This window comes from Panthera onca, chromosome A1 (genome assembly GCF_046562875.1).
Source record: "Panthera onca isolate mPanOnc1 chromosome A1, mPanOnc1 haplotype 2, whole genome shotgun sequence".
NCBI classification, from domain to species: domain Eukaryota; kingdom Metazoa; phylum Chordata; class Mammalia; order Carnivora; family Felidae; genus Panthera; species Panthera onca.
The window spans coordinates 79,520,165-79,592,253 of NC_138339.1; positions in this window are offsets into that span (position 1 = coordinate 79,520,165).

Here is a 72,089-nt window from a genome sequence, read left to right on the forward strand (position 1 = left end):
ATGTGTCACGCACCACTTGCTGAATTCAGAATGAATCGAAAGGGAGATGCGGATTTCACACCGATGTCTTGAGCACATCAGTCATTTTCCTTTCTTTTTTGTCTTTTCTTTTTCCCTCCCTACTTCTCTTCATTTGCAGTCAATTTCTTTTTCATGAACAAGAATTGCAGGGGTATTGAGCACCAAAAAGAAAATAACTCCTCTAGCTGAAGGCACTGCTTTTGTGAATGTAAGTCGCTTTATACAGAAAGCCTAAAGAAAGTGGTGCTACTATCTGCAGAGATAGACTTGTTTGGGTTTTTTTTAATGGGTCCAGGTTTCTATTAAAACCACCTAACAATTTAAGGTTTATCAATTACTGAGTGTAATAGTATGCACAGCTACACTAAAATAAGATCTGAAGACAAAATCTGTAATTTTTTTCTTTTTTTCCCTAATGCAAGTGACCTATGCATCATAAATAGATGGCTAATCTCAACTATCAAAATGAGAAACCAGGAGAAGTTCATAGCATGAGATACATCTAGCTTTCTTTCCAGTGTCTTTTTTTTTTTCACCTGTGCTTTCCCCTCTTATATTCTTTTTTCCTGCTAGATACAGAGGAAAGAATACTGCATTGCAAGATACAAAGAAATAATAACAGTCTGTTGTTAGAGTCACAGGGAGCCAGGAAACACTCCATTAGAAATGGGCCAGAAGTCATAGCTCATGGGTAGAGGGAAGGGAACTTGTGGCATGTTGCTTAGCACTAAAGAAAAAGCTGACTACTGTTTCAATACAGGGGGAGACGAAGTTTCCACAAGGTTTTTAAAAAAGACCATCATAAAACTTCCTGATGAGAACAAATGATTACAATAACAGCATACACACACACACACACACACACACACACACACACACAGAGAGAGAGAGAGAGAGAGAGAGAGAGAGAGTGTGTGTTTAGAGCTTTTCCTATACTATTCAAGGCATTCTGCTAAGTGATATGACTGCATCAGCACATTGAACTGCATAAAAACCCTACAAGGCAGTTGGGGTTCCTGGGTGGCTCAGTTGGTTGAGCATCCGACTTTGGCTCAGGTCATGATCTCACGGTCCTTGAGTTCGAGCCCCACGTCAAGCTCTGGGCTGACAGCTCGGAGCCTGGAGCCTGCTTCGGATTCTGTGTCTCCCTTTCTCTCTGCCCCTCCCCTGCTCATGCTCTGTCTCTCTCTGTCTCAAAAATAAAAATAAATTAAAAAAAAAAAAACCCTACAAGGCAGGATGCTTCCTAATTTATAGATGAGTAAACTGATAGGTTAATTATCTCGCCCAAGATTACACAGTGGCAGAGCCATAATACGAATTCAAGTAGTCTTGCTTCAAACTTCACAGACTTTATACACTCACCACCACTCACCACTCCCCTGTAACTTCTGGAAGGTGCAGCATGGAGAAGCACTAGTTGTTAGGGGTTAGTGAATTCTGCTAAAGAAAAAAGACTTGGAAACATCCCAAAGAAAAAGCAGTTTAACTGCTAATCCCGATTGGCCCAATCTGGATTGGCATAAAAAAAATAAAAAGAAAAGCTCTGCATTATACTATCATTTGGTTAAATCTACCCTTTGCTAGAGGGTGTGGGAGGGTGGGAAAAAGCAGAAACAGTCAAATGACTTGCATGATATCTATGCTGGTTTTGTCAAACAGTGTTACTTTACAGCTCAGTTGGCAGAAGAATGTGCTGAATAAAGCTGAATAAACCTGAAAGATATCCACCAAGTCTGTCTGCCATTAAAACTCAGCAGAATATGGTTACAGTTCATTCTCCCTTCCTTGGTAAACCAGGATGAAAACGCTAAGCATTTTCCAGTCACTTGGAAAATGCCTCTTAAAGCTGACTGACCTCTTGTCCCTTCCAGTGCACTGCTGTCCAAGTGCAGAACTCCGCCTATTTATTCTTCCACTCCCAGCATTATCACCCTCTACCGCGGCGAGGTCGTTGTGGCTTTGGAACTGTGGCAAAGGAGCAGAGGTATTAAGTGAGCAGTTAGCCATTCTTCAATGCTGTGTTGCTTAAGCTGATTTTGAAGTCTTTACAATAGACTCAGCTACAGAGCATCAGCAGGAATTTCCTGTTTGGAATCCTTTTATTCTTGTCACAGCAAAACCTCTCAGAAATCTGTCCCCGTGGCTGCCAGGTATGGTGAGATTAAATAATGCCAGGCTGACACTGTATTCCTTGAAGTTCCCATCAAAGGATTTTATTATTTCCCACCATTGATTGTGGAAACACATCTGCTCATATCAGGCACACACATAGTTTCGTCTGGTTCCTTCGCTAGGGACAGGCATGTCTTTTGAGAATATGCTTTAACAGTAGTTTTGAGGATGAGAAATAGCATCCTTCATTTTTCTTTCCCAGATTTTTCTGTTGACTCCTTTCCCAACATTTTCTTGACCTCTTCCCCTTTCCTTTTCCACCCCTGCCCCCATTTCCTTCTCTTTGGATATCAGAGGTTTGGAACAACAGAAAAAAAAAAAAAATCTATGGCATTTCACAGAAACCCAGGAATCATTCTCTGTGGAAAACATTTTTTAAGAATGAGAGTTGAGTTTTCGTTATTCAGTCATCAGAGTTGTATGTTGAGTTCATCCGTGTCAGGAAACCTTTAATAAAATAAATGGAATTGTTTCTGTGCCACCGGATGTTACAAGGAATAAATGGAATTGTGCATGGGAAAGCATAAACCTCAGTATTTAGCACAGAGGAGGTGTTCAAGAAATGTTACTTCCCTTTCTCTTTTTTGTGTCTTACAACTCCTGAAGGAATTATTCTGTTTTGATCCTTTATAAACAGTAAATTGAGAACAGAATGCTCAATTCTTTTCTATGAAAAGAATTACATAGAGTTTATCAGAGTTGACATAAACATGAATATATAGAGCAGCTTACAAATAGAAATCTATAATTGCAGCTTGGTGCTGTGTTAACAGGCATATCTCCTTATCAGAGCCTTCGTGACCCTTAGGGCTAGGTGGTTGCTAAGGTTTTACATGTTGTTTGACCATAGAGCTAACCAGGGATTCATTTTCCGTCTTAGAAAAAGTCTCATGGATTCTGTAAAAGCCAAACCTGAATCCCTATGCTGGAGAAAGAGGTGATGGGAAGGCAAGGGAAACAGGAAGGGAAAAGAACCCTGGTTTTGCATCATCTTCCATATCTGCTTCTGGTGGTAGGAGCATGCTTTCATGGTTCTCAACACAAATGCCACTAGGACCTATAAGCCAATCATAGCTCCTTGGTTTGTCTTTTCTGCTATTATAGAAAGTTCTCATAATAACTCCTTGGAGGAGATAAAGATCTTCATGGAGTCCAAACCAGAATCTAGAGGTCTGAACTATGTGTCATTCTTGAATGAAAATGAAAACTTAAACTGAAACTAGTTTGTTGAATTATTGGCTCATGTAATTTAAAGTAGGTAAAGCAGTCATACACAGTATATAAACAATTGGGTGTGGCTGTTGTTCTAATAAGCCTTTATTTACAAAATCATTTGGCAAGTCAGCTTTGGCCCAGAGGCTGTGATTTGGGACTCCTGCTCCAGCTACTGTCACATGGCATGGAGAACAGTTACATTGGACTGTTGTCCTCTATCCAGTGTAGCACAAGTAGTTCTGTTGCATTTGCCATAGCCCAGTGACTCTATAAATGATCTAGCACAGAAATAGCAAATGAGCTCTATCTCATCTGTCACTTTTAAACACTGGTGGAGAATGCTTGTACAATTGTGCTCAGAAGGATTCTGAGACTGTGTCTCTGCTACACAGAAAAATATGTCGTAATCAATTAGCAACGTTTAAAACAGTCACTGAGGAAGACGGAGTAGCATACCTCATGTTTTCATCATTTGTCTTATAACATACAGGACCAACATGGCCTGATCCTTCAGGTACTGAAACTTTTTCACTCTAGAGCCTCCAAAGGTTTTTCTAGCTTGATTTTTTTCAAGAGCCTAACAAAGATCCAAGTTTGGCTCAGGAGTCACCCAATGCAATTGCCCATTTTTTCAAAAATTTTGATTAAGTTTAGTATAGAAATGATAAGATCATTTAACATATTTTATCAGATGGAATTAAGCAGGATTTCAGAGCCAACTCATTTTATGAAATACTCAGATGAGATACCTATTACTCTTTGGCGTTCTGGGAGAGGATGGCAATGTAGGATTACAGTTTTTAAAAGTCTTCCTTTAGCTCCCAGTTCTTCTGCACATAGATTTACCTAGTTAGTGGTGTACTCTCATGAACCTTTCTAATTATTAGTTTCTCCCTTCCTAGAGAAGGCCAGAGCCATTTTGAAAGCCACCAGGAGAAGCGACGATACCAATAGCCGTTTGAGACACCTGCCCACAGATGATCAAGTACTACCCACAGCTGTGCAATAAATTAAGTGGTGCTTGCAGAAAACATAGTCATTGGGGGGCAGTAAGCAAATGTTAAAACTGGATCACCATTGCTCACAAGTCAGAGGGAAGGGGATTTTAGGCATTGGTTTCTCCAACTTAATACTTAATTACCCTCAGAAGCAAAGTAAGAAATTTCTTTTCAGAATTTCTTGCGAGTAAAGTTTCACAAAACAAGTTTATTACGGTTGTCTTATTTGCATGAGCAGAGGGTGCAGAGGAAATAAATCCATAGTTCCTTTTGGTTGGAGTTTGGTTTTAACCAGCTCTAGAATCAGTTATTTCATTGACCCTTTTATTAAAAAGTAAATACATTTGGGGCGCCTGGGTGGCTCAGTCGGTTGGGCGGCCAACTTCAGCTCAGGTCATGATCTCGCTGTCCGTGAGATCGAGCCCCGCGTCGGGCTCTGTGCTGACCGCCCAGAGCCTGGAGCCTGTTTCGCATTCTGTCTCCCTCTCTCTCTCTGACCCTCCCCCGTTCATGCTCTGTCTCAAAAATAAATAAACGTTAAAAAAAAAATTAAAAAAAAAAGTAAATACATTTTAAAAAGGTATCTATTTAAAAATATTTGTGAACACTTTCTTCTAAATTAGATTAGAATGTTCTTTCTTATCAAAGAATGCGGTGTGAAAGAACGGGAATCAGGATGGAGATGGAAAAAAGACAAAGAAGAGCAAATGTTAAGACAGGGGTTCTTATCCTAGGCTGGCCTCACAGAGAATTTTGTAAATTACCTGACACTGTATGCAAAATTTTACATTTGTGTGTGTTTGTGTGTGCATGCATACATACGTGCGAAGTTTATTTTGGGGGAAAATATTAGCACTTCAGTTGAAAATCACTGTTATATAGATTGAATCCTTATCCAAAGAGGGTATCCTGAGTAAGTTCAGGAATTGCTGAGTCTGGCCTGAGGCCTGAGAAAGGTAGGGGCCAAGGAAAAATGGATATTAATTAAGAAATATATTATGTACTTCCCTAGCTTGCCCAAGGGAGGCCCTGATCCTAGCTACACAATTATCCATCCCGGAACCAAGGTGGAATTATGGCAGCAGCCAAGGCAGGCTTTTCTTGGGAATCAGTGACCTATGACTGCTTCCCTCCTTCTCCGTTGTTAAGATAACAGCTGGTGCGCCCTGGAGAGGCCCTGACAGTGAACGATCGCCCAAGGACAAGGCACCAGCTGAAAGCCAGCTTGGCTGCAAATTAGACTATAATGGCACAGTGGCTTCTGCTGAGAAGCGATTTGCATCAGAACCCACCAACAATGCACATTCTGTTGGGCGGGCATTTATAAGAGAAGGAAACCAGAAATACTTCATTTCTAAATAACTTGGGAGAAGATTCACCAAAGGAAGAGGGGCAGATAAGGAAACTGTAATATCTGTTTTTAGGTTATACTACATAGAATACTCATTTTGCTACTCAAAGGGGTAGATCTGTATCAAATTCACCCCCTATAGTTGCAGGTTGGCCTTCCTTCTGTACTCCCATAGTACTTTGCTTATAACTCTATTATAGAACCGTATAAAAACTGTGTTTAAACATGTATTTCACTAAATTGTGTGTTTATAACGCTTAGGTATATTTTCCCAAAGGTCAGCTTACTGTGGTTTTCATATCAATACTCCAGCTTTCTAAGACCCCTTTACATATATAAATACACATAATATACATATATATATATATGCACACACATACATATTTTTAAGAAACAATGACTGAAACTTGGGGAAGAACCCTAATAATGTGAAACATCAGAGGAGAGATCCAATAAGAACTAAATGAAATTGTCTGATAATGAAGACAAAATGCTGAAAAAAGGAAACAGTTGGAGAGGGAAGAAAACAGAAACAGAATAGGATTCATGAAATACTAATCAACTAATAATCAGCAGGGAGGAACATGACATAGGAACATATGTTATAGCTATCAGCAAGATAATACGTTATATTGGGTATAAGATAAACATATCAAATGAACGGTACTATTTTGTTAATGTAACTATGAAGATTGCCTAGAATGGCATACAGATACTTGTACATTTTGATGGTTGGTATACTCAGTTTGTCTTTTCCATCTGATGAAGAGTCTCATGGGAATAGAGTCTGTATCTTATGTGTTTTATAATCTCCAGGGCTTAGTTCAACACTTTACCAGAGTGTGCTGGATAAATATTTGTTAAAAGAAAAAGGAAAAAAAGTTGGTCTGGTACATAAGTCTGATCTTTTTGTAATCAGTCTGATCTTGTCCATAGTTCCTAACTTTACATTTCTCCCTATTCATACTCTTGCCTTACTCCTCACTGCCTCTTGAAGCCATGTTAGAATGCTTTCTCCTCTTTTCTTTGCCTTTCCCAATCTGCTTTATAGTCCCTTATGCTTCAGCACAGTTTACATCCCACACGAGGTCTCATCTGTCTGCTCTTTTTATATTGATTTCCTTCTCCTCTAGGTTAGAACTCATATGTTCATTTTCCGTTGACTATTTCATGTGTTCAAAGCTCATTTCCTTGCCTAGACTACACACTCTTTGTCAGAAGGAACCATAATTCAAAGAAGGTAAGTGTTGGTATTTCCCATGTCACCAAGGACACATCAGACACTTTGAGATAGATACATGCTTGCCAAGTAGAGAGCATTTCTGGGAAGGAGGAGGAATCTAATGTCATGGCAGAAGTGATGCATAAAGGATCTGAGCATGGCAGGTGGGTGGGGATCTAGACTCCGAGGTTTCCCCAGACTTTGGGGTAGGTTCACCATTTGCAGTAGCTCACATCTCTGAAGATTTGATAAAGCAGGAGGCTGGGCCCTTGGATCTAGTGTGCTTACTGGGGATCACGCACTTGGCTAAGCTTTCCATTCATTTCCTATTTCAGCAGCTGTAGTCTCAGAGTCTACATACTGAAATTAGATGGTTTTCTTTTATGTGGTTACAACCATTAGCTGTTCTTTCTCTCTAGGGTAGAAGTTAGTAGCAGGTAAGTAAATAGCGGCATAGAGATTTGGTCAGTTTTCTATCATTAGCAAACTCATCTTTTATTGTGTCTGTTTTTAGGTAGAGCTTAAAATAATAAAATTGTTCCCATATTTTCATCTGGCATTTGCTGATTTGACAGCGTTTTTCAGTACATGAAATAAAAAAATAACAACTCTGATCTATGTATTGTGCTAACTAACTTTTTAGGTTTTTCCTATGGTTTTTTAAAGTAATTCAGTTACACCAGTCAATAGATTAGTGTTCAGCAAAAAGAGAGAAAAAATGCATTCTTATCTTTGCCAATTAAGAAAAAAAAAAACAACTAAAAATGTGCTCTATAAATTCTAACCTTTCTGTCTTTGTGAACTCTCCTTGAGGAATAAGGAAGACTTTACTCTCCTGAAGTTGTAGTGTATTTTTGTATAGCTAAGCAATGGTGTTGTGTTCTTTAACCTTGTTTTCCATAAAAACATCTAATAGCCTATTGGAAGAATAAAGAAAGGCAAGATTCAAGATCTATCTCAGTCTGATAGGATTGTTCTATGTGGTGGTGGCTTACTAATAGCTTTATTATTCAACCATGTAAGCAGAAGAAAGCACTGCAGCTTAGAGAGAACTCAGACAGATCTGCTTTCAGCATGTAACTAAACCAGTGTGTAGAAACAAGTAATTAAAAGGACACAAAGCCCGTAATCAATTGCGTACCGGTTATCTTTGATTGCTCTTGCAAAGGACAAATTACACACAAGGCTCTTGCAAGCCTGAAGAAAAAGAGGTTCTATTATCTTCTTTTTGAAATCATTTCTCTGCGAAGACAAGGGCGTCCCTATTCCAGATCTCTTGGTTTAATTAAAAGGACACAAACATCAGATGATGTTGCAGCATATCGTATGTTTCCCTGTCAGGGCAATGGAGTGAAAGGAGAGCAGGGGGTGGGGTGGGGGAGAAAAGGGAAGTGGGGAATGGGTGGGGGTGGGTTGGAAGAATTTCTTTTCCATAAAGACTGGCCTTTTTCCCTCTGACCATCTGTTTTCTCATGGTGAAAAGCCCCATTGCTGGTATCCTGGCATAGCTTTGCATGTCTTTGTGCTTGAGGGACATTCAATCTTGCATCTGATACACGATGATCTGTGACACTTCCTAACAAATGAGGCTTTGTTCAAACAAAGAGACTCCCTGATAGGAACTGTAAACTTGGAGCTTGATATCCTGTAGGAAAGGCAGGCTATGGCTGAGCTGGCACAGGAAATTCCCTCTGCAATGCAACAGAGCCGAGGGAGGTCACACCCCCGTGCACGCATATGCCCTTTCAGATCTTCCCAGAAGTCCTCTCATCTCTGTCTTCTCTTCAGAGATGGCAGCTCTTGGAGCACAGCTGCGTTTGGACCCGAGAATGGGCCCCCTCTCCATTATGGGCTGAAGCTCACCCTCAGTGATAATGGTACTTGTTTGGACAGCTTCTGCATTTTACAAAGCACTTTCATCATCATTAACGCATTTGATACAATAACCTCATAAGACCCGGTCTTATGAGGCCCGGTCTTGGGTGATCACACCCAAGAGAACAATTTTGTAAATGTTAATGCCAGTTCTTCTTTGTCTCCCTTTTCTACCTTCTCTAGCCTCTCTCGCTTTTCTTGTTTCCCTTCTTATTTCCCCAAATCATGACCTTGAATTTGAGGTTCCTAACTTTAAAACCACCTGTCTTTTCACCCTCTGATGTTTCTGTGGTCCCTTACTACTTAGACTTAGGCTGTGCAAATTTGAAAATGTATAATGAGCTGCTGAATATGACTTTGATCTGGAGCATGTGGAGAAGGCCTCAGCTCAGGAAAACACTACTTACTCTTTCCAGCCAAGACTTAGAATCTTGTTAGAATGTAATTAAATATGCTTAGAAAGCACATCACCTTTTTTTTCCCCCCTTCAATGTGTTGTTTCCTCTCCTTGGCAAACTCCTACACACTTACTTAAGACCAGGGAAGAGGGGGCTTCTACCACAGCCAGTGCTTCCTTTCTCTGGACTGTTAATTAGCATTTCCTTTGTGTTTTCTCACCCTCCTTTACGTCCAACCCAGCCTCAGTGTGTGACACATTGTAGCCTTAGCTGTTTGTTTATGTATCTATCTCCCCTCCTAAGCTGTGAACCACAGGACTGGGATAGTGTATTTATTATTCATCCTTGTATATTTCCAGTATTTTATGAAGTGCCCGACCCATAATAGACTCCCAGTAACAGTATGTTGAATAAATAAATTTGGTTGGTTAAACACTGATATAGCTGGGAGGAAAGAAACAGGAAAATAAGGCAAAACAGGGAAAACTGACTTCATTACACACATCCATAAATTTTTCTTTGGCCTGGACCCTGCATTTGGTGTTCTACTTCTTACCACTCCAACAATGTGAAGCAGTGTGTGATTTCAGGAATTATTTTAGACCTAGTTTCTCACTCTTCTGAATCAGTACTTTTTTTTTTTTTTACAAAGATGCTTGGATTGCAGAGAACTTAAGTAACCTTTCAAAAATTCTGTCTTTGATTACTTAGTGGACCTATTACCAAATATAAAGATTTTGGCCCAGTAAATCCATGGAGTTAAAGGAAAGAAAACTCGTCCAGTGGAATACATTAACACGAAAATTTCTTAGGGAGGGCGGAGAGCATCAGAAGGGTGAGTGGCTACATGTTCCTTCAATCTCACTTTTCAACTGGCTTGTTCAGTCTCTTAGAAGTTCTTTAATGTTTCTGAACCATGATTTCTCTAGCTATGAAATGAGAATATTAACTCTAGTATGCCTCAATGGGATTTTATGAGGATTAGCTAAATGTGATTGTAAAACATTTTGGGGGTATAAAGTACTGGATAAAATAATTGATATTCATAATTTTGAGACTGGATAGGGTTTCCAAAGGTAATGGTGGGAGGCAAGTCGCATTTGTATTACATTTTTAAAGGGGGTGGCTCAAATTCATTTTGTTCCTTTTCTAACCTCCTTTCCTTATATGCTGGTAAAAATATAACAGAAACCTGATTGGGGTATCTGTGTGGCTCAGTTGGTTGAGTGCTAGACTTCAGCTCAGGTCATGATCTCCCAGTTCATGGGTTCGAGCCACACATTGGGCTCACTGTTGTCTACATGGAGCCTGCATCAGATCTTCTGTTCCCTTCTCTCTCTGCCTGTCCCCTGTTCACGTGCTGTCTCTCAAAAAATAAAATCAAATAAAAACTTAAAAAATAATAACATAAACCTGCTTAGTTAAAGTTTGGTAGCATATTGGAATTCATTTGAAAATAACTTCTAAGAGTAATAGCAGTCAGTAGTCAAAGGGTAGAGTAAAGGTACTTGATTTGTCTTGCAACCAGTTTGAATGTTCCCCTGGAAAACACAGGAAAGGTTCACAAAGACAGTAGGGACAAACCCCTTGGCTGTTGGCATCTAGTTACTTATTCAGTCAAAGGTAACCAAGAGCTGAATCCGTAAGTGATTATCAAAAATTTAGGTAGCTTTTGTTGCTGTTGTTATTTAAAATGAGGTAGCAAATGGTAGTAACACTTGGCGTGAGTATAGCATTATATAGAGAGATGCTGAATCACTGTGTTGTATACCTGAAACTAATGAAATATTGTGGGTCAACTATACTCAATTATTTTTTAATTTAAAAAAGGAAAAGAAAGTGAGGTAGCAAAGGAATCAACTCTGTTGGCAGAGCAATGGGTACAACATATGAACTTAGAATTTGGGGTTCAACTTATTGAAGTTCCAGAAACAACTTCCAAAGGTGTTTTTAAGGATTACACCGTGAATCACAAAATTATCCCAGGGGAGAGGGAATCTAAGTTTAATGCAAAGTTAGTAAGCTGGATTCTTAAAGTAATGGCTCACATGAATAGAGTGCTGCCTTTTCATTTGAGTTCTTTATCCTGTATTACTGCATTTGATGCTCCTACACCCTCTATGAAGGAGATAGGAGAAGTCTGGGGTTATTACTAAGCAACCCACCCTGGACGACTCTTTGCCTTGGTATCAATGCAGCTCTATGTTCTGATGAAGCTTGTCAAATTCTCTGCATGTGTTTATCCTGTGGAAGTTTTGGGCGTTTTTTTGGGTTTTGTTGTTGTTGTTGTTTAATTTAATGAATGGGCTATGGAAGCAATTTTCCTAGTGTTTTCAAAAAGAAATGTTGATTTTCCTTTCAAACTATTTTTCATATTCCTTTCCTCTTTTCCATTTTCACTGTCAGACCTGAAGATCAAATCCTCATGACTTACTAGAGCAATAGTTCTCAGTCTCACAATACAATCTCTCTGGAAATTTTAAAAATACTGACATCTGAATTGGAATCCCAGAGAATCCTGATGTGATTTATTTGGGATGTGCCCTCAGTGTCGGGATACTGAGAGTGCCCCAGGTGATTGATTCTACAGTGTGGCCAGGGAGTGGAACCAGTGACCAATGGCCATGAGCTCTCCTCTGTCCCGTCCATCCTGCAAACCACTCACTCAGATTTAACGTGATAACCACTACAGTGACTGGTTCCTCCTGGGTCTTACTAAAAGTGCATCTCATCTCCTCTTCTCCTTTCCTTATCCCCTAATCCTCGTATAGATATTTCCTCTTGTATAGTTTAAAACTAGAAGTGGAATCAATGATAAATATAATAAAATCACAGGGCTAGGTAATATTTCCCCAACAGTGCTTTAATCATTTTTCTTATTAAAGAATTCTAAAACTTCAACATTGCTAAGTTCTAAAACTCTTTGACCTAGCGTTTAATATTCTTCCACATTTTTAAAGTTTTTATTTGAATTCCAGTTAGTTAATATACAGTGTTATATTAGTTTCAGGTGTATGATATAGTGATTCAACACTTCCATACATTGCCTGGTTATTCTTCATGTTACCTCTCCAGTTTCACCAGCTACTACTACTGTTCCTTAGCCCATACCTTACCAAACTGACTACTTGCTCATCCTACAACGTGCCTCATACCCTGCCATACACCTCTGCTCTTACTTTTCTTTCTACTCATAATGCCTTGAATCAGCTCCAATTCTTCCAATATAAACTATCCTCAATATGCCAGTCAATAGGCCACTTTAATAATAAGACTTTTCAGTTTTGATGAAAATGGGTGTTATTCCTCCTTTTTTCAACTTCATAACGCTTTTACTTTTCCATCTGATAGTTTGCTCTATGACTATTTATATATTTAATTTTATTTCCTTCCTTTCTTCCAGTATGTTGACAGGCCCTCAAGGACCAAAGTAAAATATAAATAGAGCTGCTTTAGAGCAGGACAGCCTATTCTAAATCCAGGTTCTACTTCTTACTAGACGTGTGACTTTTAGCAAATTATTTTCCTCTGGGAGATACGATACCACCTTCTTAGAGGGTTGTGGGAAAAATCCAATCAATGAATCCCCATTAGAACAGTGCCCTGGACAAGGCGAGCACCCAGGAAATGTTAGCTATTGTCAATCACTTGCTTTATCTTGATAGAGACTGGCTCACCTTATTGCACATTTTAGACACTTAAAATATTTGTCAAATGTACTAAAATCTTTGGAGCTTGAAAAGATACCAAATACCCAAACTATGAATATTTGATAACTTATCATCTTTAAGTCATTTTTATAGCTACTTGAAGGAGCATGTGGGCCCAAGTAACCTGATATTTTGTTTGAAAAAAATGGAAAACATAATTTCTGACAGGTTTGGTACCTTGTGTTGAAACCCTCAGTCCCATAGTTAGTGCCAGAGAATCACCTCTGTGAAATGCCAAAACTGTCAATCATAGTGATTTATTGCATACTCGATTCCACAGACATTTAAAAAGAATAGTTGAATATCCAGAGCCATTGAAATTCTTTAGCTTCAAACAAGTATGTGCAAAGAAACTAAATAGGTAAATTATGTATTCTGAGAGCAAAACTTCTGAGTATAGATTCCATTTAATAATATACACTTCACAGGTCTTTGGAGATAAGACTATAAATATGAGTGTCAGACTTAACCAATAAATATTTTAACACCAGCCCACCCTAACCTCATATGCATTTATACCTCAGATGCCATAAAACAGAAATGACCTTTTGTTTTTCAAGACAGAAAAAAAAGAATAAATAAAATGATGAAGTCAATGTCAAGTGTGACTATACAACCAGTTATTGGGGCTTTCCCTCTCCTGTGCTGACTTTTGAAGTGTTTGAAGTAACTTTTTTTTTAAATTAATAATTAATCTTTCCGATGTGTTTTTTTTTTTCAGGCAGTGAGGGCAGTCAATGTTAAAGGAAAAAAAGATAAGAATAGAGGCCAAGTCCTGCCTGACTGAGGCAAGGTGTTTCCAAGGGAGTAAGACACAGACTGGAATGGACCACTTAGGACTGCACAGTACTCCTACATGTTAATGTGGCCTTCATCTTCAGCCATTTTCCAGGAAAATTTGTCAAAGAACTAACTCTGGGCATGATATCTATGCATGGGAAGCAGTGATAAAGGTTTGAAGTAACAGTCTTTAGCTCCAAAGAGAGGGAGGGAAAGAGGAAGGGAAGGACTGGAGAAAGGGAGAGAGAAAGTGAGGTAATAGAGTCAAGAGAGTCATTTCAGAGCAGTGCTGAAGACAGTTTATCTTCCAGGAGCCACTTACTGAGGATGGCACTTGGGATTCTTTTGTTTTTGTTTTTTTCTTTGTTTTTTGTAACTAGAATTTCTGCCTATTGTCAAACGTTCAAGTTCTATTTGTTCAAAAACTTATGCGTGATACTACATTTAGATCAATGGAAGACCCAGCATTCATACTCCTAGATGGGACTGCATTTCTTTGTCAGCTCCTTATACAGAGCTCATTATCTACTAGGCACTGTGTTCTAAGTTTTGCATGTAATTACTAATTAATCCTCAGAAGGGTCCTATAAGGTAGATACTCTTATTATGCCCATTATACACATGACGTGATTGAGGCCCAGAAAGATTTAAACACCTTGCCCAAGGTCACAGAATAGGGCCAGGGACTGAACTCAGGCTGTCGGAGGGAGTGCAGGCTTGTATCTACTGATTCATGCTGTTTCAGAAGGAAATGCAGACATCACAACAACAATCGGAGCGTGTTGCCCCCACTGTGTCAGCATTTTGCTGTTGTTATGTAACGTGAAGCAGTACTCCCTTCTGAGGAGTACCGAGAGATAATGGTGGCGACCTGACAAAGGAAAGGGATTAATCCAAAAATGGACAAAGAACACCAGGAATTTGAATGGACTGTAAAGTTAGTGCAGAAACCTCCAAGTGTTTTGGCCTGGAGCCTGCATTGATCTACTGGCCGAGCGAGATGCTGGTGGCTCAGGGAAAGGCAGACAGTGAGTGTTGAGGGGTAGTTTTATAAGAAAGTGGCAAAAGTACAGGTAGAAGAGACAGCACTAAAGGCCAGAAGGGTATGAATTCAGGAAGGCCACTCTGTCATATCAGACAATGGTTTCACAAATTCTAAAGAGCATGCCTCCACTCTAGCCTTTTCCGAAGCAGGAAAATATTGTAAGGATATTTTGCAGGAGTCAGTGGTCTGGAAGTCTCAGGTTAAACCACCATTCCACAACTAACTGCCTTTAAGACTTTGGTCCACTGTTTATATTTTTCTTAATCACAGTTTCCCATTGGTGAGACAGGGTTAATACTAGCACCTACCTCAGGGTTATTGTGAACCTTCCATGAAATCATTTTTACGAAGTACTTAGTAATAGTTCCCAACACAGTGAGTACTTCATAATACTTTTTGTCTTTTTCTCTCCTCCATGACACTTGATGGGTAACAATTTTGAATTCCAAAAATATTTATTCCGCTTCTATTGGCAGGGTGCTGGGATATACAAAAGTGAACAATATATAGTACCTGTCCTGGGGAGCTTAAAATATATTCATGAACCAGACCCAAAAGCCAATAAATGCACATATTTGTAATAATATATATTATATAAGCTTGTACCAATAAATAAGTGAATTACAAATATTGAAATAGTTTTGAATCAATTTTCCAGAGGAAAAAGAATAAAGTTGTTTTTTTTTTTTTTTTGTAAATTTTTTTTTTAATGTTTATTCATTTTTGAGACAGAGAGAGACAGAGCATGAACGGGGGAGGGGCAGAGAGAGAGGGAGACACAGAATCGGAAGCAGGCTCCAGGCTCTGAGCCATCAGCCCAGAGCCTGACGTGGGGCTCGAACTCACGGACCGCGAGATCGTGACCTGGGCTGAAGTCGGACGCTTAACCGACTGAGCCACCCAGGCGCCCCAAGAATAAAGTTTTGAAGATACATAAGAACATGATAAAATGCACTAACTGCTGTCTGCCAGTGTCTCTGGGACATTACTGGCAGCTTGGTGGATATTGCCAGATGGAGGGTTCTGTGCCCATAGTGTGTGCGCTGAATGTCTTACAGGGTGGGCACTGGTGGAGTTTGTCCTTGAGACCAGCAAAGGTCTTTGTCCTTGGTTATGCCCAAAGGGATCAAAATCCATTTCTAAAGAGGAGGCATGCTGGTGAGAAAGGGTTTACACCTTTTCCTTAATTACAATAACATACGGTATCTAAAGTTTATAAGGCCTGTATCATAATTTCTGGGTAACACATCACAAAGTTTCTTTGAACTGTACATTTTTCAAAAAACTCTCAGGTTGTGAGGCCAATATGCTATATGCTGCATAATAAGATATGAAAAATTAATTTTAGATATTTAATATGTAAAGTAAAACCTTGGATCATGAGTAACTTGTTCTGCTAGTGTTCTGCGATACGAGCAAACATTTCTAATAATTTTTAACTTGATAAATGAACGATGTCTTGCATTACAGCAAGAACACAATGCTGAATATCACATGATCACAACTGAGCCAATGGTTCTTTCTCTCTCTCTTTTGCTGTGGGATTGTGGATGATTTTCTCCCATGCCTGGATGCTTGGTCTCAGGCTGTGGTGTTTGGCAGAAATCAGTGATTTTTCAGAACCCACAACTGGCACTAGTATATTTATTGTCACTTCAAAGCACCTTTGCTTTTCCATACAGGAGTAAGCTTAGGAATGCTTTGCTTCTTCTAGGTCAGGCTGCCTGCAGATATACACCCTCTCCTCTGCTGCCTTATTGCCAGTTACATTAAATACAGTATTATGACACTAGTTCATTAATACTCTACTATAGTCAACATCTGTGCGAGCGTATACTATGGCCCCCATGCAGAAAAAGTTTGAAAAGAAAGCCGGTAAGAAGAAGGAGATGATTATGGTGGAAGTTAAGAAGGAAATCATGGAGAAGTATGAATGAGGTATGAGAGTAGCCGAAATTGCAAGATTTTATAAGAAGTCTATGTCTATATCTCAGATGCAGAGGAGGAGGAGAAAAAGGCAGAGGAATCCCTCACTTCAAATGAGATTAGGAAGATGTATAAAATGTGGGAAACAACACAAAATTTTGTAGAAAAGCACCACTGGAATAAGGCTGTAGCATTGCGAGCGATGAATCTGTTTAATGACAATGCAATGTCACATTTCCTCAAAATCTTCAAAAGGAGGGAAAAGCAAGTACCATTGGATAGGTTCCTTGTTAAAGTTGTATGAAAAGAAAAAAATCCATTGAGCAAATAGATAGCAGTGATTCTATTAGTGATAGTGAAAGTCGTTCTACACAATAACCCTCCTCTGTCCTGTCTCCCTCACACTAGCCATGGTTTTCAAACATAAGTTCAGGTTCATTTGTTTATTTTTCTTTATGTTTTGCACTTTCTTTATTATTTTGTATTGTCTTACAGTATTGAAATAATTTTTATATGAATATTTTTGGGTTGTGGAACAAATCATCACAGTTTCCATTATTTCTTATGGGTAAATTTGCTTGGATATACAGTTGCTTTGAATGACAAACATGTTTCCGAAACGAATTATGCTTGCTAACCAAGGTGTTAGCATATTACCAAATTTATAGTGTAGCATATACTTCTGTTGCCTCACGTCCCATCCTTCAGACCATCTCTGATTTTAGCCACAGCTGTAGGGCATACTGTTATGGGATCTTAGCTTCATACTGACAACATCCTGCATCAAAGCCTTCCCATGTTTCTCCTCATTTTCTGTCGGGGACCCTCTCCAAAGCCACAGCTCATGCTCAGCCCATGGACAAAACCAGTTCAAGAATATACTGAGTGTTAATGCTCCAGGTGAGCTACTGGGTGTCCTCAGACTTCTGTCCTTCTAATGGAACAACAGCGGCACACATTCTGCATGCCTCTCAGACATCTGGCTAAATTGTACCCAATATATTTTTATGTTAATTCTTTTTCATCCTTCCCTGTTTTCATCCACCTCATTCTCTCACTCCTGTTTTTGAAGTTACCCCTAAGTAAATAGCCTGCATCCAAGTCCTTGTCTTAAGTTTTGCATGGAGAGAATTCATATTGAGACACACAATCCCAACACCTACGTGAATTAATAGTCTCAGACCTGTTAAATAAACTGAGTAAAGGGAAATGGGTAGATTAGGAAATCTGAGTTTTTCACTTAGTAAGTGAGGCCATGAGATTGAGGCAATCAGTGGAACCTTCAGTCAGATCAGTTAACGTCATAGCTCTGTGCACGGTAGCTCTCATAAGAAAAATTAATTCAGAGCATTACAACTAGGGGAAAAAAACCCTCTAAAAGAACTCATCATTCTGAGAGTTGTTCAGTGGCTGCATATTTCTGTAATAAGAACAGGAACACTACATTTTAAACACATGAAAGGAAAAATTAACACTCATATCTTTCTTCCAAAGAAACAGTTTTAAGTCATAACTGAAGTTGTGCTAAAAGGACTCAAAGACATATGGGCCACTTTCACTTAGTTTAAATCAATAAGAACAACATAATGGCCTCATTCTTCTTTGGCTGGTTTATGACAGCTGCTTGTGTTAGTATGTCAATGAAAGCCTGCGACAGCAATATAAAAGCTATCCTATTGATTGTGTCATAAGCTTTGAGCTGATTAGAAGAAAAGTACATGGTGCAAAGTATCATTCTTATCATTTTATTATCATTATAAAAAGACCACAGTGATTATCACCAGCAAAGGTGTTTACATCATGGTGTGTGAAACTGACAAGTATATACCCCAAACTGATGCAAATAACAGAAATTAAACATAGAGCAAATACACCTGCTCTGAATGAAGAGAGCAATAAAATGACAGGATCTTTTGGAAAAATGGCCTACGTACTTTTCCACCCCAAAATTTGTGATTCTTAATGAACATGATTATAACTTCAGGTTTAAGTTACTATAGGTGAGCTGAAGAATTTCATTTTAGATCCATTTACTGGTTTTCTCTCTTTCAGCTGTAGTAATATATCAGTCCTGATACACATAAAGCATTTAAAATTACCTATGACTCTAAGTAAGCCCCATGCCAACTTTTAGAAAAACAATCACCCTAGAAATGATAACCAGTCCTTTTGATATTCCAGGTTTATAGGAACAGTATCAGAGCAAAGTTAAGGAGAGTCCAAATAATTTGACATCATGAAATTTCTCCTGGAATATAGTCAGAAACTGGGTTTGCCCCCAAAAAGCCACTGAAGCCTCTTGAAGTAAATTAGCAGAAGAGATGTTCCCGGGCTCTTCTGGGGAAATCTGGTCAGTGTCATGAAGCTGTCATTCCTCTGAAAAGTTGCCGGAGAACTATGTTCTCCATATTTGGTAGCTATTCGAGAATTTATGTCAGTGTTGTTTATGAAATGGCAAGGTTTGAGGTAGTGAAGTTGACAGAAAATTGCTATGTGACAAATGATCTGAGAATTGTTAACTGTTGCAGTTCAGTTCACTTCAGATGTCTGCTGCAAACAAATGGTGTTCTGTGGGGCATTGCTCTCAAATGAGCAAGTCAATTTGTCTTGTAGGATATGATGGATATTACTCACTAATATTGCTTCAATCCTTCTGGAAGCATGGGGGGGAGTTGCATGTCTTTGCCCCATTAAAGTTAGACAAAAGTTTAGACAGAGAAGCGTCTACATGATTCTCTTTGTTCTCTTCACCCTAATTAAACCTTAAGGCTCTTATGAAATAGCAGCTCACAGGAAGGCAGAAACTTTGTCCACCTGGGTCTCTGAGTGACCATCGTAAACCAAGCTTGACCATATGGGTTATGTGCTATGTATGAGGGACAGACATTCGCTGTGGTAAGTCACAGAAAGGATGGTGTTTTTTGTTATAGCACATGAATTAGCCTGTCCTAACTAATACATAACATTTGCTGTAAAAGGTACTATTTATATGAATTGGCCATCTGGGATTGGAAATACCTGTAATATATAAAATACATGTTTGCAATATTTGACCAACTGTAACTCTACCTTTATTAATACTGCATGTGATCTCCATGCTTATGGTAAAATAATATTCCAGGAAAGAATAAAATGTACCTTAGTGGCTCTTTTGGTGATAAGAACATAGGAGGTAGTCAGAAAATATTCTTTCAATTGGATTAGGTTACATGAGAAAGTAAGTGTGCAAGGAAGGAGGTTTTTGTCCACATACCATCTCATCACACAGAAAAAGGAATGTGGGGGGACAGGGAAACAAAATCATGAGGAGATAAGGAAAGGCATCATAGACTGCAGGAGTTACACATACTAGTGATAATATGAGTAGGGTTAGAACAGAAAAATGGGAACGCAATGATTTGGACCTAGCTCAAAGTTTGAGGGAAGATAAAGCTAGTTGTGCAGGTTTCAAAGGACTTTTAAGAACTGAAGCTGTGTCTACCTGATATCAAAAGTTTGATCAAGTTCCATATTGGTTTTACAGGCTTGATTTTTCTTGTATCAGCCTGACTAATTTGTGTTATGTAGATAGAGTGATAATACATTATATCTAACCACATGCCTTAACTCATGCAGGTTAGTGGTAATTCCTTTTATGCTTAAAGGACTTTTGTTTTCAATATCAACTCTTATAAAATCCAGAATAATATAAAACCTTTTAAACTTTTATATTTCCCTTTCCCCCTTGTAATTTTTTAATATTTGTATTCCCTAAAGGACTGACGCTCCACGAGGGCAGGAAGGATACTAGCCTCTTCACTACAGAATCTCCCCTAGCACAATGTTACTGCTATGTACTATGTACTAAGATAGTAGATGCTAATTATCTTTGAATGAATGTATTAATACATATATCAAGCTTTTAAGCTCCCTTTGAAATAGTGTGGCCTTATCTATTTGGTTTCATTCCCCTTAGACTCCTCCACATACTCCATACTTCACTCTGGGCAAACGGATCTGTGTGTAAGCTCCATCCCATCTTTGTTCTCTGACTTACTGTATTGCTTTCCTCAAAATGTCCCCATCTCTCTGCCTAACACTAACAGATAACTTTTATGGCTAAGCACTTTGCATATATCTTGCCATTATCCCAAACAAAATAAAACAAAACTGTGAGACAGGTGCTATTATTGTTAACACCATGATACAGATGAGGTATATAAGACTTGGAAAGTTAAGCCATCTTACTTCTCAGAGACCCACACCTCCCCACCACAGGGCTGCTAAGGTCAGCCTCCTTAGAGAAGCATTAGTCCTAACCACCTTGCTGACTGCTAGCCCCTGTTCACCCCTCAAGCCTCAGTTCAAACACTGCTTCCTCCATAAAGCTTTCTTTTATTGCATTGATCTTTACCAATCTCTCTTTTGGTTCCAAACACCTGTTACTCTTAAACTCAGCGACCTGTGGTTCACCCTTACTCATTCAGTGTATATTTCATGCATATTCATTTTATCTCTCCCATGATACCTTGAAGTCTCAGATAGGAAGTGATCACTACATACTTTGTATATTCCAGTATCTAGCATATTAGAAATGACCAAGAAAAGCTTGTCAATAGATTGATAAAGAATAAAATAGTGTTACATTTGCAATATTTTCCCTAGAATTCCCATTCAGAAATTCCCCTCAAGTCTGAAGACTGACAAAGAGCTAGCTTTTGCTTTTGATAACTTTTATTAAAAAAAAAAAAAAAGCTTAGTTCACTTCCTGCCACTCAGAAATTTAAAATTATATGTTCAGATTTGGAATTGTTAGAAAGTTTGGATGAAATAGGATGCTTTTTAAAGATGAGGCTAAAATTGTTATTTCCAGTCATTAAAAATGTTTAGGAACAAAGGAATCATCTGACAACTTGTGACTGGTGCAATCAGAGAAGCCGGAGATTGGGATGTTTATTTTTACACATTGGGAAGGAAGAAGCAAGGATCAGCCTCCAAGTTTGACACCTTGGATGAGCTCAGTGGCTTTGCATCATATCACATGAACATAATGCCTCTCTTCACACCCCCACAGAATTAGGCAGAGGCACACATGAAAGCCCCATGCCAGAGCAATGAACATAAACTAGATCTAAGCCTTGGTAACTGAATCTGACCATATAAACAACCCAGAACAAGTGAAGAAGTGTCCTTTGAGTTTCCTTGTAAGTTAAAAATAAACTGAAACAATTATGTATTCAGATTATGGAAAGGTAATGGAATTGAAGCTGATTTAGGTAAATGATTCATGTTTCCCTAACACCTACAACTACTACAAAATTACATTTAGCTGTGGAAAAGTAAAAAAAAAAAAAATAAATGGAGCCCTTGGTTAGAACTGATATCCTTTAAATTTATTTCGAAATATTTCACAATAAATCACCTTAAATCATAGATTCATCATCATATGATTTAAGTCACCTTAAATTATAGATTAAAATTTCAGGAGCAAACAACAGTTATTACCTGAAGGCTCTTCTATAAACCCAACTCACAATTTAAGTTCATTCCCAATGCAGAAATGTCCATTGCAACTGCTGGTGCTTTAAGCTGAGGACACAAATAATTTACAAATTGAGGGAGAGTATAAACTTCTTCTGTGTGGGCACCTTTATAATGGGAAACAAAAAAAATGTTTTCTTATTATAAATTGACTTCAAAATAGAGACTGACAAAGGATCATAGAGTTTGTGTTGCACATATATAGCAAATGAAAATTGCTAAACCGAGCCAGAAGCCAGAAGCCAGAAGATAGTTGGACAGAACTACCTAACAACACTTCTAAGATCATGCAATGGGGGAATTAGCATGGCTTTACTGTTAACAATTTTTTGCCATTCATTATCTTGCCAAAACATTTTGGGGATTGTTATACTTTTGTCACTACTATCTGCAATTTTTAAAATTTATGTTAAGTGCAACACCTGCCATTTTTACCACCTTTTTTGACTCCCTAGATACCAAGATAGGGATCCTTACTTGTGTTGAGGGTCTTCTCTATGAGATCCGTTCTAGTCTTATACCTCCCTCCTCCCTTCTGTCTTTTTCTTTATTCTTTCTTTCTGACCCACTGTTGAGATTCAGATAAACTTATAGCCAAGGCAGCTTGTATTAGAGAATTTATCACAGCAACTCTTGGGCTATACGGTCTTAATATCTTCACATGTTACTAATTTAGTAGTCTCTAAGACTCTTGTTCTAAGATGCAGTGAGAGCAGCTTCTGAGATGCACTTGTTACCAAGCTGGGGAGAGGCCCCTCAGCATCTCCTGCAGGGGAGGAGGGCCATTTCTTAATGGCCAGGTGGTTGTATCTGCAACTACATAGTCACAGAGCCTTGATATTTAGGGCCATCTACCCAGTTCTTCCCATCCCTTATCTCAGTGGCCTAAATCTTCTCAACCTGGCCCTGACCTTAGCATAACAGACTTTCCAGAGCTCATCTTTTAAATGATTCTGGGGCTTGGCAATCCTAAATCCTAGGGCCTGTGGCCCCTGGGCAGCTGTGTCTGCCTTTCCACCACGTACACGTGCTCATGCGCGCACGCACGCGCACACACACACACACATATACATAATGAAGACCTCTTCAAAAAAAAATGCCCTCTGGCTCTCATAGTTAGCATTTAATTATTTGTTAACTGACTTGATTTTCAAATTGTCTTTCTGCAGGGTATCAATACAATTTAGTATAACCAGCCAATTTCACTGTCTTTATTTGCATTTTTCTCACTATACATTTCAAATGCTTGAATCATTGCACCAGCACAATTTTTCCCTTCTGCTGGGCCATTTTTCAGAGGACGAGTGGTGAAATTTTCAGCAGTTGGGCTCTCTCTTTGTACCAGAGACTATGTGTACCTCCTTCTAGGTGGGCAGTAATGGATATAATCCCCAGACCTCATCTTACCATGTTTTTTTGGATCACTTCTGGTACCAACTGTGTCAGCCTGGGAAGCAGATGCCAATATAGAAATAGATGTGTGAGAGTTTTATTTGGAGAATGGTCCACAGAAAATAAAGGGGAGAGGGACCAGATGAGGCTAGAGAACCATGACCAGGATTATGCAGGAGTGTGATGCACATTTGACATCTGTAAATGGATATAAGAAAACAGTAGGGTGGGATGGACAAAGCCTTACAATGTGATACACTTCTGAGAAGGCATTGGGAGGGTTGATAGGTAGCCCCAGAGAAAAGATAGCCTGTTAGAGGAGCCCCACTTGGGGCAGGAGTGGCATAGATCTAGAACAACCTCTGCGATCTGTCACTGGCCATGAACAATCTAGGAATAGCATGGCTATTATATGGATTATATGGTGCAACACCACAGGCTGTCCATAGAATATACTCCTCCCAGGAGATTCTCTTTTGAAAGGAGATCTGCCAGCACACTTCAATGACTGCCACAGTTGAATTTCAGGTGTGGACACACCATAGTTTTAAATGAGGAAAATAATGATTTCTTGACTAAAATTGCCTAATTGCCCTCATCAATGTTTGGTTTATTTTTAAAAACCATGGCAACCTAATGCAAACAATTTCCACACATCCTAAGTCTTTTTTCTTGGTCATAACTATTAGCTCAGAAGTCTTTGTTTTGTACTTAAAGCTTGCATTATTTATGGCTAAATACATTACCTTGCTTTTTCTCATATTGAGATTTATCTAACCACTTTTCTACCTACTGTTCTAACTTAAATCATCTTTTCACAGTGCCCCTACTGCTAGAATTTCTGTAACAGGGACTTCCCACCTATAATGGATATTTGCAAGTTTTGACAAATATTTCTTCAATTTCATGCCTAAGTATCTCTGGGGATTTATCTATTGATTCACTTCAGATGCTTTTGAGATCCGTGAGCAGAATCTTCTGAGGACACTCCTTTTACATGGCAACAGGGGACCCATTCTCTATGTCAGCCTTGCATCCCTGTACTGAGACTAATTGAGTACCCACAAGACTGAAGAGCCTACGAAGTACATGTCAACTCTCAAGGGTGGAATTTCCTGTATACAGGGTCATGGCTTAAGCAGCAAATTTTGCAGGTGAAAGCTGTCTTGCTACCCCAGGCACACTTAACTGTACCACAGATAAAAAGGCAACAATGCCAGGTTATCCATGTGGTTGATCAACTGCCTTTGGTGACTCTGCTAATATTCTAGATGAACATGGAGAAAGTTGGTCCCTTAAGTCCAGGCTTCTATTAAACAACTGCATTCTTTCTATATAATCTTTTATGAGTAGCATTACTACCTGCCTCATGAGGTAGTTTCTCAACTTATTCCAGATTGTGTGGGTGCTAGCAGTATGATCTATAGCACTAACCTGTGTAGGTCTCTCTTTAATGCTAAGAAGTTTGACCAGCTTGATTAGTTTTGCTTGGCTGTATAATTTCTATTTGTATCTAGGCCACTATGCCTTTCCCATTCTCTCTCTGGACTGTGTTTACATATTTTTGAAAATTCCTCTTCTCTAACTCTTCTTTTCTACTTAGGGAGGAAACTTGTTCTGGTGCATGCTTTTTCATCCTTCGGCCACATTTAGTTTCTGATTTTCTGATTCATTCAATAATTCGGATGCCCACCAATCCCTGCTTTTCCTCCAGGGTAGAATTACCACTGGAAGTACCTGCTTCGTCAGAGACTATATTTCCCAGCTACCTTTGTGGCTAATTCTTGATAATGGAATGGAATGGAAATGACATGTGCCACCCTCCTTTCTGCTGGCTGGATGCAAATCATGATAAAGCCCTCAGAGATAACATCCCAACATGGATGGTACACAGGTCTCTGACTTCCACACAAAGAAAAGTTGCTCATCAGTAGAAACTGGGTAGACGTAGGGAGAAATTCATTTCTATTGTATTACATAACTGAAATTTCAGGGTTTGTCATAGTTACTGGCATTAACCTAATGAATGCAAGACTTTTCAGGCAAGGAAAGATCCTCGGTGTATTTGTAGAAAATATCACCACATTTACCTTGAGCTTAGGAACATCTCTGAGCATGTGTAGGCAGAGTTTGTAATGTTCTATGCAAGAGATAAAAAGAGATGAAAATTTTATATAAAAACAATGAAATAGGATTGGAATCTCTTTGTATAGAAATATCACTTTTATAAATAAAAATGGGTAAGAATATATTATAGGCCAACAAACCAAAATAGTGTGACTGAGGTTCCAATAACAACAAAAAAGGTATTTTGGTAAGCAGGAAAATCAGGTCAATTTATAAATTGGAAAGATTCATTTAACAGGAGATGGACTTGTAGAATGTTATATCAGCCCCAGGGTAAGGGAAGGATTTTGGAGAAGATGGAGGAATTGTGTCAAGAAAAGATGTTTAAGCAGGAACAAGTCCAGAAGGGGACAGTAGGTCAACCAGCAAGAAATGGCAACCATAAATCAATAAATCAACGTCTTAAATATAGAAAGTAAGCACCACAGATAATGTCCATTTTTATCTACTACATGTCAGTGGAATATAGCTGCTAGAATCCAAGTCCATGACTCAAATAAAACTTTTTTTTTTTTTTTTTGGCTAACTTTTGTAGCTGCCTGTTGTAGGGAAAGGTGTGATGGACATGTAGGTCTCATACAAATGTGAAGAACCACCTACAAAACTCATGGCCATCCTAACATTTGCCTTGATGATGCCAAGATATTAGTGGACTCAATTTTTTATTTATAGAGCTCAGGACTAAATTAGCATGAACTATGGAGAAAGCTCTGCACAGGCATAAAAAAATAAGCATTGAGAGCTCTTTCTAACTGGATTAGCTGCATGTGCCAAAAGTCTTTGGTAACTGGCTTCCCAGCTTTTTGAATTAAAATAATTTGAAATAATGTCATTTGAAGGACAGTATAATAAGCCTTACTTTAAAAAACTAATGCTTTACAGTTTTAAAACATTTGTTCTATTTTTCCCCACTTATCCTACAAATTCATTATCTGTTTTGAAAGTATAGGGAGTGTAGAGGATGTGAATGTAGAATTTAGTCACTTTCCTCAAGGAGCTTTGAATTCACTGGAGGATCCAGACAAATGAATGGATATGACATTACCATGGAATCAAGTTCTGTGATGCATTTATTTCAGGGAAATATATGTGTTGACTCTAAAACCATAATAAAAATAGTCAAACTCATGGGGAGTCATCCAAAGTTTTATGAGTAAGTCATTACTGAATCATTTAGTTTTGGTGACAGGAAGCTAGACAAAAGCAGTTCGAATTCTGATTTTTCCCTCCAGTTTTCTGATAGCCACCTCTTTTGCCTTTAATTCTCTTTCCTCTCTTCTCCCCATGCAATCCATTCTTATTCTCTCTTCCTCTATTTTTTAAGCTAATCTTGCACATCTGGTTGAACTGAACCTCACTTCCATGAGGCACAATGATAGTTTTAATATTACAGCCTTTGGAGTCAGACTGTTGGGGCTCACATCTAGCCTTGACACTTACTGCTTGTGTCCCTGTTTACTTACAATTTCTGTGTCTTACTCTTTTTGCCTAAACATTGGTGTTCATCCTATAAGGCTTTTTTTGTGAAGACTTAATGAGTTTATATACATAAAGTGCTTAGTGCCTGACACATGGTAAGTGCTCTATGGTTGAGTATTATTTTCCTATTGTGGCTGTAACAAATTACTACATATTTCATGATCTCAAAGAACACTCATTTACTATCTCTCAGTTCTATAGCTCAGAGTCTGGATAAATTCTACTGGGTTCTCTGCTGGGGGACTTACAAAGCTGAAAAAAAGGTGTTGGCTGGCCTAGGCTCTTAGCGGAGACTATGAAGGAGAATCTGATTCCAGGTTTATTCAGCTGAGTGGCAAAATCAATTGTTTATTATTGCGGGACTGAGGTCCCTGTTTCTTTGACATTTGTGCCTCTCCACAGTAAGCCAGCAATGGTACATTGACTCTGTCTTGTGCTTTGAATCTCTTGTGCTTTGGAATCTTCTTCTAACACATCTCTCTATTTTGCCTTCCTCTTCTGCCTTTTAGGGACCGTGTGAATACACTGTGTGTACCCAGATACTCCTGGATAATCTCCCTATTTTAAGGTCAGATGATTAGTAACTTTAATTACATCTGTAAAGTCTCTTTTGCCATGAAACACAATGTATTTACAGTCATACGTGAGGAGGTGTAGGTTATAGGAACCTAAATTGTGTCTACCACAGGTTATTACTATTATTATTGTTATTGTTTAAATGAGTGAAGGACTAGCATGGGTAGGGAACAGAATGTTCTGGACAATAAAGTTTTCTAGTGAATTGGAAGTTATTTCATTTAGAGTTAAATTTTGGGGGAAAAATAATTACAGCACTGATTAACCAACTGAAATTCAGAATTCTTATCTGTGTGCACATATATAATACCAATCTCCATATATTTTAAATGTAACACTCTGTTATCTCTAAACCTTAACACAAATCTGCCAATACACTTTCAAAAATATTTATGAAATTGCCATGTTAAAGCCACCTCTGATTTAAAAAAACTGAATACAATAGTGAGAAAACTTTTTACAAAATTTAACTTGAGGGAAGTTTCAGAAATCTGAAAAACTATAGATCTTTCACATATATGTCTTGTTCTGAAAAATGATTAGGATTAATTCCTGATAATACAATAAAAATGAGACATTTATTAAATAATTAGGCTTCAACATAAAATGAAAACATTTAAATTATAATTATCTCTAAATATTTCACTGCCAGAATAAACCTAAACTAGATCTTGCTAGAAATGATAAACAGAAAGCTTCAAAAAGTCATGAAAAAGAAAATAAAAATAAAACAAAATATGGTGTTTAACATCTTTTGCATGCCTGTAATATAAAGCTGGATAACTGTCATTCACATGGGTAAACTGTAAAGCTTTTCTTTTCTTTTGGTTTATGGACTTGTGATAGGCAGCTTGTGAGTATAGATATTTGAATCTTCTGGGCATGCTAAGTTCTCTCTCGCATCTGTTCAAAACTAAGAATCTCACCGTGAGGCTAATTATTTGTATTTGAGGCTGCAAGTGGCCTAGTACAGAAGCCACTTCACATTTTGCTCTGGACAGTAGATCTGTGTACACATGCATGTGCATATACACATGGGCACGTGTTCTCACACTTATACACACACACATATTGATGTATGTGACCAATTAACGACTTGGGTTGTTTTTCAAACATACTTTTTTTTTTTTTTTTTTACTTTAGTGTGTAATCTATATACTAGAGTCAGCGCAACATCAGCGATCTTTAAACAGAGACATGTCACTGGGAAAGAAGTGGACAGAGATAGGCAATGAGTATTTCTAGACCTTCTGAGTTATACCATAACTTGCAATGTTCTTTCTATTTTCCTCTCATTTCCTGTTCCTATTTTTTTCTCATCCATTTTTAGATCTAACTTGCCAAAGTCTCCTTCTAAGCCTGTTTACTCATGCAGTTACTGTTTTCTCTCACTTGCCTCACATTAACCAGATTTTGGCCCAGTACAGACTTAGAATAGGGTGATTTAGATCAAAATTCAACCTCCTGTTTCACATGAACAAGATGACATTTAAGTCTCTAAGGGTTTATTTATGCAAATATCAAATATAAGGAGGACTATGAGTCACTATGAAATTTCCTAAATCTCCTTTTAGCTATAGTTAATAATTTACAGGTTGAAGGATGCATGCTGGATTATAATCAAATCCTTCAGAAGAGAGGATGCTGGGACGATAGCCTTTCACTATTTAGCATCTATTTATATGATATCACTGAGACTTTTGGCATAGTTTTCATGCCCAAAATGTTTTTAACATCTGTGTGGCTGTTCTTTTTTTAAGACTGAGGATTCAGTATTCATTAATCTCTCAAACCCCAACTGGCCTTCAGAAGCAACTCAATGCTCTCTTTGAGGACTGCACAAAATATAATCTCAAAATAAATCACAAGAAGTGTAAGGTAATGGTTTTTAGTTCTAGGAAATTCAAGAGTTCCTGGTATGCTTAGGGAGTTAAGTTTAATGTGGTGAAATATTTTATGTGGCTTTGCATTATCTTTCACTTAAATCTGCCATGCGAAAAGCAAAGAAAGTTGAAAATCTCAGCAACAATAGAGGATTAGATTTAGGAGGGAATGAATTGATGCCCATTTTTATGATATATCAACCTAAAGCAGGTTTCCAGATTCTATGCTATTCAGAAACCCATAATATTCACGATGGTGAATGTATTAAAATTGCTTTTGGAAAATGAGGATGACATTCGTTTGACACAGAGGGTGTTTAATCTCTGTAGGCAAATCAGATGGGGAAAAAGAGTTTTTTTCATTTGAGTTGCATTCATTATCATTTCTGCACCTTTGATAAGATGGTCAAAATGAACAGATCAGTCAAGCTGTAGGCAGTCAGAAGCCTATGCTCATAGGCATGAAATGAACAGTTACTGACAGGGTTTTTGAGAGAAATGGAATATACGGAGGTGAACCTAACCAGAATGCTAATATGGAAACTGCCTACAGATGGTTTAGTAGGAGAAATTTTATTTTGGGTGAAACAGAAATGCAAAATATACAACTCCACAATTTAACATTTAGATTATTGTTATTTGGGAAAACAATTATTTCTAAATTTGTTGGACACCGAATATCCTTAACATTTTTACAAACAAAATTATTCCAAACAGAATTTTTATGGCCTTTCAGAAAAGTGCATTTGAAATTAGTCTTATAGTGATGGGGAGACTGAAGGAAACATTTGGCCTCAAAGAAATGACCAAGAAGTGTTATTTTCAAGTGCATTATTATCATCCCTATAGGATAATTTAGAAACTTTGTGAATAACTACATGATTAGATAGGAAGCTCCATCCTTGTTAGAAGACATATGCTTGTATAATCAATTGTACATGATTACTTTTAAGTTCATGGTTTCCTTGGATGCAGCTTGCCAATAAATGTCTCTTTGATATAATATGAGAAAGAATTAATAAGAAGCAATAATGAAACTAACTTGAAAACAGTTGAAAATATAAATAGTGCCTTTGATTTTTAAAGAGAAGATGCTTGCCAGAGTAACACAGATCCAGATAATAGAGAACTCAGGAAGCAAAGTTCTGACAGTTTATAGTTTCTTGCTGGCACAGCTAAACCACTTTGGAAATATGCTTTAACTCTTAAATTTCTGAATAAGCTGGTGTGCTCCTTCCTGGCTGAATGTTGCTTTCTCTCATTTTAGCCCCATATTCTTTTTTATTTTTATCAAAGTTATACATGTACATATACTAAAAAGTCAAAAAGTTGTATAAGGGTTGCAAGAAAAACAGTACTCCTTACCACGCTCCCTGAGGAAACCACTTTTAGCTGATGTTTTGGGACTTCTCTCCCTGTTGCTAGTAATGTACTTATAATGCTACATCTTGATTTTTCAGTGTCAGGTTAGAATCTATTGACTTCCCACTACTAAAAAGTTTTTGTTCACATCACTGCTCCCTATACTTCTAGAAAAGTTATATAGATCAATAATCATTGTTTATGTTATTTTGATTATGTAAACACTTATCACAGCTGCTCCATTTAGTAAACTGTATTACTTTTCCTTTCAGGCACAAGTTTAAATTTTTCTTCCCTGTGCTCTTTCCTATTTTTTATGCCCTTCTTTCTTTCCTGCTCCCCTCCCTTCCCTTCCCCTCGGTTCTCTCCTCTCCTTTTGTAAAGCATAGCCACCTAGGAGCTCCAAGAAAGGATGTGTGTGGCGGGGAAACTTATGAGGCTTTGTGTTGTGTGAAAGTGTCATTACTTTCATTCTATTTCACTGATAGTTGATCTTGATATAGAATTCTCTACCAACTTTCCATCAGAAATCGGAAGGTACTTCTCTTTTGGCTTTCAATGTTCCCAGTTTCCAAAGCTGCTGCTGACAAAAATTTGAAGCCACTTTAATTCTTAATCCTTTTTTTTAGGTGAAGTCTTTTCTCTCTCTCTCACTCTCACCCCTCTAGAAGCTTCTTGTATTTTCTTTTTGTCCTCAGTATTCTGAAGTATGACAAAGATATGGTATGACACAAGTCTGTTTGCATGTGTTACGTTAGGCATGTAATGGGTGTTTCAACCTGGAGACTTAATGTTCTTTGGGTTTTCGAATTTTTTAAAAATTTATTTTACTTTTCTTCTTTTTTTCCAGTTTCCCAATTCTGGAACACATTTTCTTTCTCTTTCTACTTCTTCTTTTCCTTCTCCTTCTCTCCCCTCCGACCCTTCCTCCTCCCCTGTTCTTCTTCTCCTCTTTTTTCTCCTTCTCCTTCTTTCCCTTCTGCTTCTTCCCATTCTTCTCCTTCTTCCTCCCCTTCTCCTTTCTTCTTTTTTCTTTCTTCTTCTCCTCCTCCTCCCCTTCTTCCTCCTTCATCTCCCGCTTCTTTTTTTTCTCTTTCTTCTTTCTTCTCCTCTTTCTCTTCCTCCTTTTCCCCCTCCTTTTTCTTTTGGGAATATACCTTCTGGACTGATTTTCTTTCTTTTTTTTTGTTATTTTTGTTTTCTTGAAATAAATTTATTTCTTGCTATTCTTGTTTCTGTTATGCCATATGAAGTCAATGTTTTCTTTGTATTCTTGCCTTTGATAATTTCTTTTTATTTCTATTACTTGTTAGGTTTTAATTTGATATAACATTATTAGACCTATGTTTTTCAATTTACCACTTCAAATGCATCACCTCCTTCCAAGTCAAATGATCTGGAAATTCTTACCATCTACTTAACACTTTGTTCTACTTTTTTTTGGTCATAGAGATTGTTTAACCTATGTTCTATCATATTTTGAATATGCTAGAGCTCTTTTAGTTCTCAGGATGTTTCTTTTATTATAACATCCTGTTGTTTTTTTCCCACAGTTGCAATATCTCCTTTTACATCTCTCTGGACATTAATAATACATTTGTCTTTAAAGCTCTCACCTCTTTGCACAGTCTGTTCCTTTCAAGTTGCTTCTTCTATTTTTTCTTACTTTTCATGTTGTAGGCTTTCCTCAAATATATGGTAATTCCAGGAGACCAAAAGAGTTTATTGGAAGTCCTGAGACATGAGTGGATCTTGTCATCGGTGAACATCGCAGTAGGGTGATGTAGCTGAGCGTTTTGTTTCATGCCCTTTAGACATGTTATTCTGAAGGAATCAGAATCCTAGAGAAAGTGTTTCCAGTACTCTGACTAGTGGGTGAGGGCCTAACTGCTAGTTACCAGGAAACCCACTAGGAAAGGAGAGCTGGAGGTCTCGGTCATCAGTGCTTGTACTTGACGCCCCTCTTTTTGTCATGTTACCTTTGTCTTCAACACTGAGAAGTATTTAACGTCCTCCCTGTTTCCTTCCTAGAAGAAAACATGCCTCCACTGTTGGGCAAAGCATTTGGAAGGTGCTGTCATTTGGCTCCCCAAACCTGGGGAGGGGAATCTAGAGATTTGACTCCTATTTAAAATCCTCCTTATTTTAGCTCTTTCCTCCTACTCACTTATAATGGTATCTGACGCTACAATATCCTTAGCCCTTGGGGAATTCTGGGTTAGAAATGTGATGAGTTTTAAGCTTTTCCCCTTCGCTAATTTAAGATTCAGTTTTCTGGGTTCTCTTAAGTCTTTTGCCAGTTGAACATCTGCTTTCCAGCTTCTAAAATTTTGTTGCTGTTGCTTCTTTTTTTTTTTTTTTTTCATTCTCCCTGTGCTGGTGGGTTTATGCCTTGGGTGGGAGTCAATTTATTATTGTTTGAGTGAAATTTTTGGAGGGAACAAAATTAGATGTATGTGTTCAATCTGTGGCAGATTGTGTTTTCTGAAGATGATCACAATATCTCCTATCCCTTATCTTCTTTCTTCAATGTGACTATGACATTTCTTTTAGGAGATTGGCCCTGTTTTCTCTTCTCTTGAATCTTGATGATTATGGTGGAAGTGGTGCTTTATGGCTTCTGAAACTAGGTCATAAAGGGATATAGAGCCTCTGCTGGTTCTCTAGGGAATCTAGCCACTATACTGCGTTCAGAACATAGTGAGAAATGTGGAGAGTAGTAAAAGCCATGGTGGAGGAGAGAGGGAGAGGCTTTGTTTTTACTGGACATGAGTCACAAAATCTGTTCTTCAATTCCAGCTCTTTCAGGTAACTATGTGACTTTAGAAGTGTCAATTTCTTCATCAACAAAAGGGATCTGACATAAGATGGATTTTAAGCTTCTAGTTCTAATGTCCTACAGTTTTATGGCATTCTAAATAATCTGGGACCAGAGTGCTGTTTAGCTCCAGAGGGTTTATTCAAACAGACTGCGGTAAGAATGATGTACTCAAGTTGTAGAAGATGGCAGTTACAGCATTTTAGCTATGGAACAGTATAATTAGATTTGCAAAGGATTCACTTGACTATAACCTTCCTCTGGGTGTCTTGTGATGGAAAGTTAAGACCATTTCTATGACACGGTCGTCTCTGCCTATTAGTTTATTAGGAAAAAAAAGCAGAAGCACACACTGATATTGAACAATAATATAGTCAAAAACAACAAATTTAAACCTATGAAAATGTCTCAGATTAATACATAATTAATTGTCAAATCGCTTGTTTACATTCTGCCCACTATTCTCTACTTCCTTCTTGCTACCTCACAGATAGTTACAAATCCCATGTTCTTTCCCATATCTTTGCTTTAGAACTTCTGAGCTCTTTGGAAATTCTGAGAACTTCTTAAAATAGTTTTACAAGTTTTCCAAGAGTCCTTGTTTATAGACGCATTAAAATCAACTTTTCTTTGCAAGAATTTTTATCCACGTTCTCCCTCTATTGTAAACTGTTTGTATCCTTTCCCCATGGAATTCCTAAGTTTCTATATACATTATTATGCAAAACCAGGGCTCCTGAGGAAAAGGGAGATATCTTTTACACATGGAAAAAACCCAAATGTCTGTATTTGCTTTGGACAATCTTTAATGCTTGTGAGAGGAAGATGCACCATGTTGTGCTGGAGCTTGTCTTCATTCCTAAACTACTCCAGTCCTCTCATGGATCGTCTACCCTGAACATGGACAATTAAAAGAAAATTCCACACTCTCATTAACCTTTGGGAGGAAACATAGCAACAAGATCTTTTCCCCTCTACCCAGGAGATCTCTGAGAGTTTGGGGCAAGTCATGCAAACACTTGATTGACTGTTCAATTTGTTTCAAAATTCTACTTTACCCTTCCCTGCAGAATACTCCTCAGCTGTCCCTGAGAAGCTCACATATGTTTGGTTAGCAAAATAGGTAAGGAGAGGTAAAAATCTGAGTCATTGTTGTGATGAAAGCAACCCTGAACAAACTCTTTATTAAGTAAGTTCAGGTTTTTAAAAAGGACAAAAACATACATGAACCACTGAAGTGCCCCAGCTAAAAATAATCTTTTAACCAATAAAATGTTCTTTAGGTGAGGATTTCTCTATTACTCTGGGGCAGTGGAACTCAAACCTTATGAGTGTGAGAATTATCTGAAGGGCTTGATAAAACACAGCTTGGTGGGCTCTACCTTCATATTTTCTGATTCAGTAGGTGTGGAGTGAAGCCTAAGAATTTACATTTCTGAAAATTTTCTAGGTGACGCTGATGCTACTGGTCTAGGGAAACACCTTTTAAAAACCACTACAGTAGGGAGGCTGGATACTGAGGGTCCCTATTTAATGGATAATAAACACTTCTTTTTAAGATTCCACAATAAGTAAGATCATATTTATCTTTCTCTGACTGACTTATTTCACTTAGTCTAATACCCTCAATATCTATTCATGTTGAAAGTCACTAAGAAAGTAGATCTTAAAAGTTCTTTTCAAAGGAAAAAAACTATAAATAAATGTGGTCAGGAATGTTAACTAGATTTACTGTGGAGATTATTTTGCAATATATATGTAAATTGAAACATGTTCTACACCGGAAACTAATATAATGTTATATGTCAATTATATCTTAATTAAAAAAAAGACATTTTTGGAAGTTTTGATGCTTGCAATAGCAACAAAGCCTTCCTTACTTTGTGATTTAGTTCTGTTGTGGTTTTTGGTCCTTTGAATAAACAGCTGGAGTCTCGGCATCACCCAGCATTTTGTGGCTGAACGTGTTACCATCTTACAAGAAGGAGGTTCCATGAGCCAAACAGTAATTTATATTATTGTAATGCATCATGATGATGCAGAAGGTGACATCCAGAAAGCACTCCAATGTTAGGATTCTATTGTCAAATACAATACCTTATATCACTGGGTATTAGATTTGCTCTACAGTAGTTGACTATTTTCAAAATTAAAACTGTGTTAAGTATGAATATTGGCCAATGTGTGTGAAATATCACTTTTCTTAATTTTATTTAAATATTCCAGGTCTGTGTCTGAGTCCTCCACTTTGAGGGGATGGCAGAAAATTTAGTTTCTCAGTATTAGGTCCTACCACCCTTCAGGCTCTGCAAGGGCTTCTGTTATCTTAACAACTCTCTGGACATTGGCCATTGGTCACCACCTAAAAGTCTTGGTGGGCTGTTCTGTAGGTTTGGTACACCAATTATCTTAATAATTTTGTTCACTAGGCAAATATTTATTGAGTGCTTATTATGTGTTTTTTAAAATTACATTTTAGCATATAATATTTGAGAACTACAAAAGAAAACCACAACACATATGTGTATTATGAAAAATAAAAATAAAATGAATACCCATGAATAATTCCCCAGCAATAACTAGGACTTATCATTACTGTTTTACCTGTCTGTGTGTTCCCTTTTTTTTTTTAATGCTTATTTATTTTGAGAGAGAGGGAGAGAGAGGGAGAAGGAGAGAGAGAGAGAGAGAGAGAGAGAGAGAGAGAACACACAATCAGGGGAGGGGCCGAGAGAAAGAATCCCAAGCAGGCTGTGCAGTCAGTGCAAAGTCTGAAGCAGTGCTTGATCTAACAACCCTAAGACCATGACCTGAGCTGAAGTCCAGAGTGAGACACTTAACTGACTGAGCCACCCAGGTGCCTCTGTGGGTTCCTTTTTTCTTTCAGTGTCCTTGCCTTCCCTGGCCACCCTAAATTTTGTGTTTACCATCCCCTTATTTCTTAAAAATAGTTTCATCATGTAATTATGTATCCTAACCTAGAATATTTAACTTTGCCAATATTCAAATCTTATAAAAATGGTTTTATACTGTATGTGGTTTTCTGAAACGTGACTTTTTGGACTAAATGTTGTGTTTCTAAGATTCACCTGTGTTGCTGTGTGAGGTAATATTTATTTTAGTTTCATTGTTGAAGAGTTTCTCTTTGTGTGACTATGTTAAGACTATCATTCTCTTGTTGATGGACTTTTAGGTAGGGTTGTTATGAGTAAGGCTTTTATGTGCACAATTTTTTCTAGGATTTTTTTTTTGTCTTGAGTGAGCAATACACTGATGCTATAGAAAAGAAGGTGATATTATAATACATGTTGAATATCTTCTATTTCCCTTAAATGTTAATGATTTTATCAAGTATGTTTTATGGAAAATTAAATATATTAACCACACTATCAAATTGTATCCCATGGTCAAATAATACTGATTAAGTACTGTATTCTGTGCCCCTCCTTTGGATAGCCATGGTAACATTAGCATATCAATAGCTCTGAAAATTTCTGCAATAAAGGAAGTGTTTAATTTTATTGAACCCAGTGGTTCCCATGGGTTTTGATCACAGAATCCTTTTTGTTCATTATATCCATTAATATTTCATGGTACCAATATTCTATTGAACACATTTTGGAAATATTTATTGCACCAACACTATAGCACTACATAGAGTTTTTTATTGTGTCCTTTTGACACATAAAAAATTATATATCATCTATATTCTAGAATAGGCAGGAAATCGATCATTAATTCTGTGGGTACCTGGGCGGCTAAGTCAATTAAGCATCCAACTCTAGATTTTGGATTGAGTCATCATCTTACAGTCCTGAGATCAAGCCCCATGTCAGCTTCCAAGCTAGGTGTGGAGCCTGCTTAAGACTCTCCCTCTCTCTCTCTCTCTCTCTCTCACTCTCTCTCTCTTCCTCCCCCCAGTCATGTTCATGTTCTCTCTCTCTCTCTCTCTCTCTCAAACAAAAAAAAAGAAACAAAAAAAAAAAAAGAAGGCTCTGACTCTTATTTAAAAAAAGATCAGGGGTGCCTGGGTGGCTTTGTCGGTTAAGCATCTGACTTCAGTTCAGGTCATGATATCATGGCCTGTGGGTTTGAGTCTCTCATTGGACTCTGTGCTGACAGCTTGGAGGCTGGAGCCTGCTTGGGATTCTGTGTCTCCCTGTATCTCTGCCCCTCTCCCTCTTACACCTCTCTCTCTCTCTCTCTTTCTCTCAAAAGTAAATAAACATTAAAAAAAATTAAAAAAAAGAGATCATTAATTCTGTCTGAATATGTGATCATTGTGATTGATTGCCATTCACTGCCTTGTCCTGGTCTCAGTTCCATTTTTCATAGCAGGATCATCAGCCCTAATCCTACACACAGTAGGAACTGTGAAAACGGTTTTGGGACAGCTCTTGTTCAATGTGGCATTTGGGTTTAAAAATAAATTCTGGCTTCTCTATGGCCAGGAGTGGAAATATTCCTTGAGCATGACCCTAGCATGTTTGAGGGGTTGGGATGCCTCCTGGATCCACTCATGGACAGTCAGGGCTATCTTCCTGGTTACATCAAGACTTCAGACATTCCAGAAAAATCCACAGTTGCTCTACTCTCACTGGAACAGAAAGTAACTTTTGCATTTTACTAGCCTCCACTCAAAACCTTTGCTTTGTATCTTTTTTATCTTTGGCTCAGTTTTTGAATTCTCCTTCTCTCCTTTAACTGATGAAATTGTTGGCTTATTTTGATGGTATGCCCAAAGTTTTGTTTTAACATTTCCTCAGAATTCAACTCTAGTATTTTCTTTTCAACTCTTTTCAAGCTAACACATGGAAAGTAAAATCTTATCCCTGAGTCTCTTGGAACTAAAAATTCTAGAATGTTACAACTCAGGGTCAACTCTCAAGGTCCAATTAGCTAAAAAATTAGGTTCCAGGTATCAGAGTTTCTATGTCTTCTTTCTACCCAAATAGCCCCTAGAGTTTCAAGTATGAAACCCTGCTTTCAATCACATTGGCTAAAGCCTGCTTTCCTGCTTTATCCTATTTGCCAGATTCTGTATGTATTCTGATTTTCCTCTTTCTTAGATTTTGTGAGTTTTTTAGGATGCCCTTTTTATGACACATGTTATCTCTCTGCCCTGTGGCACACAGGCTGTAGTGAACCACAGCAGCTTTTAGTGTTTTTTTTTTAAGTTTATTTATTTTGAGAGAGAGAGAGAGAGAGAGAGCAAGCATGGGAGGGGCAGAGAGAGAGGGAAAGATAGATAATCCCAAGCAAGCTCTGCACTGTCAGCAGAGAGCCTGATGTGGGGCTCGAACTCACAAACTGTGATCATGATCTGAGCCTAAACCAAGAGTCGACTGAGACACCCAGGCACCTCGAGTATTTTTTTTTTTTTAATATTCTACAAGGCCTCAATTTCATTGTCCTTTAATAATTATGAATGACCAAGCTAGGTGATGTAAATTACTTCCACAATTCTTAGTCTTTGAATGTATTTCTTGAAAGATACTTTCTTGAGTGAGCTCACCTCTCTGGGAAATCTGTAGGCCATACTACTAACTCTTCAAATACAACATGGATGTAGTTCTTTGGGCAGGACTAATTGTGTCTGAAGTATACCACATGCTCTACAGAACATACCATAAATCTCTCTTCCTGAAAAGTGTTGGCAGAATTCCCACAGGCAGACATTTTGCATAGATGCAGCCAATATGGATGGGCTTTCACTGCCACAATCCATTCTTTATTTGACTTCGGTGAATTTCCTTTTCCTTACCACCTAATTATTCACTAATCAACTCGAACCATTTATTTGACTCCATCCTAACCACTCTAGTTGGATAACTTTGTCTCTTCATTCATCATAAAATCTCGTGATGAATCTTCAACCTCTTGCTGTTTCCATCTTTTACCTTATTCTTAGTCTGATAGGATGAGAAGGTCTTCTCCATTGAAACCCTGTTCATCCCTTCGGTCCCTATTCTTCTGCCTTGTTAGATATTTGCTTTGCTAATTACTACCCCTCTCTACTTCATTCTCTAGCCATTCATGTCAAGGCTTAAATATAAATGCCTCAGAGGAGATTTTCCTTTTGTAAACCTAGAATAACCCAACTGGCACTCTCCATCCATTTTATTGTTTTTCATAGCTATTATTATCACCTAGTATTCCTTATTATGTGTTATTTGTAGACTTTTTTACTTCCTTAAGAAAAAAGATTCACCCTTATTTATTCTCAGTGCCTAGAATAATGCTTGGAACATAGGAGGAGTTCAGTAAATATAGTTAAATAAAAGAGTAAATGTATCCTCCAATATCTTCATTTCTATATATTCTTTCCTTTCAGCCTATAAATATGTGCATTACTTTCCCATCTTAAAAATAACAAATGTAGGGTGCCTGGGTAGCTCAGTCAGTTAAGGGTCTGACTCTTGATTTCAGCTCAGGTCATGATCTCAGTCTCACAGTTCATGAGTTCGAACCCCACATTGGGCTTTCTGCTGTCAGTGTGGAGCCCGCTTCTAATCCTCTGTCTCCCTCTCTCTGCACCTCCTCAGCTCATGTGTGGGCTCTCTCAATCACACTCTCTCTCTCTCTCTCAAAAATAAACATTAAAAAATAACAAACACAAATAAAAGAAAAAAATTTCCTTCATTCTAACAGAAATTGTCTAACCCAGGAATTGGCAAATTATAGTTCACCAGGAGACTGCCTGTTTTCATAAAGTTTTGTTGGGAAGAGCCATGGACATGCATTTATATACTTGCCTATGGGTGCTTTTTGCCCTACAATGGTATAGTTACATATCTGCCATAGAGACCGTGTGCCCACAAGCTGAAAATATTACTATGTGGTCTTTTCAGAAAATGTTTACCAACCTCAGGATCTAACTGATGTTTTTTACATCTAGCATTCTCCAAAGTAGTACTATTCCAAAAATTTCTTGCATTCTTTCAAATCTCATTTCCTCTTTATCTTCCTTCAGTCTGATTCCATCTTTAGGACTACACTATACTGCTTTCTCTAAGGTTAAAAACGGTGCCCTAATTGTAAAACCCAGTACGTGTTTTTGAGTCTTTATATTTTGGGGATACTATTATCCATCTGACTCTCTTAAAGCTCTCTACTCCTTTGGTTTCCATGGCACTTACCCTTCTCTTCCTTTTCATACCTTCCTGACTGTATCTTTTCTTAATGGGCACTTCTTCAGCCTGCCCCTTTAGAATTTGTATATCCCAGGATTCTGTCCTCAGTCAAAATTTCTCAGTCTGTGTACTTTTTCCTACATAAACTAATTTAAACCTGACTGGTTTCAATCTCACTGATAAGTTCAGGACATATCATTTTTCTGGTTGACCTTTGCAGCAGCTTCCTGAGTGGCCTTCCTGCATCCAACCTTACTCCACCAAAACCACCTTCTGCCCAGTTGCCAGAATGTCAGTTTAAGGTAGTGGTTCCCAAACTTTATTATTTATTGGGCATCAGACTCACTTGGAGTGTTGATTAAAATATAGATTGCTAGGTCTCATTCATGGAGTTGTTACCAAGTAAGTGTCCTGTGGGACCTGAGAATTTGCATTTCTGTGTTCCCAGGTGATGCTGATGCCACTGTTCTAGACTGCACATTGAAAAACACTGGTTTTAAAAAAGTTTGTATTGCATCTACCCCTTCCTTAAAACCACACAATGGTTTCCCATAACCTGTAGGATTAGACCTATGTTTCTTATTATGTTATATAACGTTGTCCAAATCTTATGATTCTTACTTCACCAGGATTCTCTCTTCCATTCTCTGACTCCCACTTGATTCTCCTATAAACGCAAACTGCATTATCTCACCACATGCCCTGCCATTTCAACCCTCTGTGTTCTTGATCATGCCCATAATTTCCATTCCCTCTTCACACATCTTTCTTCTCCTCACTCTTTAAAGAGGTATTTCAAGTGCTGTTCCCCTTTCTAAGCTTCCATAATGATCAGGACACATTTCCTTCACCACCTAGTTCCTCTATGCACAACTGTTTTATTTATATTTGTGTTTATTTTGTCTTCCCTGAGCTGCTAGCAGAGTGCTATGGTTTTTTTTTCTCCCATTGCAAAATGAAGGTTCATTTTAATGTATCAACTTAATATATTTCCCACTAAGGGTGAAAGCACAGGAAAATTAGTGCTCCCATACATTACTAATCACACTGTAAACTGACCCATCCTTTCCAAAAGTAAGTTGGCAGAATCCATGAAGACTGTGAAACAAAAACAAATAACAGAACAAAACAAAACAAAACAAAACAAAAAAACCAATAAACCTTCATATTCTTGGTCTTAAGTGATTCTACTCCAGGGAATCTGATCTAAGAAAATAATTCAAAATATGCCCAGAGATGGCTATCACCCATTGCCTATAAATAGCAAAACAAAGGAAAACACCGAGTATTCAACACTAGGGAGTAATTAAGTGCAGTGCATCTAATTGATGAAATATCACATATTTAAATGATGATTTTGAAGTGCACATGGCAAGCATATTTCTGTTGCAATGTTAAGTAAAAAATAAGAATACCAAATATTAATATAAATTGTGATTCCAATTATGCAACAATATTTTTGAAAAAAAAGTCTGGAAGGAAAAGCACTTAAATTCTAAGTTAGGATGATAAGCTTATGACATGACTTTTTAATGTGATTGCATTTTAAGAAAATAAAAATACTTATTTCAACCACCTATGCCATTTCATATTTATGCAATTTTTCCTTTTAAAATTGTAAGGATGGGTGGGCTTGGGTGGCTCAGTCAGTTAAGCATCTGATTTTGGCTCAGGTCATAATCTTGTGGTCCATGAATTCGATCCCCATGTAGGGCTCTGTGCTGACAGCTGAGAGCCTGGAACCTGCTTCGGATTCTGTGTCTCCCTTTCTCTCCACCCCTCCTCTGCTCTCTCTCTCTCTCTCTCTCTCTCAAAAATAAACATTAAAAAACAAACAAACAAAAAAACACAAAAAAAACACCCCAAGTAACTTTGTGCAAGTTTTTAACTTCTTTAAGTATGCTTTCTCACCTATAAAATAAGGGTAGCAATATTTTCTTATGGTACTACTTGCTGCTGATTGCCTACCCATAGCTACCCTATTGTCCTCTCCAGCTTGCTTCCCTCCACACAGCACATGCCACCTTTCTTTTTTATACACATGGAGTGTGAGGCAGGGCTCTATCTTATGACCCTGAGAAGAAATCAGGAGTTGGTCACTCAACTGATTGAACCACCAAGGCACCCCTACACACACATTTTCTATCAGAGTCTGTCTTTCCCTCTACAGTCTCCAAATATCAGATCATGTTCTCGGCCTCCTTTAGTCAGACTAGTCCTGGTCACTTGGACTTAGGGAAATACCAGAATATCTTCTGGGAAAGGTCATCTCCCCTCCAAAATATACTCATGGACAAAAATACTGGTCTTGTTTGCTTGGTATGGTCATTCCCAAGCGTGATGTCTGCAATTGCTTAGGTCATCTGACCATGAGGGGAGGGATCACTGACCCACAGAGTATAACAGAGCAGAAAGATGGACAGTCTGAACCTTTGATGACATCACCAACCTGGAAAATTTCTTTTATATGAGATCATACATATATATATTGTTTAAATCAGTTTTAGTTGTCTAGTTGAGTACTTGCAGTTGAAACCACCACAATGTTTTATACTAAATGAGATAATATGGCCTAGGTCAAGAGTACAGAAATTGGAGTCAGATGGAGTTTAAAATAGTGGTAGCCATGTAACCTTGAATAAACTGCTTAAACTCTCTGTCTCAATTTCCTCATTTGTGAAATGGAGATAATAGTACCTACCTCAAAGGGTTTGTGTAAGGAATAAATGAAATATGTAAAGAACCTATGAAAACAGCTGGTACCTATACAAATTCTTATATTAAAAATTAGATGTTAATAGTAGTATAATAAAGGTTCAATAAATGACAGTTACTGCTGTTACAGATTGGTCGTTAATAAGTGACCTTAAATACCACCTAGTTATTTTATAAACAAGCTAGTGTGACTGAGTTTAGATTAAACAATCAAGTCACCTACTTTTTAATTCAGGGCACTTTTCCCTGTACTATATTGTCATTATCTTTTTAGCAAAATTGAAACACTGTTTATCACTTTTAAAAAACTTTTTACATGTTATTTATTTTTGAGAGACAGAGAGAGACAGAGTGTGAGCAGAGGAGGGGCAGAGAGAGAGGGAGACACAGAATCTGAAGCAGGCTCCAGGCTCTGAGCTGTCTGCGTAGAGCTTGATGTGGGGCTGGAACCATGAACTGCGAGATCGTGACCTGAGCTGAAGTCGGATGCTTAACCGACTGAGCCACCCAGGCAACCCTTTCACTTTTTAATAAGCATTTTGATATTTTAATATGTGTTACAAAGGTAGATTTAATGGATAGACATAAAAATACCTCGGCATTTAATTTGGGTAAGTTGGACTCTTTACTTGGACACATTGTATTCCTGACATGTTTATATAATTACTATTTTAAAAAATAAGGTTAAACTTCTCAAGCAAGCTGGACATGTAGTAGATTTTGGGTGACTTCTCTGAAGCTTTCTTTCTTTCGGAGTTAGACAGTTCATATCCTGACCCTCTCATGCTCTATACATTCTGCAGAACCTACATTTTTAGAAAGTAAAAACACATAGTTCATGTGGCAACTTCTGCTATTGTTAAACATGTGTTTAATGCTCAAAATGGAATGGAAGGTAATATTCATGGTTAACCCCTTTGATAGGAAAGGGAGAATCTATTGTGTGAATATTTGAGGACATAGGAACAGAATTTTTGTTTCTTCTCCTCAGAGATAAGCACAACCTTATTTCCCTTGTGATTTATTTCAGTTCTGTCTTACAGTAACTGATGTCATACTCAAAGCATGGTATTGGCTGAAGTTCTGGGGTATAGAAATGAAGGTTTTCCCTTAAGGAATTCACAGTCTAGCAAAAGAAGACAAGTAAATACATAAATATCTATAAAGTGAGTAAGTCTCTCTGGTACTTAAAATGAGTGCTCACTAATATCCAGTCATCTTCTCTCCTTTAGACCTATTTGCACTAGGTGGGATCACATGCACTGAGCACTTTTGGGTAGAGGCATGCAAAGTTCCTGCACAGTGTTCCAGTTTCTTCTTCCCTCTTGAAATGACTGAGGAAGCCTCATGTTGCCATGGCAGACACACAAGAAGCATGGTGACTGATGAAGTCATTTGATGTAGAACAGCTACTCTGCGAAGTTACCAGACTTACATTAGGTTTTTTAAAGAAAGAAACAAACTTTGCCGGGATAACGGCTAAGATTTCAGGCCCTATTGTTACCACATCATGACAAAGACTATCCTGTATTATCTGCTTTAAATGAAGTATATGAGAAGTATTCCGAGACACAGGAGAAAACAATAGCAACAACAACAACAAATTCTAACTGGTAAATTAAAGATGTTTCCACAGAAGAAGTAATATTTTAATTTTGTGTAAAAGATGAAGAATACTTCAATAGAAAGATTAGGGGATGAAGTTGTATAAGAATCAGTAGGGTGTCATAGGAAATATATCAACTTGATACAGCATTTTGTGCTATATGTTTATAGCATGTATCAACTTGAATGATAGCATTTTGTGTAAGTAAAAAGAAAATACATTTGAAATACAGAAAATAAAGTCATGTGACTAAAATGTCTTGTTATTACTGGAAAAGTGGTAGGCAGGTATAAGGCCAATGTAGAGGTAAATATGAAAAAATAGATTGGGGCCACTTACTTATTAAGGATTTTGATAAACCTATGTTCCTGGAACTTGATTTTGTATAATCTGAGAGAGTTATTAAAAGCTAGGAGACATTTCCTGGCAATCACTGAAGGACATGTATTGAACAGACTGTAACAACTATTATACAGTGTCTGCCCTGTGTTGCTTGCAAACTACCATCAGAGAGATTACATGGTTTTGACATCATTTGTGTAGGTCACTTGAAGTGTAGATTCCATGAGTGCAAATACTCAGTTTTAGAGATATGAGGCAACCTCACAGTGGAAGTCACATTTGCTCTGAGTCTTCAATGATCAACCAGGTAGTGAAGACATGCTGCAGGAGGTAAGAAGGGAGGAGGGGAAGGACTTACTATATGAAATGCGATCTGTGACTGCATGCAGCCTACGCCTAGGAAGACAATTCAGTAATTGTTCAGGAGAGATAATACAGGCTCAGCTGAAACGTAGTAGTAGGCATAACTTGGAGATGGATTGAATGGGTTGAGAGACCTTGCATGTGTCCAGGAAATGAGTGATGTGTATCATTAGTTGTGATTAGTGAGATAAGAGAAGTAGCATGTTTGAAACACCATAAAGGATTATCTGACCTGTTTCAGCCTGGGTCTGTAATATAGCCTTGGTCTGGTGGAGCCAGTGAACTTGAGTGAGAAAACAGCCTTACTTCTGATGATAATGCTTATGTTTATATTGAATTTTCTTCAGAAACATGAAAGATCTTAAGACAGGGGTGCCTGGGTGACTCGGTTAGTTAAGTGGCTGGCTCTTGGTTTTGGCTCTGGTTGTGATCAGGTGGTGATCTTGCAGTTTGTGAGTTTGAGCTCCATATAGGGCTCCCCACTAGCAGTGTGGAGACTGCTTGGAATTCTCTCTCTCTCCCTCTCTCTGCCCCTCCTCCCCTTGCACTCTCTCTCTCAAAAAATAAACTTTTAAAAAATATTAAAACAGACAAAAATGAATTCTCTGAAAATAGTATTAGTGCTCTTGAGAATTAAAGGGGAAAAGTAAAATTAGGAGGTGGATATTTTATAATACTTGCAAATTCTTATGGGTATAAATCTCATTATTATGAAATAAATATTATCTTTTCAAGTGTATATAGATGTTGATGTTATACATAAAATATATATCATTACAACATGATACTGGACCCTCGTAATGTTTTGCCATCATGGTAAGCCTTTAATAACCTGATAATAAAAATATAAGTATTATCATAAGCAGTTTGCAGTTTTTTTATATTAAAAAGAAAATCCTATGGAAAGGTGAGAACCTCTGTTCTATTTCCTGGAGAATTACTTATATCACTGCTATATAGGACCTATATGTCTGGGAGAATCTGAAAATAACAAAATAGAAATTCATTGTTTGACTCTGAATGTAGAGTAAAAGGATTAGAGGTATAAATGATCTTGCTTTGAAATAATCGATAATATAAAATCTGCACACCTAGAAAGGAAAACTGCTCCGAGGAGTCTTGAGGAAGTTCCCAGAACATCAGGTCTTGGGCAGAGATTTTAGTAATTTTTAAAGATTCCAATGCTTCATTTGCGTGTGTGTGTTAGGAGCGTGGGGTTAGTGGTAGGAGGCTTAGGAAGGCAGAAACACTACAACGGCCTCCTCGGCCTGTGCCTCTTGAGGAATCAGAAAGTTTGCCAGCTGTTCACACTATTTTCAGTTACATTCTTCATGTGAAACCTGTGGATTCTATGCTTCATTTTGCTTACGGAAGCATCTGTTACAAAGCATATTGAAAATGGTTGGTTACTTTTTCCATATGTGAGGACTTTGATCCTTTGTGAGAAATTAGTTTATTGCAAATATAGAGTGACTTTGCTGAAAGCATTTTGTTCAACTTAAATACCAGAAGGTGATGCCTTTTATTGTTATTGCACTGAAAAGTCAAGGAGGGTTTAAGTAAATGTTTTCCTAGTAAATTGTAGAGGGAATCTGTAATTCCGCTCAGTGGAAAATCTAAAACAAGCAATTAGCAAAGGCACTGTTTCAGAAAGACATTTCCCTGGAAGTCAGTTGTTAACTATCAGCGTGGAAGTGTGCCCACTGCTTGTGACCCTCTCTCTTGACTTGGAAATCCGTTAACACCAAGTAGCTGCTGATTTCATTTTGCAAAGTTTTCTTTGTTAATATCTCCAGATACTGTATAAGGCTTTCCACTGGCATCAACATTTAATTAAGTATAGTCAGCTTGTCTTTGCTTTGACTTTGATGATTTGAATTTCAACTGCCTTTAGGGAGAAAAATACGGAAGTATATTACTCACCATTTCACATCTGTTGCAGTTTAAAAGACTCAGTTGCCAAGAATTTTATGAAGCATCACTTAGTAATGATTCAGGAAATGATTAGTCAATGCATCTTATGCACAAAGTGGAGGGCACCCTCTGTTGTCCATCTTGCTATGATGCTTCTCTCCTGTGTCCTCAAAACATAGAAGCAGGCTATGAATTTGCAATTTCTTCTTCAGTGGACACTGATAATTGATAAATACATATAAGAAGATTGTTTAAGGTTTTAATCAGAGTGTGAAATCACAGAAATGGGGTGGTCTAAAAAGACCCTCGTGCTAATAATTAAAAAAAAAAACTGCCTTCATTCTCAACTTGGATTTCCAACGTCACTTGATACCTCTGTGTGTCAGCTTTCTCCTTTGAAAAATGAGAACATTAATAATTGCACAATGTACATTTGTAAAGGTTTTATTGTTGTGGTTATTTAAATGTAAAGTGCAAATGAAATTTCTGGCACTTTTTGTTTGGTTTTTGCAATTTTAAGATATAAGCCCATGGAACTGATGACTACATCTTGAATATTTAGGTCTTTGGCTGAAAACTGATACATCATGAAGTTTGCTTCTTTAAACTTTCTTTTTAAATTACCCCTGTGATCTTATTACTTCTCTTACTCCTCTGAAATTGCAATGGATCTTCTTTATTAGCATTTATCCATGTTTTGATTCTTCCTTTTAACATTCTGTTATGCTTATTTATTTATTTATATTGAAATAGTTAACATACAGTATTATATTAGTTTCAGGTGTACAATATAATGATCCCGCATTTCTATATATTACTCAGTGCTCATCACAATAACTGTACTCTTAATCCCCTTTATCTATTTCACATATCTCCCAACCACCTCCATGTTTGATTCTTGATTTCTAATGGTTCGTACCTTAGACCTGTGCTATTTCTCTTAACATACAACTCATTAATTTCTATTGTCTCAAGTACCACACCATAAAAATGACCCTCAAATATTTATTCTAGTTTTATAAAGCCTTCAGTATCATATTTTCATATAGTTACTATGCTCTTCTTCTTATGTAGCACACAGCATGTCAAAGACGAACTCAAAACATTTATTCCAAATCTACTCCAGGTTTGATTCTTTGGCGAGACTATAGATGGGTATTCTGTTTTTCCATTGGGGGGCATACAATATTTGGTTTGCTCACTGCAGGTGGGTAGATTATCATTTCTAGAGCTTTTCAGTGGATGGAATTAATATAATCATTTTAGTGGACAGAGCTAATACATTTTGTATATATTATATACATGTATGTATATGTATATTGCATATGTCATGTAAGTGCATATTAAAGATAAAATATCTCATGAACTCATAGTAATATTTGCTATAAAATTTTAGAGTACAGCTTTTACTTATTTTGTTTTACATTTCATCTGTTTCTTCTTTCACGTTCTTCTTGGAAACACTAGTTCTCAAGGATGCAAGGGATCTTAGAATTAGAGTATCCCATAATTTCTCATTTCTTTTATTCCATATCATCTGCATTATTGTCTTAAGATGACAATTCTGATAATGTTACTACCAACATTATTTATAAAAGCAATTATTGCTTTTTTTCGTTTGTTCTCCCCATTCTTTTATCCTTTTAAAATATAATTGTCCTGTATCTACATTGTCAAACATATAGTATTATACACTATAATGTCTCCTTTTGAACCCTCATTTAGTATTCTATAAGTAATTATGCATTTAATGCTCACCACCAGGCCTGGCAAAAGAATATATTTTATATATATATATATATTGATCATAAATACCGAATGGGTGAATCCATTCATAGAGATGAATCCTTAATCTATTTCCTATTCAAGTACTCCTGTTTTACTTTTATGAAGCAGTAAGACATTTAAAAAGCTACTTTAAGTATTTGTGAAGACAACAGATAATCAGGAGATTAAAGTGTTAGTATAAGTACAACGTATTAATTTGTTAAATCACTGATCAATATTAGTCAATTCTTATATATTATCCAAAGTAGACACCCATATAAATATTTGTGAGAATTCAGGTTTATGCAGAATTATATATTTACCTTTCTTTACATAAGAATATTTTCAATTACTGGAATCAACTTCTATGTGTTCGACTGTTATTGAAAAGATCATTGGTGAATAATAAGGCACACCATATCAACTATTGTCCAAAAGTAGATATTTTATTAACATATCAATTTATTTGTACTACAGAAATGCTCAGACAAGTTTAGAGAGGTCAAACATTTCTGCATAAAGCTTATTAAGAATAGACTTTGCTAACTCATTTCTACCTGCAAAAACTGATACTAAAATCTTATTTTGAAAATACAACGTATTTTCCTACAGCAATTCATTCTTCAGATTTAGTTCTAAAAAAATATGTTTTAAAGAGCATCATTATGTAGAAAGTTATATAGTTTTACTACATAGATGTTAAAATAGGAATAGTCTTCTGTTACTCAGCATGTAAATATAAAAGAGAATTGAATTAGAGACCATTCAGCTGTTAAAAGATAAATTGAGGAATATAAAATTTTTAAGAGTTTATTTGAGCAAAAATTGACTGGAATGAGGTATCACCAAACTGGAAGTGGTCCGGATCCCTCCACCTTCGGGAGTGAGGGGTAAGACTTTTCTACTGCAGAGGTGGAACAAAGCTTATTTGATACGGTTTAAGAGTGACATTATTTGGAAAAGCTAAGTTGGCTGTTTGTGACTGGTTGTCCTTAGGTTTTGGTTTTTTAAACTTGAGGCACTTATAGGCTTAGGTTTTGGTTTGTTTTCATAGGCTACTAAGGTATTAAAACCATCTTAGTCTACTGGCCACATTGTTTAATTAATTTATCAGACCTTACGTGAATGTTCCAATAAGTTAAATGAGTTGAATGTATATATTTGGTGCCAAAACACTTTTTTCTTTGTCACAGAAGTTCTATAGCCAATAGATAGGAAAATGAGAGAAATATTTCTGTTTCTTTTTGTTAGTTTACCTAACACACTATGATTTACCCATTCTTTCTAATTATTTTAATTGAAAAAAAAAGGATTTTAAAAAAAGAAAAAAAAACATCAATATCACTCAATAAAGACTGATTATTTTACATTATATAAGTCACTTCAAAACCAGTATGTATTAATCTTCACCACTTCCACCCACTGTTTTTTGTGTCTCCTAATGTGCGTTATGAACAACTGCATCTTTGGAGCAATGGTGACCACCTCAGTATTTTCATTCAGGTAACTTGAGTTACCATTGCAGGCAGCTGTGCTGGACTTTTTGAATGTGTTTCTAAACCATTATGATACATGAAAATAAGTGCAACAAAATTAATTAAGAAAATAAAAATTTAGGATATAAGCTTTGCTATCAGATTTGAGTTCCAATAATGCAAAAAACAGATGTTTAATAATACTTGGTGAATGAATGAAATAATCAGTCATTCAGACATTCAATAAATCCTAGTTCTAATCCTTATAGAGTAACATTGGGCAGGTTATTTGGAAAACTGAAACATAGAAATGTTATTTATAAGACAGGGAATAGCTCACAGACTTGGAGTGAGGACAAATGACATATTGTATGCAAACATCTGAAAAGTGTCTCGAGAATAATAATTGGTCAATAAATGTTCCTTTGTCTTTTATCTTTCCTGAAGACTTTTGTGCTGTTTTTAGCAATATGCTGTCAAGAAGGCTGTCAACCTCTGTGTGACTTTAAATAAGGGTTTTTATTTATGCAGTACCATAGAACTGGGTTTCTAACCAGACAAAGGTGCTCACTCTATCCAAGGCTTAATCTGGAAAATAGCTTGAAGTTTATCAGACCATAAAGTTGCTTGGAGAATTTTAGCACTCTAAATGGATATCTAGGAAAACATTTCTTGAACATCTTGAATGAAACATAACTTGGAATCTTTCAAGAGGACTGTTACCAGAAAATTCACAGGAATGAAGAAAACTCTTTTCATTAGATAGGTTTTCTCATATGAAAGGAACATATTGCTGAGCCAATTTAATTAATCTTCTTTTCTAGGTTTTAGCATTTTTACTTCTTGTGTTGGATGAAATCAGATCAGAGTAGGAGATTAGTAATGGCAGGTGAATTTTTTAATAGAACAAGAACATGTTCTTTTGCAGCCTATTATTTTGTTTCTTAGCATATTGACTTCCCCTTTTGTTTCTCTGATTTCAACAATGATCACTTTTGGCTAAATGCAATTCTCAATTTTATTCTATTTTCTCTCCTAGTAAACAGTAACATTAAAAAAGTAATCATATTTATGCCAAATCCAATGTCCTTTTCTTATTCTTTAAAGTTAAATTTTCTGCAGATATTACATCTGCTGTGTTTCTCTTCTTTCTTGAATCTTGGCTTTCAAAGAGTACCTGTATTCCAGTGATCTTACACTTCCAGAAACCTTTGCTCTATTTTCACCCTTCACCATCCAGTTCCATCAATACAGGCTTTCCTACAATATTACGTGCTCACCCATCCTGGTAGATATGTGATGTGCCACCACGAACACCTTTAGAGTAAGAAGTAATTATAACTCCTGCTGGGTGTGCACTGCCAGAAGACAGACCCCCACTACTAGCACCTTTAAGGAGTTACCTCAGTTGAAGAGGGACACCTAGCCAAGGGTCATGCCTAGTTCCCTGGGCAGTCATTTCCAATGGCTGATTGGTACAGAGGTGTAAGGCCCAGCCTCTGCTCCATCTTGGGATGGAGAATAAAGGGTCATACCATCTTCGGAAAACCCTGGAGGATTAGCTGAAGTTTCTGTTGTAACTTGATCCTACCTTGAATGCAAATTGTGTAGCCACTCTGGAGAACAGTATGGAGGGTCCTCAAAAAGTTAAAAATAGACCTACTTTATAATCCAGCAATGGCACTACTAGGTAGTACTTTTGTACTACTTTTGGATTTTTGCTACTCAAGGGATACAAAAATACATATTCAAAGGGGTACATACACCCAAATGTTTATAGCAGCATCAACAGCCAAGCTATAGAGAGAGCCCAAATGTCCATCCATTGACCAAAAAGAAGATGTGAGATACACACACACACACACACACACAATGGAATGTTGTTCAGTCATCAAAAAAGAATGAAATCTTGCCATTTGCAATGACATGGATAGAGCTAGAGTGTATTATGCTAAGCAAAATCAGTCAGGTAGAGAAAGACAAATGCCATATGATTTCACTCATTTGTGGAATTTAAGACACAAAACAGATGGACATATGGGAGGGGGAAAAAGAGGGAAACAAATCACAGACTTTTAGAGAGAGAACTAACTGAGGGTTGATGGAGGGAGGTTGGTGGGGGATAGTCTAGATGGGTGATGGGCATTAAGGAGGGCACTTGTTATTTTTTTTTTAATGTTTTATTTATTTTTGACAGAGAGACACAGACAGCATGAGCGGGGGAGGGGTAGAGAGAGAGGGAGATACAGAATCTGAAGCAGGCTACAGGCTCTGAGCTGTCAGCACAGAGCCGGACATGGGGCTTGAACTCACAGACTGAGAGATCATGACCTGAGCCAGAGTCAGACGCTCAACCGACTGAGCCACCCAGGTGCCCCAAGGAGGGCACTTGTTATGATGAGCATTTGTTTTATGTGTGTTGTATGTAAGTGATGAATCACTGAATTCTACTCTTGAAACCAATGTTACACTGTATATTAACTAACTAGAATTTAAATAAAAATTTGAAAAGAAAAAAAAAAAAGGAAAGCATATCCCATCTTGACCTCTCCTTTTCCCCAATGTATTGATCCCAAACATACTCCCTAATAAACATCACACTGACTAATCTCCATCTCAGAGCCTGCTTCCTTGGGAACTCAACTTGTGAAAGTCATCTTTTTATTCTCATGCTATATACTCCTTTCTGATGTAATCTTGAGCTCTCTGTAACTCAACTAACATCAGATGATATCCAACTCTTTCTCTTGCTCTGGGTTCTTTTCCAGACTTCAAATACTGATTTCATACCTAGTGTAGTACATCTTTATTAAGGTATCAGCTCAAACTCAATATGCTGTCAGATGTTGTCAATCTTTCACTCTCTCACCATCCACCATAACCACCTTCTCATCTTAGTTCCACATCTCAGTTAATGGCAACAAAAGTTACCCTCATAGTTACCTTGAAACCCTGGAATCATTACTTTTTCCTATCTCTCCTTCACTTTCCAAATCAATTTCTTCTCAAATCACGTATGTGTTATTTAGGTAATGACTCTTAACTCTATCTCTATTGTCACTTAGTTACATTTTTTTTCATTCATTCACAAGGGTTTACTATGTCTCAGACCCAGGATGAAGCATTTATTGCCCCTAACATGGAAAATTGTCTTTATTGTAGTTGATTCTCCCTTTCTTCTCTTCCCAGCCCAACTTATCACAGCTAAAACCTAAACACAGCTAAACATACCTAAACATATGTAAAACACCGCTATGATCATGGAATAGTTATATTCAAAACCCTTAAATGGTTCCTCCTTTTTCATTGAGTATAACCCATATTCTTCAGCTTGCCATTCTAGCTATTTTAAATCTATCCCTGAAACCATTTCTGAAACACTTCTCTCTCCCTCTACTCTTCTCTTCAATCAGTCTTCACTCAGTCTTTTCCCAGTCATGACACCCATATGTTTTCAGATCTCCATGATAAGTATGTCCTGTGTGCTCTGCTTAGAACACTGTTTTATTTTTTATGCAGGGTGTTCTAAACTCATCTTTTAAATCTCAGCCCCAATTTTGTCCTTGGGTGGACTTCCCTGAACTTTAGGTAAAATTTATCCCTCTTTCCATGTTCTGTTACTGGTTTCTCTTATAGGATTCTGACTTCCTCTATGCCAGGAGCCACATCTTCCTCATGATATATATTAATATCAAATATTTTAAAAGCTACCTTTTGTGGAAGCAAATGAGGTTCCTACTTATATTAATGAGTAACCAACCAAACAATATATTTTTTTTCAGTTTATTGATTTGACTGCATGTTTTTTTACATTTTAGCAGTGTCATCTACATAATATTTGGCTTCAAAAAGTTGAATTGACTTTATAATTAAAAAAAAAAAAAACAAAACATGAGTAACTGCACATTCTCTACTCCAACTTACCCAATAAAATATAGCTGCACAGTTGAGGCATTGATTAAGGTTTGCACACACACACACATACAGGGGGAAAGACTATAGACACATATATACATAAGAGTGTGTGTGTGTGTGTGTGTGTGTGTGTGTGTGTAGTGCTACTAAAGACTAATATGAGACTTTTGGTTCCATGAAGGCAGAAACATGTTTGTGCATCGCAGTATCACAGCTGCAGCTCTAGCATCAAGTAAAATGTTTGAAATTACTAGGACATGAGTATTTACTAATGAAAACATAATTTAAATCCCATCCTGAGTACTAAATTCTTGCTTTTTCCAATCCAAATCAGGAGCAGGCATTATTTTATCCTAAATCCTTAATTGATATTCCTCTTGGCAACAACTAGGTAAATTAGTCCTTGCGCTTTTTAGACTGTGGTTGAAATTGAAATGGCACATGGGGTTAATCTCATTTGTGTGTAATCTTGTAACCCAAAGGGTGTCTTGATGCTGAAACAATACATAAGCATCAGGTACTTCTGGCATTGGTTGCCTCTTTGGTACTCCTCTAATGTAGCAGTTTTCAAGTCATTTCGACTCACCTGTGTCCCCAAATGTCCCAGTTATACTCTAATTATTCTGACTGGATCGAAACCAACACTGCCTTTAAATTATGAGAGTATTTTAAGGGTACTTTTGTTAAGTCTATGGCATAAAATGGGTTATTTTCCTCCTCTAAATATTGCACAAAGGTGGAAAAATATATTGATCTCAAGTAGGCTTTTATTTTTAAATAGAGCTTTGTGACAATAAAATTAAATTCTTCTGACTTTGACATATTCCACTGCCTCATTCTACTAATGAATATTTTTCAAAACTTACTCCTGCTAAATTTTAAGTCATTGCACTGCATATTTTGTCCCTCATTTAAGAGAGCTTCTTAACTGAGGCCTTAATAAAGAGTAACTGCTTACTTAATTTTTTCTACTTTCTCATACCCAGTTTAGGCCTTTCACCAAATGTATGTGTGTGTGATTATCTGTATAAATTTTCCTTGTAACTTGACTATTACCTTATTCCAGAGAAGATTTAAGAAGATTGTTTATGGAGATTATACTTTGGGTATATACATGTGTTTAGATATACATCAATTTCATAACCATTTCACCTTTATTTCAATACTTATCATTGGTTAAATGTCCAAAATTGAGATTAAAATATCTGTCACATGTACCAAATTACATAAATGTGTATAATTTGTCTTCCTGTCATAACAGATAAAGGGCAACTAGTCAATGACCCAAGACCCATTCCCATTGATTGGGATCAAAAAGTTAACAGGAGAGCACGTGGGTGGCTCAGTTGGTTGAGCATCTGACTTTGGCTTAGGTTATGATGTCAGGGTTTGTGAGTTCGAGCCCCTCATTGGGATCTATGCTGACAGCTCAGAGCCTGGAGCCTGCTTCGGATTCCGTGTCTTTCTCTCTCTCTCTGCTCCTACTCTGCTCTCTGTCTGTCTCTCTTTCTCAAAAATAAATAAACATTAAAAAGTTTTCAAAAAAATTTAAACAGGAACCAAGGTGGGAGGGTGAACTGTTCTCTAATTAATGAAAGAATCATAAGAATATTATTAGTAAGTCTCCTGTGTGTGAATAGCTTCTTGACACATCTATAAAATACTTCAGGGTTAAGATCAGCAGCATAATTAAGATTTATTTTTCCTTCTGCATCTTTTTTTTTTTTAAGTAAACTCTAAGCCACATATAAGGCCCGAACTCACAACCCCAAAATTAAGAGTTGCATGCTCTAGGGGTGGCTGGGTGTCTCAGTGAGTTAAGTTATGGACTCTTGGTTTTGGCTCAGATCATTATCTCACAGTTTCTGGGATTGAGCCCTGTGAAGGGCTCCACACTGACAGTGTAGAGCCTGCTTGGAATTCTCTCTCTCTGCCCCTCCCGTGCTCATGTGCTCTCTGTCTCTCTCAAAATAAATAAATTTTAAATCCAAAAAAAAAAAAAAAGGAGTTGCATGTTCTACTTACTAAGCTAACTAAGCACCCCTACCCCTTCCATCTTATAAGTACTTTTTAAAAAATAATTGACAAGGATGGACTTAGATAATTACAGATAACTCGGAGGTAAGAAACAAACTTGGATCAAATAAATGGTGTCACAACTTGCACATGTAGTACCAAGTTAATGCTGAATATGATTTGACATATTTTCTTTAAAAATCTATTGTTAGAGTTGGTGAATATTTAGCTAGTCAAGAGTTCTCCATTTCCCCTGGTGGTAAAGATTTGATTTCATGTTTGGGATTTAACTAATCTCTGCAAGCAAAATTATAACCAAAAGATTTTGGGGGCTGAGCCTCTGGGTTATAATAATTATTTTTCTTATTTTATAGAAGAGTCTCAACATCATGGCTGTGTTCAATTGCACAGAAAGAATTTAAAGAAGATAACTGGTAGGAAAGTGAAGGTACTAGGGAGCTCAGCCTAAAGCCACATTTGCTTAAAAAGACTGCGATTTCTGTTTGGATTGTTTGTTCACTTGATTTGGCTAGGGAGGAGACCTCCTAGAAATCATAGGGGATATTTTTCTATATCACTTTCCCACTGTCAAACCACTCCTTGCCACTAATACTAGTTCTCAATTAATGTACATTTACTGGTTGATTAAAGCCCAACCATTATTCAATATTTTTCTAGAAATCAAATGCAAATGTATTCTTATATTATCTTACATTTCCTCCATTATAGAACTATCATATACACTATGATAGTAGTGTACTACATCATATAGTAATGCCTGTTAATTTCTAGCTGTTCCCCCATCCCTAATTCTGACTGTAAGCTCAATGAGTCAGGAGTGACATTTCAATCCTTACTGCAGCCCCAGAGCTATCCAAGGGTCAGACACATAAAATAGATATGCCCAATTGATGTTGAATGAAACAACCATGAGAAGATCATCTTATAAGTATTTTCTAAGGCTGTTAGACCCAGAATGAACTTCAAAAACTTACTTAACATTTCCCTAAGTAAAAGACAAATGTATCAACAGTGCATAGCATTTTCAGAACTGGAATTTCTCCTGGCAATAGTCATTTTTTTTAAAAAACTGGGATTTGAAAGAAAGCCTTGAAGCTACTCAGTCACTAATGGACTGCTTTCCCTACCATGTTTGGTGTTAAGCAAGGCAACAGGCAAATGAGCTTTTTTCTGTTTCATTTTTTGAAATGTGCATACAGGATTGTGAGGGGGCAATTTTTGAGTGTGGGCTTAGGGTGACCAACTTTCAGCTTGTAAACAGGTTAGGTATATCCAAAAAGCCATCGATGGAGTAAAATGTTGTATTTCATTCTTTGAGCTAGTTGTGATATTGTCCACATATTTGGATTGACATTTATTTGCAGTGGAATAAAGTACAGAAATACCTAGAAAACTTTTGTGTGTGAACAAAAAGGTGACCCTGGCCAAGGAAACTTCTAAATCTTCAGAATATTCATTTAACAATAACAAGAGCTTCTATTTACTAAAAGCTCATTATGTATCAGCTCTTTCATATGCATCAGTTTTTTTTTTTAATTTTTTTAAAGATTTATTTATTTTTTAGAGAGAGACAGACTGAGTATGAGAAGAGGAGGGGCAGAGAGAGAGAGGGAGACACAGAATCCGAAGCAGGCTCTGAGCTCTGAGCTGTCAGCACAGAACCTGCCTGGGGCTCAAACTCATGAATTGTGAGATCATGATCTGAGCTGAATTTGGACACTCAACCGACTGAGCCACCCAGTTACCCCCATCAGCTCTTTTTATATTACTTAATCCTCAGAAAAGAAAAATGAATTTAGAATTATTAATATCATCCCTTTAAAGATGATACAACTAAAACTGAGAGAGGTTAAGTAACATTCCCAAAGTGACACAATTTATAAAACATGAGTGAGATTTATTATTATTTTTAAAACAGTTTTTCTTTTAATTTATTTTGAGAGAGAGGGAGAGGGAGAATATTAAGCAGGCTCCTCACTGTCAACACAGAGCCTCATGCAGGGCTTGAACTCACGAACCATGAGACCATGACCTGAGCTGAAACCAAGATTTGGACACTTAACCAACTGAACCACCCAGGAGCCCCTTGAGTGAATTGAAACTCAAATCAGCTCTCAGACTTGAGTTTTTAATCACTATGTTTATTATATTGTACTTAATTTCAGATGATGCTGAAGTGGGGCGTCTGGGTGGCTCAGCCGGTTAAATGCCTGACTCTTGATTTTGGCTTAGATCATGATCTCATGGTTTGGTCAAGCCCTGGGTTGGGCTCTGCACTCATAGCAGAGATTCTGTCTCTCCCTCTCTCTCTCTCTGCCCTTCCTCGGCTCATGCTTTCTGTCTCTCAAAATAAATAAAGAATAAACATTTTAAAAAAATTAATGAAATAAGATGCTGAAGTAGAATATAATAAATGTGAATTTTTATACTATAATACCAAGAGCTAACTAACTTCAGTAGAATTACTGACATGCTATCGTGCTATGAAAGATTTCAAGAATTGTATGAGGTAAATAGATAATAAACATACTCATCTTTAGCACCAGTTTCACAGTTTCTTGTGGAAAATTAATTGCATGCCTTTTTTCTTCCCTACGGCATTTAACTTTTTTTTTTTTTTTTTTTAATCCATTTGCCAAGCTCTGGTTTGGAGCCTGGAATATTAAACTGTCATCTCCCAACCAAAAAAGGACAAGAGTGAAATGAAAATGGATCGCATCCCAAATAACTAAAAGTTTTTTTGGCATTGTTTAATATTTGGAGGGAAATAAGTGAACTGTAATATAACAGAGCAGAAAGCTCCTCGCTGTCATGGTTTGACTACTGCTTTTAACCTCAGAATTAAACAGAACAGAACAAAACACATTTCTTCAGCCCACAATATTCAGTCTCACAGCACCATTTTTGGAGTCAAGTACCCTATCTTTAAATCTACTCTTTTTCTTTTCTAAGCCTCTGAACAGGACACCTCGTATGGTTTTTTCACAGAGCTATCATTCTGTTATTTAAAGATTATTTCCTTTGTATTGGAGGGCTCTACATCCCTGTTCCGTTAAAATTATAAAGTGAAGATGTTCATAAGGTCTATTTTGTTTGGAGGAGTAATGTTTTAAAAGACAGAATCTAGAGTAACGTTTCAAAAGATGGAATTTAAAGAGTTGTAGATGAACATTATCTACAGGGAGCATACTGTGCAACCTACTGTATAGAGATGTTTTTGCCACCTGTTTTGCAGGGGTTGTTTTTTTGTTTTGTTGAGTTTAAAGATATTGCTTCCGAAGTCTCCTACCCTTCACGCTGTGTTTCCTTCCCCGCCCCCCTCTTTAGTTTGCATTTCAAGATACATTTGCATGAAAAAAGTCCTGTCCTTTAGAAAGCTTTATCTGTTCTGACTTTGGGCGGATTGACCTCCTGGCCATAATTAGTGATGAGAGAGCTTCAAAAGGCTGCAATCCCCCATTCTTTATCTCAGGTTCCTTTCCCTTTATTTAATAAATTCCCTGCCCCTAATCTCAATGGCAGTCCTTCCTTTCACAAACCCTCTACCTTTCCTTTGGCCTTTGGTCAGGAAACTCATTTTCCCACTGTATTTGTGAGATTTTTACTTAAAGTGCTAGCATCAGCATCACTGCCTGATGTTCCCACTTGTCACTGCCTCCATTTTGCACCTCACTGCAAAAACATGCTTCCTGAGTAGTGGCAGTTCCAAGCTTCTGCTGCACGATGGCACCTACTAACTCCTAATCATCCTTGATCACTGACTTTGGACTCTCTTGACCCTCCTAATCTGGGGAGGTGTCCCTGCCTTGTACTACCATACCATTCTGTGCTTCCACTGGCATAACATCTATCATATTGTTGCAATTGTGTATTTATGTATCTATAAAGTCCATGGAAATGAGGACCACATTAATTTTGTCTATATCCTCTATCTCCTAACATAGCGTCTCACACTTAAAAGGTGCTCAGTACACATATATGAATGAAAGAGTAAATGAATATTGTCCAGCTGCTCTTTGTGCAGTGCTTTGTTAAGCTTTGTTGGGAGGGGGTCCACTAAAGGCAGAGATGGGGGTATAACCTTTGGCAAGTTGTTATTGGCATTTCTGGAGTGTTCAGCCCTTGATACCCATCCACCAGGCTGCTCCACAAATAACTGAGCAGGTGAGGAGCTGGAGAGGTGGGGGCAGGTAACTCTGAAGAATAAACATCATGAACAAAGGCACAGAGGTGGGAAAATGACAAAGAACATACGAGAGGGTCTGAGGTGGTTTCCAGGCCACATCAGCCCTAAACCATTTCCATCTTCCCTGCCAGTCCCAGGCTTTGGAAGCTTCCAAGTTTTATTTCACATGCCACTTATTTCATAATGCTTTTCATGTTCCCAAGAAAGCTAGATCTTTTAAGTTCCTTTAGAGTCTTATAATTTTTTTAGTGGAAGGGACCTATTTCGAACTATAGTCATTTGTGTGCATGCCATCATATCTCACCTGCTCAAAGGCAAACTCTCTGAGGGGAAGGTCTGTTCCTTACTCATCCCCTCGTCTTCTGCCCAGCATAGAAATTGAGCAGATCGTAGGCATTTCTATTATTATTATTATTATTATTACTATTACTATTATTATTTCACCCTTAGACTTTAGGGTGAATGTCTTTATCGGTGGTACATGATATGTAATAAATGAAGAAACCTATGTTCTTTGGGCTTTGTCTACCTAACAACCTGTTGTGAACCTATGTGGCTTTATGGACTACTAACATATCTGGCCACTGGTAACTTACCCCTGGGCCATAAGTCTTGTGTATGAAGTTTAGATATTGCAGAAGCAAGGTAATGTTTTCCATTACTTTTAAATTAGGAACAAACTAGTTAAATTTTAACCTTTAAGCTAGTTGGGAAAACCATCATTTGAATCAGAAAAACTTTGACCATAGAAATAGATTTGTGTTCCTTCTTGTTTTGCTATTTCCGCCAACTGGAAAAGCAGAGATAGTCATGAAGGAGACGTGACATATCTGGCAGCACAGTTTCTCATTAAAACAGTACATCTAGGCTATCTATGTCTATGGGTCTATGCTGGTAAGTGTCCTGCTCTGCTCTGTTCGATGAAACAGTTGAGAAGCTAAGTTTCTGTTTCTCAGAGCATAGATATATGACCTTGGATAAGCCTGTTAGTTTGCAGATCATAGTTCCATAATTTTTAAAACAATGCAGGTCAATCACGTGATCTTGAAGGTCCCTTCTGGCTTCACATTTGTAGGATTTTCTGACATTTTAGGAAAAGCAAGGAGAGAAATGATTGACTTACAACTTTTCTTTCCATCTTACGCTTGAGGCTGTTCTTACTGCAGAGGGACCTATTATGGCTGAGCCTTCCATAATGTAAAATGCTAGAAAATGCATAGGCATTACTTCTCTTTCAGCTTCTACTTTATTCTACTGGGTAAAATTTTGCTAGGTTCTGTAGGTTGCATGCATTGCCCAGCAATGATATATATGCTAATAGAGGTAAGAGTCAATAGGCCCAGACAAGCTCTTCCTTCTTTCAAATGGCAATAGATTCTATTACAATTTTCAGCATATTTTAAAACAACTCAAACTCAATTCCTTAAGTTATTTAACTAAAAGTTATATCCTTTTTTAATAGGAGGAGAATGTAATGGATTTATAATTTGTTTGGATATATAACACCACTATTTAACTCTTCATTTCTTTTTTCTTTTTTTTTTTTTAATGTTTTATTTATTTTTGAGACAGAGAGAGACAGAGCATGAACGGGGGAGGGTCAGAGTGAGAGTGAGACACAGAATCCAAGCAGGCTCCAGGCTCTGAGCTGTCAGCACAGAGCCCAATGCGGGGCTCGAACTCATGGACCGTGAGATCATGACCTGAGCCGAAGTTGGATGCTTAACCGACTGAGCCACCCAGGCGTCCCTTACCTCTTCATTTCTAAAGGTACTGAATGATATTAATTCATTTTAGGGAGTGGGGAGGTAATACAAAGTGTTTGGCCTCTGAAATTGTTACGGTATCCTTTTTAGGGGAATTTTAAGACACCTGAGAAGCCTATGAAAAAAGAAATGAAAATCCACTATAAATCTTGTACTTAGAAGAAAACATTTAAGCACTGAAAGGGGTGAACCAGCAGAGGCAGGCATATAAAGAAAACGGGATGGTAGAAGGGAAAAATATGTTAGCTTTTTCATTTAAAAATTTTGAAAATCAATCGATTGAATTTTTATTTTGCAAAGTAGTTGATTCTGTTTAGTTTTCAAAATATTGTTATCACATTTTGAATGATTTTAAACTTTACAGATCTTGGAAAATGTCAAATTTGAGTTCTGTTGAGTGGAATTGGATTTAAAATATGTACTTAATGCCATCTGCAATTGCTAAAACTGAAATAATGTTAACATTTTTATAACACCATAGAATAAATAATTAATTCTCACTAATTTAAATTTATATTTATATCATTTTTCATAGAACTCTTAACAAATTCACTCCTCCATTTCTACCGTTAAAGAAAAAAACACCACTTCTATCCAGTAACTTTTATCTATTGTTAATTTTTCTCTATTTGAGGTTATTTATATAACACCAATGGAAAAACAGTTCAATCACCAATAAGATTCTAGTAGCTAATTCTCCAAAGTTTAGTTCCATTTGTTTTTACATAACTACCTTGCCTTGTAAATATTTAATGTGAAATTAGTCACAGTGGTTATATAATTTGTTTAAAAAAATTACCGCTGTCAAGAGTGGCTTTTCCCTACAGCCCCTTGTTTTGTGACAATAAAATAAAATAGGTAAAAGAGATAAAAGAATGAATTTGGGCACTGATGAGGATTTTTGACTTTAACCTGCCAAGCAGCCAAAAGAATTTCAGGCTTCCACAATGATCAGTCTACATTTTATACTGTATGAAGAGCACGCTGTGCTGAGCCTAGCCCCATAGACACTTTGATTTAAAGACTTAGTTAATCTTAACTCTTACCTGTGCATCCTGAAATGGCCCCAAGTCCCATCCTCAGATAGTACATTTCCTCTTGGGAAGCCTTGGGATAAAAGAGAACTTATGATACTCTAGTAAGAAGTTACATATGCAAGAAAGCAAGGTAAGATCAAACAGACAATGTAGACCAGGACTTGAGATGCTTTAAACTTGCTGAGAATGTCCTCTTGAGCAGAAATAGTTTTGGGGCAGAAGACTTCAAGGCCCGAAAGACACAGGCTTCAAGTCATTTCTGCCAGGTCAGAAGAGCTGATCACAGATGGGAAAAGACATTTTCATTTTCAACCACAAAATTGCTCTTTATTCCTCCAAAACAATGAAACTGGAAGCAAGACAGCACTTTGCTGGTTTTCTTTTGGGTGTGAATTTGTTCACATAGCTCTAAATTCAGAACATGATGTTATATTTTGGCAACATCATGGTATATTGTTAGGGGATGTAGTGTCACACTGAGGAATGTTCATTTCACAAAAGGGATTTTAGTGCTAAAATGCAACCAAATACTATGTATGTGTACTACATACATACATACTCTATATGTAGTATAAAGTAGTATATGTAGTATATGTAATATATATGGCCTGAGTTTTGGATCTATTTTAAAGAGGGGAAGAGAAAAAAAAAATATTGTTTTAAAAAAACCCCACCAAAATTAGAATGCTAAATACCTTCGTTTTTATTTAGAGGCAGAATTTCTCTGATACTTGATTCACCTCTAGTGCAGAAGAGAAAGATTTAAATTATTCCCTGTGAATTTTTCCCCCTTCTATGACTATTCAGATTAATCATTAGGGTGGAATGTGTCTATATTTGCAACAAGGACTGCATTTCTGAGCTTAGAGTATGGCATAAATGGTTTTGTCAAAAGTGATGGAAACATGAGGCAGTCCCTGTTGCATGCTGGTTGCATCTATTCATGTTTCATTAATGCCTCCAAGTCCTACAGATAACAGTCTCCATAGCATACTCTCTTCTTTCAGAGAGTTGTAGGGTAGAGAAAGTGTGGACTGGGTGCAAAGAAGTGGTGCTTAACACCCTGACTTGAAATGAGTGCACTCCTTTGTAGCACCCGGATGCCACTTCATTCCTACTGGTTTGTTCTTTCCAGCTGAGTTGAAAATTATTCCTGAAATGAACAGGAATGTTTTTATGTTTTTTTATATTTTTCTCGCTTTTTCAGAACATTGAGGTTATCTCTGCCAGTAGCAGGCATTGAAGTATATTATTAATAATTAAGGGTATCATTTCACTGTTGAAACACTGTATATTGTGTGCTGATCATTGTGGAAGCCTGAAATTCTTTTGGCTGCTTGGCTGGCTCCTGCTAAGAAAGCCTCAGGGATTCTTGGGCCTGTGACCTGTATGTGGTTCTGGAAGAAACAGCTTGAGCCTATCGGTCTGAGCCCAGAGAGGGGGTGAAATTACCTTTGGACCACCAACTCCAGAACTCAGCTAGCCCTGGGCAATACCAAGTTACAATTTGGTCTTCTCAACCCTTAAAGAATAAGAAATACAGAATGAAATGTCATTTTCAGTTTGAAAGACATTGCTACAATACTTGCTGGTGATGTTTCTTGAAGAAAGAATAAATCTTGTTCCCATTTTGAAAGCAAAGGGGCTGCTGATTCATTTTTGACAACCGAGCACTTCTCCAGCTCTTGGCATTTCCTTAGGCCAGTCTTTCCTCTTGTCTTTCCCCTGTGAAGCAATCTTTCTCTGACCTGGGTTAACAGAGGTTACAGATGTAGTATGGGGAGGGCACTTACCTGGTTTACAGGCTGAATGGAGAAGGGGAAAAAAAAATCTAATTTCTACCTGGGAATGTGCAGGGGTCTTTGAAGATTATGTGTAGGTGACACTGAGGAAATACTCTCAACAGATCTTAGCAACAATACCTTTGAGAGGCACAACACAAAGCAGTCATCTATTTTCTTTTTTTTTTTTAAACGTTTATTAATTTATTTCGAGAGAGGGGTTGGGGGAGAGAAACAGAGAACACGAGCTGGTGGAGGGGCAGACAGAGGAGACAGACAATCCCAAGCAAGATACATACTGTCAGCGCAGAGCCCGACACAGAGCTGCATCTCATGAACGTGAGATCATGACCTGAGCCGAAATCAAGAGTCAGATGCTTAATCGATTGAACCACCCAGGTCAGGTGCCCCTCATCTATTTTCTTTTCTTTTTTGTTTAAAAAAAATTTTTTTAATGTTTATTTATTTTTGAGAGGGACAGAGACAGAATGCGAATGGGCTAGGGGCAGAGAGAGAGGGAGACACAGAATCCAAAGCAGGCTCCAGGCTCCGAGCTGTCAGCACAGAGCCCAACGCGGGGCTGGAACTCACAAGCCATGAGATGGTGACCTGAGCTGAAGTCAGATGTTTAACTGACTGAGCAACCCAGGAGCCCCTTTATAAGATTTTTTTTACGTTTATTTATTTTTGAGAGAGACAGAGACAGAATGCGACTGGGTTAGGGGCAGAGAGAGAGGGAGACACAGAATCCAAAGCAGGCTCCAGGCTCTGAGCTGTCAGCACAGAGCCTGATGCAGGGCGCGAACTGACAAGCTGTGAGATCATGACCTGACCTGAAGTTGGACACTCAACTGCCTGAGCCACTCAGGCGCCCCTCCTCATCTATTTTCTTAATGTAAGTTCAGTACTTTTGTTCTGAGGTGATTCATAAATTCTGTCACTTCACAAACCCCTTTTGATATTTTCTTTATGTTTGTAATGTCACCAGTTTTTATTTTATTTTTATTTTATTTTTTTAAAATTTTTATTTATTTAAGTATACTCTGCACCCAGTGTGGGGCTAAAAACTACAACCCTGAGATCAAGAGTCACATGCTCTACCAACTGAACCAGCCAGGTGCCCCTGAATGTCAGCAGTTTTTAGATTAAAATGTCATAAAACACTGACTTTGTAGTTCCTCACTTGCATATTTTGACCATCCATTCTTCTGGAATGTAACCTAAAAAATCCTGCAAAGCCTCATTCAGTTGAGTAGTATATTCAAAAGCTAATTAAAGAAGATAATGAATCAGTTGTTTTTATAAGGACACTTCATTGGTAGGTATAATCCATCCACCAACTAGGGGGAGTGCCTGTCTTCTACACAGCTGGCAGTGCTATTCTGCAAGACTTTAAAATCTCCCTTTTGGTATACATTAGTGGAGGCGAAAATCAAAGGAGTGTCATCTTTAGAAGGCATTGGGACTATAGTTTAGCTGATCAATTTTGCTGATCTAGGATAAATTCTTAATGCAAATTAATCCACCATTACCTATTCCAGAAATTGACACCGGCCTTAATTTAAATGGGATTCCTTTTATACCTTGAGGCCAGCATAGTTTAGATGCAAAAGAGGCATCTGACAATGTTCAGGCCCTTGCGCTGGGGGAATTCACTGGGGTTATTTGATGAACAGTTATTTGATGGAGAGTGATGAAGGTGATGGTTTGCAGAGTTCCTAGCGGAAATTCTGCATTGTAGCCTATACCATTGTTTCTGAAAATTTGGTGTGCATCAGAATGACCTGAAGGGCTTATTAAAACACAGATTACTGGACCTCAATTCCAGAGTTTTGGTTTCAATAGGTGAGATATAAAGAATGTGTATTTCTAACAGTTCCTGGGTGATATTGCTGGTCTTGGGACCACAGCATGAGAACCACTGGCTTAGAATGTATCCTAACTCCACTAGCGATCCCTCTAGCCCCTTGACAGAGTGGGAAAAATTAAAGGAAAAAAGTAATGGAGTTAAACAGGATGGAGAGGAACAGAGAGGCTTGGGTTTGAGTGGTCAGGCCACACACAGAAATGAAGGAAACTATGAAATCTATAGACTTCTTTCAGTGCTACTGGGATTTATCTCTGCTTAGCTCCATAAGTGAAAGCAAAATTGACATTTATATGATGGCAAACTGTAAGGCACCCGCTGCCAGCACGAGCAGCTCTGACTACCCACTGTTATTTTTAAATGTTTCAGACACCCTGGGAGCAAGTGCAAAAAAACAGACTCATGATCTCAACAATCTGAGGAAAAGGATTCCAGATAGCACACTTCACACAAAGACATTCCTTTCTTCTAAAACAGGTTTGAAGACATGGTGTAATGCAGCAGCAATTATTTTAGGGAGAAAAAAAATACATAAAGGGCCTTTTCATGACTATTTCCAGACCTAAATATCCTTACCACTATTTACCAATGCAGCTGAAAGGTGGGTTATTTCGTTTGGGAACATTTCTTACTCGCCAAGGAAAGGGAAAAAATGGCATGTACAATATGTGGATTTCATAATGAATTATCTTTGTTCCAAACATGTAAACTATTTGTCCCCACTTTCACAGACCTTCAGCAATCACAGATGATCATCTTTGTGCCCCAGGTAAGATGCACATAAGAACATTTGGGTTGTGTTTTTTGGGCACCCTAAGTCCAAAAAGAGAACTCTGATTTACAGTCAACAGTTTCAACAAGTGACCCTTGGCAGAAAGGGTCTGCTTTTTCAGCTGGCGCTGTTGTTGAAGTTCAGAGAAATAGCTCATCTGTCTCTATTTCAGGCGTCTGGCAAATGGAGAACTGTTTCAGTATTCTCCATCCCACTAAACGCTTACAGATGACTTCCATATTCTGGAGCATCTGCTGGTTATCTCATTTCTCTCATTTCGGGTTATTTTCCCTGTTGTGTTTTGGAAAGACTCTCGCTCTCTGGCCTTTATTTTGTAAGTGCACTCACTATTGTTGCTATCATCATTTTGGGAGAAATCACAGATGTGTCTGGTGTTACCCATGAGATAGGCCAAACCTGGGAATAATCTGAAAACAGAAATGGTGATTTTTTAAAAAAGGAAACCAAAAAAATTAATAAATAAATCAGTTAAAAGCCCAGCTGAATCTCAATTGTAAAATATCTTCAGGAAATGATTCATGGACTGAAAGTAAACAGTCATCAATAATTTGGGGATCCTTTTTGGAAGGTTTTTATAAACAACACAGTACTCAGAGAAATTCTATACACATGCAGTTGTTATGTGTGATACCTATATGTAATATAAATGTTATTCATAACTTATTGTAAATGAATGTAGTCATTCTTATCCTTACTGATGCTAAAACAGCCAAATATCTGGAATCTTCCTGAGGGGATTTTTGTTCATTTCCATAAAAGACAGACACATAGAACTCATAATATATTTATTCCAGCTTCTTCATTTGCTTTTTAGAGCACATGAATGGTGTTCTGCATATATTAAGGCTTGTCTAACTTCCAGTTAATCAGATATATGGGGCACTTTCACATGAATTTGAATATTAATGTATTTATTTAAAAGCAGGGTGACTGGTGACATTAAAATTGTGATCTTGAATTGATTAATACCCAATGAAAATTTCTTTGATGCAAACTGCTAATTGGACAGCAAGGATGGGTGTTTTAATTGCAATCATCTCCTTCAAAAAGAGACAGCACAATGGGCATGTGATTAGCTAATAGTCCTGTTTTCTTAATTTTTTGAGATCTTAAGATACAGAAAAAAATGAAAGAACATTAAAAAACATCCATCATGACATACAATATTAAAAACATACCACTAGTTATAGTTGCCCGAACATTTTTTAAAGAAACAAAACATTACAAATTTAGTTGGTCTCCTATGAAAACTCCCTGCTATTCCATTAGTTTCTCTCCTTTCCCAAAGACAACTTCTGTCATGAAGTGGATGAACACTCCAATCCATTTCTTATATCTTACATACATTTACTACAAATTAACCCAAGGCACTATTTTTCACCAGCATTACAAAAACAAAACAAAATAAAACACTTAAAAAAACACTAAACCCTGTATCTGCTATTTTACAAGGGATTAAACACACATTTTCTATTACTAGAGCCATGGAAAACCCAAAGATTTAAGAAGACATAGTGCTCTATGGTCTGAAGGCTCATGTCTCTCCAAAATTCATATGTTGAAACCCTAACCCTCAAGGAGGGTGGGTGGAACCTTTGGGAGGGCATGAGGGTACGGCCCTCATGAATGGAATCTCTTTTATATAAATGACCAGAGAGAGATCCCTCATTCCTTCCACCATGAGAAGACACAAAGAAAAGTCTGGGACCTGAAAAAGATTCCTCACACTTTCATGCTGGCACCCTGATCTTTTGAATTCCCGCCTCCAAATCTGAGAAATGAATTTATGTTGTTTATAAGCCACCTGGTCTGTGATATTTTGTTATAGCAGCCCAAATAGACTAGGACATGTAGCTTTTCTCATCTTTGCAATTTTTAATACAACACATGACAGTAATGACCTCAGGAACACCTGTGTCCACTTGCCTTGTGATTGCCCACTGCATGCAAAGATTAATTTGAGAGGTTGGTCTATTGCTTGGGCACAGATCAGAAGACAAAGGGTGAAAGCCTGTCACACGTGAGAGTGTTGTCAGGGAAACGAAACCATCATGTTCTTTGTTTGTGAAAATTAGGCAAAATGGATTTCAGCAGCTGCTTGAGGAAATACTTTTTGCCATCTTCAGAAGGAAGATTCAGATATTATATTGATATTGCTTCCTGCTCAGAAGATACTGATTTCTGTCCTTTGTTTCAGAAGATGCCACCATTATGGCAATCTCTATCTTTGTTTAATAATGAAATAGAAAGCACTAAAGTGAGGCCAACTGTCCTTGCCATATTTTGTCTTTTATGTTATTGCCACATAGTGTCTACAGCTTCTATTTAGCCTAAATAAGAAAGCTCTCTTACGTATCTAATTGCACTGTGTATTATTCACTACTGTTGGTCCCTGAATATTTTCAAGGAATTGACACTTCTGGTAAATTAGATACATTATTTCATGCCACCTAATGGAACTCCTTATACAGAGGCTTACCTGGAGATTTCTGTGATAGAAACTGCTCGGCCAATGGACTTCCAGCCTCCCAATATCTCCTTTGGTAGTGATTAGGCCTACTATTAAGTATGCGTTGTATGAGTGATGAAAAAAAATTGAGGGGTTTATAGCAATAGATGAGGAATAAAAACCAAATGCCTCAGTGGGGCCAACACCACAAACAATGATATGACCCAATAACAAACATACTTGTACAGTGACCTACCTTGTCATGTTTAGAAAACCGAAAAAGACGAAAAGTGCACATGTTTATTATCTCTTCTGTAAATAAAGCTTATAGTTAAAGGATTTCTTTTGACTACTCATGCATGGTAGCTGTAAAGAATATTCTTTAAATATTACCCATGCATGTTTATATAGCCCCATATTTTACTATAACATCCCAAACTGCAAGAAAATAACTTGCCAACAAGCTATAGGTGCATCGCAAATTTAAGTTAGAAAAATGACATTATGGGTGTTTGATGACAGTTCTAGGTTCATAAAAATGTTGTATATTCTAAAGATATATTTAGGTTTATTAATTAAACAGAACCATGTTTTTAATCCAAGGCAAAAAGCTTCAAAAACAGTAGTGAAGGGTGGTGGGGAGGTGAATGTAGGTATATTTAAAATCCTCCAGTGAAGAAACTTACCTATTCATTTATATGATTCTTTTTCTCCAACTGTGCTGAATCCAACTTACTTAGCATGCTTAAAAATATTACATTGAGGTGTGATGCTACTGAGAAAATATTTTTATAAGTCTGTAAAACTTTGGTCTCAGATTTTCTGGGTAATTCATGATTGAGGACTTCAATATAGTACATTTTGGTACCGAGGTTTTATTCATGTTAAGCCTCTCTTGGCTTGGCTCAATAAAAGATCACCTTGTGGCTGATTTGTATTCTTATCATAGCTGTGGAAATGGTAAATCTAATGTTCACAAATACCTGGAAGTTGAACTTCTTGCAAAACTCTTAAATAGAGATGGCCTTGTATTTTTATTTTATGTGTTTTGTTTATTAGCAAGGAAAACT